The 53,656-nt window shown below is 38.5% G+C and overlaps 5 protein-coding genes and 4 pseudogenes across 5 annotated transcripts; all 9 read left to right on the plus strand.

Moving 5' to 3' along the window:
• Positions 1-3,403: 3,403 nt before the first annotated feature.
• LOC116220434 lies at positions 3,404-4,059 on the plus strand (annotated as a pseudogene).
• A 6,843-nt stretch (positions 4,060-10,902) lies between these two features.
• On the plus strand, positions 10,903-12,296 carry LOC116220435 (annotated as a pseudogene).
• A 4,491-nt stretch (positions 12,297-16,787) lies between these two features.
• LOC105912127 lies at positions 16,788-17,692 on the plus strand (annotated as a pseudogene).
• A 7,907-nt stretch (positions 17,693-25,599) lies between these two features.
• On the plus strand, positions 25,600-26,390 carry LOC122132882 (transcription factor HES-5-like). Its single transcript, XM_042707724.1, has 2 exons — positions 25,600-25,691; positions 25,800-26,390. The coding sequence occupies exons 1-2, from the start codon at positions 25,629-25,631 to the stop codon at positions 26,214-26,216; spliced, it is 480 nt and encodes a 159-aa protein (XP_042563658.1). The 5' UTR covers positions 25,600-25,628; the 3' UTR covers positions 26,217-26,390.
• Positions 26,391-32,561: 6,171 nt separating this feature from the next.
• Positions 32,562-33,497, plus strand: LOC116220436 (transcription factor HES-5-like). Its single transcript, XM_031567082.2, has 2 exons — positions 32,562-32,861; positions 32,972-33,497. The coding sequence occupies exons 1-2, from the start codon at positions 32,799-32,801 to the stop codon at positions 33,395-33,397; spliced, it is 489 nt and encodes a 162-aa protein (XP_031422942.1). The 5' UTR covers positions 32,562-32,798; the 3' UTR covers positions 33,398-33,497.
• A 3,138-nt stretch (positions 33,498-36,635) lies between these two features.
• Positions 36,636-37,804, plus strand: LOC116220437 (transcription factor HES-5-like). Its single transcript, XM_031567083.2, has 2 exons — positions 36,636-37,205; positions 37,316-37,804. The coding sequence occupies exons 1-2, from the start codon at positions 37,143-37,145 to the stop codon at positions 37,739-37,741; spliced, it is 489 nt and encodes a 162-aa protein (XP_031422943.1). The 5' UTR covers positions 36,636-37,142; the 3' UTR covers positions 37,742-37,804.
• A 4,922-nt stretch (positions 37,805-42,726) lies between these two features.
• On the plus strand, positions 42,727-43,860 carry LOC116220438 (transcription factor HES-5-like). The gene is made up of 2 exons (XM_031567084.2): positions 42,727-43,227; positions 43,338-43,860. The coding sequence occupies exons 1-2, from the start codon at positions 43,165-43,167 to the stop codon at positions 43,761-43,763; spliced, it is 489 nt and encodes a 162-aa protein (XP_031422944.1). The 5' UTR covers positions 42,727-43,164; the 3' UTR covers positions 43,764-43,860.
• Positions 43,861-47,623: 3,763 nt separating this feature from the next.
• On the plus strand, positions 47,624-48,358 carry LOC105912129 (transcription factor HES-5-like). The gene is made up of 2 exons (XM_012841042.3): positions 47,624-47,783; positions 47,895-48,358. The coding sequence occupies exons 1-2, from the start codon at positions 47,721-47,723 to the stop codon at positions 48,303-48,305; spliced, it is 474 nt and encodes a 157-aa protein (XP_012696496.1). The 5' UTR covers positions 47,624-47,720; the 3' UTR covers positions 48,306-48,358.
• A 3,125-nt stretch (positions 48,359-51,483) lies between these two features.
• Positions 51,484-52,276, plus strand: LOC105912130 (annotated as a pseudogene).
• The last annotated feature ends 1,380 nt before the right edge of the window (positions 52,277-53,656 follow it).

The following is a 53,656-nucleotide window of genomic DNA, read 5'->3' on the forward strand; positions in this document are numbered from 1 at the left end:
ATTCACAAGATTCTTTATAAATAGTTACAGTCTGAGGAACACATTGATAGAGTGTGATCCACAGATCTCTAGCATGTTCAATGGTCACATCTACCACACTATCTTCATGATGCATGAAGCTTTCATACCAACTGTTTCAGTGTTTAACTCACGTATTTAATTGCAATCACGCAAATGTTTGTGTCTATGCATTAACTAACTTCCTTACTTACTCACACGTACTCACTTCCTTACTTACAAATACCTAATTGGGAAGCACAGCCAATGGGGTTCTTTCCCTCCAGATGGTTTGTGATGTCATTCTTTGTTCACAGCACAAGACAGAGAAAACGCCAAAAAGATGTACATTTACATAGAAAACAAGGGCCGTCAGCTGAGTTTGGTCCGCCATCTTTGTTTAAAATTTCCAAGTTGGCCGGAGGAAAGCTGGCGCACAGATTTATGGGTAAAAGGCTTGCACATTTTCGTCAGTCAGGGTTTCCATTTCAGACAACACTAATCAGCAACTGAACGCACTACAGATGTAAGTGCACTGTATTGCAGTGTACTTCGTGAAGTGTTCGGTAATAGACACAGCTCTAGACTGTAATGTAAGACCAAGATCAGTATTGAATTACATAAGTGCTTCTTAAAATAAAATAAAGAACTATTGGTATTAATTCAATTACCCATTCATTTGAATCCACTACAAATACAAGTAACTTCTAGCCTACATAAAATACTTATTTTATTGTGTCACTTATCTCGACCTCTTGTTTAAGTTGTCTCTACTGTGTTCATCAGTGATCACCTGTGCTGTGCACCTGTGCATGCTCAAACCTACATGCATAGCAAGAATCAGCTCCACAAACATGGATTTAGCCTATTAAGGTATACGTCAGGGAACTTTTAAGAGACGGTTCAGGAAACACTCTCTTGGAGAACATAGAACAATGGAACAGAAACATAGAACATAGAACAGAAAACATAGAACAAGAAAAAACATAGAAACATAGAAAAATAAACATCTTTAGTAAGATATTCCTTTCGTGTCTTTTTGGAACACCAAGAGACACCGTAGCTGGGAAATGAACCCTTGGGCAGTAGGGGAATGAAACTTCTTGACTAATGTGATGGTTAATGAGACACACTTGTATTGTTCCTCCATTGAAGAGCAGTGAATGGAGAGAGTGTGGGAAGTGTGGTGGACTCTCTCACAGACCTCCCATGGGACAATAGACACAGCTGCAGACCAAAGACTTCAGGTATAAGAAAAGAGTCGCTGCCAAACAATAAAAATGTTCTTGTTTATGCAACAAACTCCCAAAACTCTCTGATCACAATGCAGTAAACACAAAATTAACAAAAACAAAATGATACAAAACAAATTACTTCCCACTAAATAATTCACAAATATTTTCAAAACAAAAAGCATTCCTAGTTTCTTTCTTAGTCTTACCCAGCCATCAACAACTTCAGTGAAGTAATCTGATTGTCTGTACATTTATAAAACTCTTTCCTGACAAAATATTCTACTACATAAACCCTCAGTATTAGGGCCCATTGCACGCCAGTTTCCTCCAGATGGATCAAATTCAAAAGGGCACACTTCTATTGTTTACAAGGGTCTCCATCAATGGGCAGAGTGTGGGAAAGCTCTGGAGAGGAGAGTCTCAGTTCCTGGGTCATTGTCATCCACAGTGCCAACACAGATTCCACAGATACACAAGGGAATAGGCACGCGTCTCTTCATTTTGCATTTGAACACGATGGATAGTAACATGTATGTGTATGTTCTATACTCCATGGTATCATATGATAATATTTTAGAAGCAGGCACTGCTCCACACAACATACCTTTATTCTGTTATGCAGATGATACTCAACTCTACTTGTCAGTGTTGGTACATTTACAAAGTGTTTATCATTTTAAACGTCATCTGTCTAATTCTTAAGTTTGAGGCATACTTTATAAATGTAATAATACTAGTTTTGATATTTGGAATTGTTATTGTAATTATTATTATTATTATTATTATTCATTGGTTATTATTACATTTAAATTGTATTTTCAATTCATGCCTTTGTTTTTGTGTTTTGTAAGTCGCTCTGGACAAAAATGTCTGCTACATACCTTAATCATAACCATAACCAAATAATCATTATATACCTATGATGTCATTATGTTTTCATGTCATTCCTTGTGGTGTGGATCATGGTCAAAATCTTTATCCTCCAGGAAATGAAGGCATGATAGTCAGTCAAAATGTAGGAATGTGTTTAAAACCTTCAAATGTTTTGACATGCTGATCAAAGATGATTACATGATTTTCTTAAACAATTTTAATCACATGAGGACAGCCAATATAAATTGTTTCCCTGCAGATAGTTTGTGACATCATCCTCTGTTTAAGGCGCAACACAGAGCTGATAGAATATGAATATATTTTTTTATTAAAACCTTCCAATGTCTTTGCGTGCTTTTCAAAGATTATCTTTTCTATTTGGTTTCCTCATTTTTGCTTTTACATTGTCTAATCACAAGGGGACGGCCAATAAAAATGGTTTCCCTCAGATGGTTTGTGATGTCATCCTCTGTTTAGGGCACAAACACAGAGCTGATAGCCGTCATTCCTCCACATGGCTGATTAACAGAAGCTTTAGTGATGAATAGAGGAATGAGTGTGGGAAACTCAAATGAGCGACTCTACCAGCCACATGACAGAGGATGACATCTGTTTACATCTGGAGACCTGAGGGACGGTCTAAAGAGGAGTCTCCCTCCATTTTGATCAAGGGAATTCAGAGAGAACTTCCAAAGTATTTTCTGATTAAAGCTGATGCTAAAGCACTGATGAAATAAGGAGGTTGGGACATTGACTATATTTACAGTTTCAAAACACTTTTATTTTCAAACATTTTGCATAACAACCAATGTGAAAACACCACACTTAAAGATGCATATATAATATATAATAATATGATAGAAGAGTGAAATCACTTTCATGAGGAATCAATATCTAGTGTATTTGAACATTGATACAAAAAAAAATTCAAAAGTGTGCCCTGGCTTTTGCATTGATCTCAACATCAGGCAGCAGATTGACTCTCCTCACAGGGTCAGTCCTTTCCCACATCCACACAGTGGGTCTGTGGGTCTCTCTCCATCCCCCCCAACCCAGCACCTGTTCAACTGAGGTTTAACCCCCCCCCCCCCCCCCAGCAGTGGGAGAATCCAGCATGTGTCAGCTCCACACTCCTCATTGTCCTCTGCAGCTCAGCCATTGGCTACTGACTGTGAGAAACTCCAACCAGCCCCAAGACCCACACATTCATATGGAGATTTGGGAGTATAAATAGAGTGAGATGAAGCCAGTGCTGATCAGATTCACTCTACACAGAGAGAACTACTACAGCTACAGCTATGGCTTCTACAATCACTTCCACAGCAGATTACCAAAGGAACACCTGAGTCTAAACCACAAGGTAAATATTGGAACCTTAACCTGTTCGAACTTGGTGTTAACTTTCTCTGTCAACCTGATATTTTAATAGCTAACGAACAAATATATTAATGATGTCCTCTTCATCTTTATAGCAGAGAAAGCCAGCTGTCGAGAAGATGCACAGAGATTGCATCAACAACTGCATCGAGGAGCTCCAAAGCTCTCCTGGGTTCACAGCTCCTCAACTTGCAGCCTGACTCCAAGCTGGAGAAAGCCGACATCCTGAAGATAATTGTTTGCCTCCTGAGATAGCGTCTTCAGACAGAAAGAACTTCACTCTCCTCTGATGCTGGCAGTCAGGGTTTCTCCAAGTGTGCTCAAGAAGTCCTTCACTTCCTGTCCAGGGACTCAGGGGAAAACACAGACCCATGGAATGTTGCTGACCCAGTTCCAGACCCTGCAACCACCCAGTGATGACTACAGGAGGGAGAGTGCCCAGTGCCAGCTGGGCTCTCCTGTCCAGCATGTCCAGAGTAAAGACAAGAGTCCAGCCAGGAGCGCCCCCTGGAGGCCTTGGTAGAACACAACACAGATGAGACTTTCACGTGATCAAATTGGTCAGAGATGAAAACTCAAGGACATTCAAAGCGTTCAAACCTGCAAATGCAGGGGATTTATCTTCTTTACATCAAAGAATGTATTTAATTCTAAATTGCAATTTTTTGCAAGGTATTTGTCTTCTGTGAAGACATATACACAATTCTTTATAAATTGTGAATATACTGGTTTAATGGTAAAAACCTCTTTAATGGATATCCGTTATATATGAGATCAATTCAAATTTTTATTGAAATGTAATGACTTTATGATTCTTTTGAAAGAAATGGAAAGTCTGCAAGTTATAACAACAAAATGTCTTTTGAGAAGACAGTTTAAATATAATGTCAACAATGCTGACATTATTTTCATGGTGAATATGAGTCCAGCCAGGAGCCCCCCATGGAGGCGCTGGTGGAAAACTACTCAGAAGAGACTTTTACAATTACATGACCACATTGGTCAGAGTTGGAAACTGAGGACATTTCACATTATTCAAGCCTGCGAAAACAGGGGTTGGATCTTCTTTGCATCAAAGAATATACAGACGTCTTTTGGAAGAAAAAATATGTTGCTAACTTTTCCAGCATGTCTTCAATGAATGAAAATTGTGAAATTATTTGTTACAAATTGAAACTTCCATAATGATTTCTATTGTTCAACAAGATCAGGTCAACTGGAATATAAAAAAAAAAACATTTTTAATGTACTAATTTAGTTTTCATGATTCTGTTTCAAGAAAAGAGAAAAAACTGCAAAGCCATTGTAAGATGGATATCTTCTGGGAAGACATTTTAAAATCATAAACAATGTTTATATTATTGTCATGGTTTTACATGACTATATTTTCTTATGTTAATCTGTTAATATCATTTCCATGAAATGAAATTTTGTGTTGTTAATTTCAAGGCTTGTTTCAGAGTTTGTTTCCTCTAAATGTCCTTCATTGAAAGATTGGTGTTTTTACTAAGATCTCATAAAAAGTGAGACATGTTTGACTTTCTTAATATTTAAGAAAAGTAAATGTTACCTTCCATTTGAAGGAGTATAGCTTCACAAGACTTTTTGAAACACATTGACTGTTTCTGAATACTTTTGTATTTGACCTCTTTGTCCCAATGGAGACTGAGCTGTTTTTGACATTGTGATCCTTGTTCAATTGTTTGAACGAACTTTTCATTATGGCATAAGTTTTTCATGCCAGAAAATCACAATAAAATATGCAATTCAATATGTCAGTTATGTGTGTCATTCTCCTAGAATAACAGTTTCTGTACTGTTCATTTTATTCTTTAGTATATTATTCCATATCAGTCCAGACACAATGACTATGAGTATGTGCAAAGATCAGTGTTAATGAAGAGGGAAGTTGGTGTTTTATTAATTGATCATCAGCATTATAGCTAAAACTAAGTTTAAGAACAGTGTGAAATGGCCAGGCCATGCACTGAGGACCCCACAACATGGTTCCTCTAAAATAGGACTCAGAGGAACCCCTCCAGGAACAAGAACACCAGGCAGAGCCAGGAACGCCTGCAGAAGGTGGCAAAGCTGGAGATGAGTCTCACATGAGGCACAGCACAACATGCAGCTAAAGACAGAGAGAAAATTTAGGCAGCCTGATGTTCCACTGCAGAAAAGATGAGCGCAAAATCCACTGTGAAGATGGCAATGCCTAGGGCAAGTCAAGAAATATTAATAGTTATACATATTTTAAGAAGGAACATCAAAAATCCTATGTAATAATGACAATTCATTTTCTCCTTGTCCCAGTTTTGACTAAAAATGAATGTCATTCAACTATTTAATATTATGCTTAACTCACACAGCTTGACCTTTCAAAGTCTTTCAGTTCTTGAGACCAAGATCTCTGAGTTCAATCACGGTCAGCTGGGCAGCAGGGGGATGAAAACCCTTTCAGTGATGTTATGTTTCAACTAGAAAATGCATTTCCTGAAGGAAATTACCAGTGTATGAAATGCAAAAGTTAAGAAAGGAAGAAGAAAAGAAAGAAGAGTGAAAGAAGGAAATAAGAAAGGAAAGAAGAGTAAAAGAAAGGAAAGAAAAGTGGAAGAAGGAAAGAAGAAAGGAAAGAAGAGTGAAGAAAGGAAAGAAGAGTGGAAGAAGGAAAGAAAAAGAAAGAAGTGGAAGAAGGAAAGAAGAAAGGAAGAAGAGTGAAAGAAGGAAAGAAGAGTGGAAGAAGGAAAGAAAAAAGGAAGAAGAGTGGAAGAAGGAAAGGAAGTGGAAGAAGGAAAGAAGAAGAAGAAAGAAGGTAAAATAAGGAAAGAGAGTGAAGAAGAAGAAAGGAAAGAAGAGTGAAGAAAGGAAAGAAGAGTGGAAGAAGGAAAGAAGAAAGAAAGAAGAGTGGAAGAAGGAAAGAAGAAAGGAAAGAAGAGTGAAAGAAGGAAAAAAGAGTGGAAGAAGGAAAGAAAAAAGGAAAGAAGAGTGGAAGAAGGAAATAAGAAGGAAGAAGAGTGGAAGAAGGAAAGAAGAAAGGAACGAAGAGTGAACAAGAGTGGCTCTGGATAAAGAGATAAAGAGAGAGAGCGAGGAGGGAAAATATTGAAAGAAGGAGAGAAAATGGAGTGGAGCAGAGAGATGGAGTGTGAGAGAAAGTAGACTGAGAGAGATAAAGAGAAAGGTGTCTCTTAATATTCCCAGTTATACAGTTGAATGGAGAGGGACAGAGAGAAGAGGAGCCTTGGAACCTTGGCGCAGGTGTCAGTGAAGCACAGGTGCAAGCCAGTTTAATGACCCTATTATGATGTCATAATGGCCCAATGTAAGTCAATGGGAAAATTTGTATTAGTTTTTCTTCAATATCTTAAAAAGTATGAAGTTCAGAAAAATGCATAGCATAAGTGTCGTTTACAAGACCTACGCGACAAAGTTTGAACGTAGTTTCTACGTTAAGCGGTTCGAGCTGAATTAATCGCAGAAATCGGTAAGAAGAAGAAGAAGAAGAAGTATAAGAAGCCTAGGAATAACAATACAGGGCATTTCATGCACTGTAATGAGACTCACTTGTATTGTTCCTTCATCGTAGAACAGTGAGAGAGTGGGGAACTGTGGAAAACTCTCTCACTTCGTATGGATAATCGACACACATCACATGCTTCAGAAAATGTGGGCTAGATCTCAAACTATTTAAGCGAATGTTTAATCTACATACCAATAAAGCCTTTCTAAATGTTAGAATTCAACATATAATCTCTTGATGTAATCCTGACAGCATTCTTCAACATTCTGAATTTCTTCTTGGTTAGATTTGAGGTCTCTTGTTCAACTCATGCCCAGTCAGGATATGTTGCCATCCAAAACTCAAGCGAGGAAATATATTTGAAACATTGACTGAAATTCTGATTTCAAATGAAAACAGTAATCAAGAAATATTTTAGTCAAAGGATATTTTCTGAATTCATAGATTAGTACTAAACAAAACACACTCACGTTATTCACAAGATTCTTTATAAATAGTTACAGTCTGAGGAACAAATTGATAGAGTGTGATCCACAGATCTCTAGCATGTTCAATGGTCACATCTACCACACTATCTTCATGATGCATGAAGCTTTCATACCAACTGTTTCAGTGTTTAACTCACGTATTTAATTGCAATCACGCAAATGTTTGTGTCTATGCATTAACTAACTTCCTTACTTACTCACACGTACTCACTTCCTTACTTACAAATACCTAATTGGGAAGCACAGCCAATGGGGTTCTTTCCCTCCAGATGGTTTGTGATGTCATTCTTTGTTCACGAGCACAAGACAGAGAAAACGCCAAAAAGATGTACATTTACATAGAAAACAAGGCCGTCAGCTGAGTTTGGTCCGCCATCTTTGTTTAAAATTTCCAGTTGGCCGGAGGAAGCTGGCGCACAGATTTATGGGTAAAAAGGCTTGCACATTTTCGTCAGTCAGGGTTTCCATTTCAGACAACACTAATCAGCAACTGAACGCACTACAGATGTAAGTGCACTGTATTGCAGTGTACTTCGTGAAGTGTTCGGTAATAGACACAGCTCTAGACTGTAATGTAAGACCAAGATCAGTATTGAATTACATAAGTGCTTCTTAAAATAAAATAAAGAACTATTGGTATTAATTCAATTACCCATTCATTTGAATCCACTACAAATACAAGTAACTTCTAGCCTACATAAAATACTTATTTTATTGTGTCACTTATCTCGACCTCTTGTTTAAGTTGTCTCTACTGTGTTCATCAGTGATCACCTGTGCTGTGCACCTGTGCATGCTCAAACCTACATGCATAGCAAGAATCAGCTCCACAAACATGGATTAGCCTCTTAAGGTATACGTCAGGGAACTTTTAAGAGACGGTTCAGGAAACACTCTCTTGGAGAACATAGAACAATGGAACAGAAAACATAGAACAATAGAACAGAAAACATAGAAACATAGAAAAATAAACATCTTTAGTAAGATATTCTTTCGTGTCTTTTTGGAACACCAAGAGACACCGTAGCTTGGAAATGCACCCTTGGGCAGTAGGGGAATGAAACTTCTTGACTAATGTGATGGTTAATGAGACACACTTGTATTGTTCCTCCATTGAAGAGCAGTGAATGGAGAGAGTGTGGGAAAGTGTGGTGGACTCTCCCACAGACCTCCCATGGGACAATAGACACAGCTGCAGACCAAAGACTTCAGGTATAAGAAAAGAGTCGCTGCCAAACAATAAAAATGTTCTTGTTTATGCAACAAACTCCCAAAACTCTCTGATCACAATGCAGTAAACACAAAATTAACAAAAACAAAATGATACAAAACAAATTACTTCCCACTAAATAATTCACAAATATTTTCAAAACAAAAAAGCATTCCTAGTTTCTTTCTTAGTCTTACCCAGCCATCAACAACTTCAGTGAAGTCATCTGATTGTCTGTACATTTATAAAACTCTTTCCTGACAAAATATTCTACTACATAAACCCTCAGTATTAGGGCCCATTGCACGCCAGTTTCCTCCAGATGGATCAAATTCAAAAGGGCACACTTCTATTGTTTACAAGGGTCTCCATCAATGGGCAGAGTGTGGGAAAGCTCTGGAGAGGAGAGTCTCAGTTCCTGGGTCATTGTCATCCACAGTCCCAACACAGATTCCACAGATACATAAGGGAATAGGCACGCGTCTCTTCATTTTGCATTTGAACACGATGGATAGTAACATGTATGTGTATGTTCTATACTCCATGGTATCATATGATAATATTTTAGAAGCAGGCACTGCTCCACACAACATACCTTTATTCTGTTATGCGGATGATACTCAACTCTACTTGTCAGTGTTGGTACATTTACAAAGTGTTTATCATTTTAAACGTCATCTGTCTAATTCTTAAGTTTGAGGCATACTTTATAAATGTAATAATACTAGTTTTGATATTTGGAATTGTTATTGTAATTATTATTATTATTATTATTATTCATTGGTTATTATTACATTTAAATTTGTATTTTCAATTCATGCCTTTGTTTTGTGTTTTGTAAGTCGCTTTGGACAAAAATGTCTGCTACATACCTTAATCATAACCATAACCAAATAATCATTATATACCTATAATGTAATTATGTTTTCATGTAGTTCCTTGTGGTGTGGATCATGTCAAAATCTTTATCCTCCAGGAAATGAAAGGCATGATAGTCAGTCAAAATGTAGGACTGTGTTAAAACCTTCAAATGTTTTGACATGCTGATCAAAGATGATAAAAAAAATGAAGAAAATCATGTAATCACATGGGGACAGCCAATACAATTGTTTCCCTCCAGATGGTTTGTGATGTCATCCTCTGTTTAAGGCACAACACAGAGCTGATAGCTCTATAGAATGGCATTGTTGAGCAAGTAAATGTTGAAAAAATAAATACAAAATATATTTTTTCCATTAAAAACATTAATTAAAACCTTCCAATGTCTTTGCTTGCTTTTTCAAAAATGATCTTTTCTAATTTGTTTTCCTTATTTTTGCTTTTACATTGTCTAATCACAAGGGGACAGCCAATAAAATGGTTTCCCTCCAGAATGGTTTTGTGATGTCATCCTCTGTTTAGGGCACAACACAGAGCTGATAGCCGTCATTCCTCCACATGGCTGATAACAGAAGCTTTAGTGATGAATAGAGGAATGAGTGTGGGAAACTCAAATGAGCGACTCTACCAGCCACATGACAGAGGATGACATCTGTTACATCTGGAGACCTGAGGGGACGGTCTAAAGAGGAGTCTCCCTCCATTTTGATCAAGGGAATTCAGAGAGAACTTCCAAAGTATTTTCTGATTAAAGCTGATGCTAAAGCACTGATGAAATAAGGAGGTTGGGACATTGACTATATTTACAGTTTCAAAACACTTTTATTTCAAACATTTTGCATAACAACCAATGTGAAAACACCACACTTAAAGATGCATATATAATATATAATAATATGATAGAAGAGTGAAATCACTTTCATGAGGAATCAATATCTAGTGTATTTGAACATTGATACAAAAAAAAATTCAAAAGTGTGCCCTGGCTTTTGCATTGATCTCAACATCAGGCAGCAGATTGACTCTCCTCACAGGGTCAGTCCTTTCCCACATCCACACAGTGGGTCTGTGGGTCTCTCTCCATCACCCCCAACCCAGCACCTGTTCAACTGAGGTTTAAACCTCCCCCCCCCCCCCCCCCCCCAGCAGTGGGAGAATCCAGCATGTGTCAGCTCCACACTCCTCATTGTCCTCTGCAGCTCAGCCATTGGCTACTGACTGTGAGAAACTCCAACCAGCCCAAGACCCACACATTCATATGGAGATTTGGGAGTATAAATAGAGGAGATGAAGCCAGTGCTGATCAGATTTCACTCTACACAGAGATAACTACTACAGCTACAGCTATGGCTCCTACAATCACTTCCACAGCAGATTACCCAAAGGAGCACCTGAGTCTAAACCACAAGGTAAATATACTAACTTACCTCTTTCAACTTTATATTTTATTTTTCTTATTTAACCTGTCTGTTTAATATGCAAAGAATATATATCTAAATGATTTCTTCTTCTTCTTTGTAGCTGAGAAAACCAATTGTGGAAAAGATGCACAGAGACTGTATCAACAACAGCATCAAACAACCGAAGGTCCACATCCACAGCTCCTCAACTTGCAGCCTGACTCCAAGCTGGAGAAAGCCGACATCCTGAAGATAATTGTTTGCCTCCTGAGACAGCATCTTCAGACAGAAAGAACTTCACTCTCCTCTGATGCCGGCAGTCAGGGTTTCTCCAAGTGTGCTCAAGAAGTCCTTCACTTCCTGTCCAGGGACTCAGGGAAAACACAGACCCATGGAAAGTTGCTGACCCAGTTCCAGACCCTGCAACCACCCAGTGATGACTACAGGAGGGAGAGTGCCCAGTGCCAGCTGGGCTCTCCTGTCCAGCATGTCCAGAGTAAAGACAAGAGTCCAGCCAGGAGCGCCCCCTGGAGGCCTTGGTAGAACTCAGATGAGACTTTCATGTGACCAAATTGGTCAGAGTGGAAAACTCAACGACATTTCAAAGCGTTCAAACCTGCAAATGCAGGGGATTTATCTTCTTTACATCAAAGAATGTATTTAATTCTGTTGCAAGAAACAAAAAATTGCAATTTTCTGCAAGGTATTTGTCTTCTGTGAAGACATATACACAATTCTTTATAAATTGTGAATATACTGGTTTACTGGTAAAACCTCTTTAATGGATCTCCGTTATTATATGAGATCAGTTCTCATTTTTATTGAAATGTAATGATTTTATTATTCTTTTGAAAGAAATGGAAAATCTGCAAGTTATAACAACAAAATGTCTTTTGAGAAGACAGTTTAAATATAATGTCAACAATGCTGACATTATTTTCATGGTGAATATGAGTCCAGCCAGGAGCCCCCCATGGAGGCGCTGGTGGAAAACTACTCAGAAGAGACTTTTACAATTACATGACCACATTGGTCAGAGTTGGAAAACTGAGGACATTTCACATTATTCAAGCCTGCGAAAACAGGGGTTGGATCTTCTTTGCATCAAAGAATATACAGACCTCTTTTGGAAGAAAACAAATGTTGCTAACTTTTCCAGCATTTCTTCAATGGATGAAAATTGTGAAATTATTTGTTTCAAATTGAAACTTCTATAATGGATTTCTATTGTTCAACAAGATCAGGTCAACTGAATATAAAAAAACATTTTTAATGTACTAATTTAGTTTTTATGATTCTGTTTCAAGAAAAGAGAAAACTGCAAGCTATTGTAAGATATCTTCTGGGAAGACATTTAAAATCATAAACAATGTTTATATTATTGTCATGGTTTTACATGACTATATTTTCTTATGTTAATCTGTTAATATCATTTCCATGAAATTAAATTTTGTTTTGTTAATTTCAAGGCTTGTTTCAGAGTTTGTTTTCTCTAAATGTCTAAATTTAGTTTTGCAATTCTTCTGTATAGACATATACACACATTTTTTTTAAATTGTGAATATACTGGTTTACTGGTAAAACCTCTTTAATGGATCTCCGTTATTATATGAGATCAGTTCTCATTTTTATTGAATGTAATGACTTTATGATTCTTTTGAAAGAATGGAAAGTCTGCAAAATTATAACAACAAAATGTCTTTTGAGAAGACAGTTTAAATATGTCAACAATGCTGACATAATTTTCATGGTGAATTGAAAGTCTGCTGAATATGAAAAAAAAAATGTAATGTACTAATTTAGCTTTTATGAAAAGGAAAGGACTTTTAGGAGGAGGAAACTGTTTCAAGAAAAGAGAAAAACTGCACGCTATTGTGAGATGGATATCTTCTGGGAAGACATTTTAAAATCATGAACAAAGTTTATATTATTGTCATGGTTTTACATGACCATAGATTCCTATGTTAATCTGTTATCATTTCCAAGAAATGAAATTTTGTGTTGTTAATTTCAAGGCTTGTTTCAGAATTTGTTTCCTCTAAAATGTCCTTCATCGAAGGATTGGTGTTAACTAAGATCTCATAAAAGTGAGACATGTTTGACTTTCTTAATATTTAAGAAAAGTAAATGTTACCTTCCATTTGAAGGAGTATAGCTTCACAAGACTTTTTGAAACACATTGACTGTTTCTGAATAATTTTGTATTTGACCTCTTTGTCCCAATGGAGACTGAGCTGTTTTTGACATTGTGATCCTTGTTCAATTGTTTGAACAAACTTTTCCATTATGGCATACGTTTCTCATGCCAGAAAATCACAATAAAATATGCAATTCAATATGTCAGTTATGTGTGTCATTCTCTAGAATACAGTTCTGTACTGTTCATTTCTTTCTCTAGTATATTATTCCATATCAGTCTAGACACAATGATTACAAGTATTTGCAAAAATCAGTGTTAATGAAGAGGGAAGTTGGTGTTTAAATAATTGATCATCAATATTATAGCTAAACTAAGTTTAGAACAGTGTCAAATAGCCAGGCCATGCACTGAGGACCCCACAACATGGTTCCTCTAAAATAGGACTCAGAGGAACCCCTCCAGGAACAAGAACACCAGGCAGAGCCAGGAACGCCTGCAGAAGGTGGCAAAGCTGGAGATGAGTCTCACATGAGGCACAGCACAACATGCAGCTAAAGACAGAGAGAAAACTTAGCAGCCTGATGTTCCACTGCAGAAAAAGATGAGCGCAAAATCACTGTGAAGATGGCAATGCCTAGGGCAAGTAAGAATATTAATAGTTATACATATTTTAAGAAGGAACATCAAAATCCTATGTAATAATGACAATTCATTTTCTCCTTGTCCAGTTTTGACTAAAAATGAATGTCATTCAACTATTTATATTATGCTTAACTCAAACAGCTTGACCTTTCAAAGACTTTCAGCTCTTGAGACCAAGATATCTGAGTTCAATCACGGTCAGCTGGGCAGCAGGGGGATGAAACCCTTTCAGTGATGTTATGTTCAATGAGACTCACTTTTATTGTTCCTTCATCGTAGAACAGTGAGAGAGTGAGGAACTATGGAAAACTCTCTGACCTCGTATGGATAATCGACACACATCACATGCTTCAGAAAATGTGGGCTAGATCTCAAACTATTTAAGCGAATGTTTAATCTACATATCAATAAACCCTTTAGAATTCAACATATAATCTCTTGATGATAATCTTGACAGCATTCTCCAACATTTTGAATTTCTTTTTGGTTAGATTTGAGGTCTCTTGTTCAACTCATGCCCGGTCAGGAAATGTTGGCATCCAAAACTCAAATGAAGAAATATATTTTAAACTTTGACTGAAATTCTGATTTCAAATGAAAACAGTAATCAAGAAATATTTTAGTCAAAGGATATTTTCTGAATTCATAGATTAGTACTAAACAAAACACACTCACGTTATTCACAAGATTCTTTATAAATGGTTACAGTCTGAGGAACAAATTGATAGAGTGTGATCCACAGCATTAAGCTTTCATACCAACTGTTTCAGTGTTTAACTCACGTATTTAATTGCAATCATGCACAGAGGTTTCAGGAAACACTCTCTTAGAGAACATATAACAACGGAACAGAAAACATAGAACAATAGAACAGAAAACATAGAAACATAGAAAAATAAACATCTTTAGTAAAATATTTCTTTCATGTCTTTAGGGAACGCTAAGAGACACCGTAGCTGGGAAATGAACCCTTGGGCAGTAGGAGAATGAAACTTCTTGACTTATGTGATGGTTAATGAGACACACTTGTATTGTTCCTCCATTGAAGAGCAGTGAATGGAGAGAGTGTGGGAAAGTGTGGTGGACTCTCTCACAGACCTCCCATGGGACAATAGACACAGCTGCAGACCAAAGACTTCAGGTATAAGAAAAGAGTCTGGCTGCGAAACAATAAAAATGTTCTTGTTTATGCATCAAACTCCCAAAACTCTCTGATCACAATGCAGTAAACACAAAATGATACAAAACAAATTACTTCCCACTAAATAATTCACCAATAGTCTTACCCTGCCATCAACAACTTCAGTGAAGTAATCTGATTGTCTGTACATTTATAAAACTCTTTCCTGACAAAATATTCTACTACATAAACCCTCAGTATTAGGGCCCATTGCACACCAGTTTCCTCCAGATGGATCTAAATGAATAGAGCACACTTCTATAGTTCACAGGGGTCTCCATCAATGGGCAGAGTGTGGGAAAGCTCTGGAGAGGAGAGTCTCAGTTCCTGGGTCTTTAGCATCCACAGTCCCAACACAGATTCCACAGATACACAAGGGAATAGGCACGCGTCTCTTCATTTTGCATTTGAACACGATGGATAGTAACATGTATGTGTATGTTCTATACTCCATGGTATCATATGATAATATTTTAGAAGCAGGCACTGCTCCACACAACATACCTTTATTCTGTTATGCGGATGATACTCAACTCTACTTGTCAGTGTTGGTACATTTACAAAGTGTTTATCATTTTAAACGTCATCTGTCTAATTCTTAAGTTTGAGGCATACTTTATAAATGTAATACTAGTTTTCATATTTGGAATTGTTATTGTAATTAATATTATTATTGGTTATTATTACATTTAAATTTGTATTTTCAATTCATGCCTTTGTTTTGTGTTTTGTAAGTCGCTTTGGACAAAAATGTCTGCTACATACCTTAATCATAACCATAACCAAATAATCATTATATACCTATGATGTCATTATGTTTTCATGTCATTCCTTGTGGTGTGGATCATGTCAAAATCTTTATCCTCCAGGAAATGAAAGGCATGATAGTCAGTCAAAATGTAGGACTGTGTTAAAACCTTCAAATGTTTTGACATGCTGATCAAAGATGATAAAAAAAATGAAGAAAATCATGTAATCACATGGGGACAGCCAATACAATTGTTTCCCTCCAGATGGTTTGTGATGTCATCCTCTGTTTAAGGCACAACACAGAGCTGATAGCTCTATAGAATGGCATTGTTGAGCAAGTAAATGTTGAAAAAATAAATACAAAATATATTTTTTTATTAAAACATTAATTAAAAACCTTCCAATGTCTTTGCTTGCTTTTCAAAAATGATCTTTTCTAATTTGTTTTCCTTATTTTTTGCTTTTACATTGTCTAATCACAAGGGGACAGCCAATAAAATGGTTTCCCTCCAGATGGTTTGTGATGTCATCCTCTGTTTAGGGCACAACACAGAGCTGATAGCCGTCATTCCTCCACATGGCTGATAACAGAAGCTTTAGTGATGAATAGAGGAATGAGTGTGGGAAACTCAAATGAGCGACTCTACCAGCCACATGACAGAGGATGACATCTGTTACATCTGGAGACCTGAGGGGACGGTCTAAAGAGGAGTCTCCCTCCATTTTGATCAAGGGAATTCAGAGAGAACTTCCAAAGTATTTTCTGATTAAAGCTGATGCTAAAGCACTGATGAAATAAGGAGGTTGGGACATTGACTATATTTACAGTTTCAAAACACTTTTATTTCAAACATTTTGTTGCATAACAACCAATGTGAAAAACGCCACACTTAAAGATGCATGTATAATATATAATAATATGATAGAAGAGTGAAATCACTTTCATGAGGAATCAATATCTAGTGTATTTGAACATTGATACAAAAAAAAATTCAAAAGTGTGCCCTGGCTTTTGCATTGATCTCAACATCAGGGAGCAGATTGACTCTCCTCACAGGGTCAGTCCTTTCCCACATCCACACAGTGGGTCTGTGGGTCTCTCTCCATCACCCCCAACCCAGCACCTGTTCAACTGAGGTTTGACCATTGTCCCCCAGCATGTGGCAGCTCCACACTCCTCATTGTCCTCTGCAGCTCAGCCATTGGCTACTGACTGTGAGAAACTCCAACCAGCCCAAGACCCACACATTCATATGGAGATTTGGGAGTATAAATAGAGGAGATGAAGCCAGTGCTGATCAGATTCACTCTACACAGAGATAACTACTACAGCTACAGCTATGGCTCCTACAATCACTTCCACAGCAGATTACCCAAAGGAGCACCTGAGTCTAAACCACAAGGTAAATATACTAACTTACCTCTTTCAACTTTATATTTTATTTTTCTTATTTAACCTGTCTGTTTAATATGCAAAGAATATATATCTAAATGATTTCTTCTTCTTCTTTGTAGCTGAGAAAACCAATTGTGGAAAAGATGCACAGAGACTGTATCAACAACAGCATTAAACAACCGAAGGTCCACAGGTCCACAGCTCCTCAACTTGCTGCCTGACTCCAAGATGGAGAAAGCCCACATCCTGGAGATGACTGTTGCCTCCTGAGACAGCGTCTTCAGACAGAAAGAACTTCACTCTCCTCTGATGCTGGCAGTCAGGGTTTCTCCAAGTGTGCTCAAGAAGTCCTTCACTTCCTGTCCAGGGACTCAGGGAAAACACACACCCATGGAATGTTGCTGACCCAGTTCCAGACCCTGCAACCACCCAGTGATGACTACAGGAGGGAGAGTGCCCAGTGCCAGCTGGGCTCTCCTGTCCAGCATGTCCAGAGTAAAGACAAGAGTCCAGCCAGGAGCGCCCCCTGGAGGCCTTGGTAGAACTCAGATGAGACTTTCATGTGACCAAATTGGTCAGAGTGGAAAACTCAACGACATTTCAAAGCGTTCAAACCTGCAAATGCAGGGGATTTATCTTCTTTACATCAAAGAATGTATTTAATTCTGTTGCAAGAAAAAAATATTGCAATATTTTGCAAGGTATTTGTCTTCTGTGAAGATATACACAATTCTTTATAAATTGTGAATATACTGGTTTACTGGTAAAACCTCTTTTATGGATCTCCGTTATTATATGAGATCAGTTCTCATTTTTATTGAAATGTAATGACTTCATGATTCTTTTGAAAGAAATGGAAAATCTGCAAGTTATAACAAAATGTCTTTTGAGAAGACAGTTTAAAAATAATGTCAACAATGCTGACATTATTTTCATGGTGAATATGAGTCCAGCCAGGAGCCCCCCATGGAGGCGCTGGTGGAAAACTACTCAGAAGAGACTTTTACAATTACATGACCACATTGGTCAGAGTTGGAAAACTGAGGACATTTCACATTATTCAAGCCTGCGAAAACAGGGGTTGGATCTTCTTTGCATCAAAGAATATACAGACGTCTTTTGGAAGAAAACAAATGTTGCTAGCTTTTCCAGCATTTCTTCAATGAATGAAAATTGTGAAATTATTTGTTTCAAATTGAAACTTCCATAATAGATTTCTATTGTTCAACAAGATCAGGTCTACTGAATATAAAAAAAAAATGTAATGTACTGTTTTCGTTTTTATGATTCTGTTTAAAGAAAAGAAAAAACTGCAAGCCATTGTAAGATGGATATCTTCTGGGAAGACATTTTAAAATCATAAACAATGTTTATATTATTGTCATGGTTTTACATGACTATATTTTCTTATGTTAATCTGTTAATATCATTTCCATGAAATGAAATTTTGTGTTGTTAATTTCAAGGCTTGTTTCAGAGTTTGTTTCCACTAAAATATCCTTCATTGAAGGATTGGTGTTTTTACTAAGATCTCATAAAAGTGAGACATGTTTGACTTTCTTAATATTTAAGAAAAGTAAATGTTACCTTCCATTTGAAGGAGTATAGCTTCACAAGACTTTTTGAAACACATTGACTGTTTCTGAATAATTTTGTATTTGACCTCTTTGTCCCAATGGAGACTGAGCTGTTTTTGACCTTGTGATCCTTGTTCAATTGTTTGAACGAACTTTTCCATTATGGCATACGTTTTTCATGCCAGAAAATCACAATAAAATATGCAATTCAATATGTCAGTTATGTGTGTCATTCTCTAGAATTCAGTTCTGAACTGTTCATTTTATTCTTTAGTATATTATTCCATATCAGTCCAGACAAAATGACTATGAGTATGTGCAAAGATCAGTGTTAATGAAGAGGGAAGTTGGTGTTTTATTAATTGATCATCAGCATTATAGCTAAACTAAGTTTAGAACAGTGTGAAATGGCCAGGCCATGCACTGAGGACCCCACAACATGGTTCCTCTAAAATAGGACTCAGAGGAACCCCTCCAGGAACAAGAACACCAGGCAGAGCCAGGAACGCCTGCAGAAGGTGGCAAAGCTGGAGATGAGTCTCACATGAGGCACAGCACAACATGCAGCTAAAGACAGAGAGAAAACTTAGCAGCCTGATGTCCCCCTGCAGAAAAATATGACGTAAAATCACTGTGAAGATGGCAATGTCTAGGGCAAGTAGAAATATTAATAGTTGTACATATTTTAAGAAAGAACATCAAAAATCCTATGTAATAATTACAATTGATTTTCTCCTTGTCCAGTTTTGACTAAAAATGAATGTCATTCAGCTATTTATATTATGCTTAACTCACACAGCTTGACCTTTCAAAGTCTTTCAGTTCTTGAGACCAAGATCTCTGAGTTCAATCACGGTCAGCTGGGCAGCAGGGGGATGAAACCCTTTCAGTGATGTTATGTTCAATGAGACTCACTTTTATTGTTCCTTCATTGAAAAGCAGTGAGAGAGTGAGGAACTATGGAAAACTCTCTGACCTCGTATGGATATTCGACACACATCACACGCTTCAGAAAATGTGGGCTAGATCTTTTTTGAATCTACATATCAATAAAGCCTTTCTAAATGTTAGCATAACATTATATAATGTCTCAATAAAATCCTAAAAGCATTCTTCAACTTTCCTAATTTCTTCTTGGTTAGTTTTGAGGTATCTTGTACAATTCATTCCCAGGTCAGGAAATGTAAGTGTCTAAAACTCAAATAGAAAAAGAATTCAGCTTTTGAATGGAAATCTTTCAAATGAGAAGAGCATTCAAGAAACATTTTAGACAAATTATCTTTTCTCAACTGATAGATAAATATGAAACAAATCACACTCATGTTATTCACAATAGTATATAATTGTGTGCAGATATCTACTAACAGGGGTCATACTGAAGAGGATTTTTCCCTCCATTTTCAGAACAGTGTAATTAAGAAGCACATTGATGAATATGAATCAATGATCCTAAAACAGGGTTAGATGGCTTCCAAGCGATGTCAACGTGAGGGATTGAATCTCAAAGTGTGTACAGTGTTGAGGAGTGTGTGCCCTGTCTGCATCATTGATCTCATCATCAGACAGCAGATTTACTCTCCTCACAAGGTACTCTCTCAGAAAACATAGAAGCATAGAGAAATAATCATCTTTAGTCAGGTATACCTTTTGAAACACAAAGAGACACAGTAGCTGGGAATTGTTCCCTTGGGCAGTAGGGAAATGAAACTCCCCGACTAATGTGATGGTTAATGAGACACACTTGTATTGTTCCTCCATTAAAGAGCAGTGAATGGAGAGAGTGTGGGAAAGTGTGGTGGACTCTCTCACAGACCTCCCGTGGGACAAAAGACACACAGAGTCTAGACCTCAGATGTCAGTGGGGAGGAGAGCGGGGAAGAACAACTAACAAGCTCATTTCATTTTACCCAGTAACAGAAAAATCTTGAAGGCCATAACATGGCAAAAAGAAGGTTCATACCTACGTAGGTTCAACTGCCACAGCTATGATTACATTTTTAATCCTCCGATGAATTTGACAGTCAGAGTCAAAATGAGTCATGACAGAGCCCAAAAAAATATATTTCAGTCTCTGAAATTCTATGACCGGAAATACTTCAGCAATGACCATTTCAGCTTGAAAGCATCACTCCTCCTCTACCACCTGCATATGGTTTGGAATGAACAAGGCACACTTCTATTGTTCAGTGGAAACCCCATCAATGGGCAGAATGGGGAAAAGCTCTGGAGAGGAGAATCCCAAGGAGAGTCCAACTGGAGATTCCACAGATACACAAGGGAATAGGCACGCGTTGCATTAAATTATATAGTACATTGACACAGTATCTCATAACAGTACATAACAATTTTTAGAACTAATACATTTGTTTATACTCAGTAAAATATATTTAATCTAAATCACACAACATAGTCAATTTATATGGAAAAACTGAAACAAAAATGTTGGCAGGTAGCATTTTACCATAAATGCACAATAGATTCCATTCAGCATAAGTATCCTGGCAAAAAATCAATGCATTGATGGTGTGGTGATTTAAAAAAAGAAAAAAACGTATTTATTTCATTTTAAGACATCAATCTATGAGCATACCATCACAGAAATGAAATACATAATCTCAGTTGACCTTCATACAATTCCTTTACAGTACTTACCCAATAAGGTTCTTTCTCTCACTGGCGGACCTAGGTATGGGATCTAGTTTGTGAGGTGAAGGTCTCTCACTCATAAATACAAGATGGTGAGAGGGGCGGGGGTAGGTTGACCAGCGTAGGAGTGTAGAATCTATCAAATGGTGTACCTCTAACTTTGTACAGTACTAATGAACCTTATCAGTACTATGCAATTAGGAAAATCAGAATTTGCCGTAGAAGACCCTACTTGATCTACTGATCTTTATTCACGGAAATATAGAAATGAAAATGTTCAGAAATGTATTCAAATGTGTGGACTACTCTCAGATTGGTCCTACTCTTCCAGAGACTGTAGCGCAAGCAGAGAGGAACTTTTCAAAGCTGAAGCTCATCAAATCCTACCTGCGGTCCACCATGTCACAGGAAAGCCTTAGTGGCCTTGCTGTCATTAGTATTAACCTTGCAATTGCTGGCCAGATTTCTAATGATGATGTAAATGATGACTTTGCATCAAGGAAGGCAAGGAAAGTCATGGTTTAGATGGTAGTTGTGCAATTTAGATTAATGTGTAATTTAGTTTAGTCTGTTTCTTGTTTGAAGTGCAATAGCGTAATAATTAAGTTGTCTTCTGTATGAGTGTGTTATTCTATTTGTGTATTTGTGTGATATGGAATTTGTGCAATTTATTTTTATTTGTGTGTTTGTTAGCAATAAAAGTGTAATACTTAAATCCTCCTCTTTATTTGTATGTATATACTAGAATTTGTTTTTATTTGTCTTTATTACTACCTTTGAGTATTTATTATCTTTAATAAGTCACATTTCTACAGTTTTAAATATTATGATTATTTATTTGTGTTACTGTGCAGTAGAGGCTAGAACCTTCACTGTTCCATATGGCTCAAATGTTCTATGATGTCATTCTCTGTTTACAGCAAGCAGCTCTGACAAATGTCACCCTTTAACATGAGTGATGAGAGGAATAAAGACTTTTTGTGATGCATAAAGGTCTAAGTGTGGGAAATTGTAAGAAGCATTCTACCAGCAACAAGACAGAGGACGACATCTGCTGCATCTGGAGATCCCCACCACATTCTGGAGAGGGTTTTCCCTCCATTTTACCCTCCATTTCAATGTAATTGTATTCCTTTATGATTCAATACATTTAGTCAATGTTATGTTTCATATATGAAATTTAAGAGCCGGTAGCTTACTGTTACACAAATGTTTAAATATTGATGATTTTTTCTGAGGTAGATGCTACAGTGAGTTAATATTGTTGAATTATGTGTACAGTGGGTCATTGCATTGTTGACCATGTTGCTTGTTCAAATTAGTTTGAACATACTATTTTCATATGGCCTAATTTTGTCATGCCAAATTGCAATCAATTGCAATAAAAATACATTTGAACATATTTCCCTTTGTCATTCCATTTAACATACCCTAATGTTTGTCGTAGATACAAGGACTGTCCATGTTCAACATTTACCTTTGCTAGATCATTAACATAAGTGGCAGTTAAAAATAAGTTCAGCATACTTTTAAGAAGGCACACTATTTTGTAGTATTATTTTACATTGGAAAAGTATGAATTGGTTAAGCTATTAGTTTGTTATTCAATTATTAATTTTACATTTACCTTTGAAAGACTTAGATCCAGATGTTTGAGTTCTGTCTCGGTCAGCTGGGCAGCAGGGGGACAAAGCCCTTTGGTGATGTCATAGGTAATAAGACTCACCTGCGTGGGTCCTCCATTGAAGAGCACTGAACGGTAACAGTGTGGGAAACTTTGGTCACACCCCACCTCACAACAATAGACACAAAGCCAAAACTTCAGACAATAGGGGTTAGGACTACTTTTGGCAAACAAATGTAGATTTACTAATCAATAACACATCTTTCGATTATGACGTAATAACGCAACCTCTCTAAAGTTTAGCATTCAGCATTGGGTTGGGTGTGGTTAAGGTGTTCAGTGTACAATTAGAAAGACTGAATATGAATTTCAACAAATCCTCTGTAAGTGTCTGCAGACGGATTATCCAAATAAACGATATTAAGTTGAATAATAACTTTTTTGGGTCAATGTTATTGTAAATAGTTCGAGCCTACTGATTTTAGAACATTATAAATATACATGCATATTTCTGGTGATTCAAAGAGATTGAATATAGAAAAAAAATGAATATAGAGTCTCAAAGTATATCAGTTGTATAGACCATCGTGTGTACTGTCCTGTCTTTGGCATTGATCTCAACATCAGTCAGCAGATTAACTCTCCTCACAGGGTCAGTGCTTTCCCACATCCACACAGTGGGTCTGTGGGTCTCTCTCCAGCATCACCTCACCTCATCATAATAACTGATCGAGAGGTAGTTGCCAGAAGAAGTTGTTTTCTAACTGATGGTCTGATTTCACTCTGCATCCTAGTAGTGTCAGTGTCAAAGGCTTGATATCTCGCAAAGTGTGTGATAGTGCTGAATGTAACACCATTTCACTAGTGGGCAGCACGGGGTGAACACTCTTGACTAATGTGACGGGTAATGAGACACACGTCTATTGTTCCTCCATTGAAGAGCAGTGAATGGAGAGAGTGTGGGTAAGTCTGGAGGACTCTCTCACTAGACCTCCCCTGGGACAATGGAAACATAATCCAAATATCATTTGTGTGGAGGAAAGGCTGGCTGACTAGGAAGTTTTATTATTTTTCTATTTTATGCAAAATCACGACAACCACTCTGTGACAAATTGTAGGTTGAGTTTATGACGTGACATTATGACGTTTTCCACTTTTCCAGTGACTTACTTAATTTGTATGTTGTTTTTACAACACATTAATGGGTTATCTTGTCATGAAAGACTAATTCTCAAACCAATTAAGTTAATTTCTGTAATCATTAATACGTCGGCAATGACCATTTCAGTCTGAGGGGCATCATGGGAATGGCTCGTCTGCAGATGGTTTGGGATTAACAAGGCACACCTCCATTGTTCAGTGGAAGCTCTATCAATGGGCAGAGTGTGGGAAAGCTCTGGAGAGGAGAATCCCAGTTCCTGGGTCATTGTCATCCATTGCCCCACTAGGGAATTCCAGGGACACACAAGGGATTCGGCACGCGTTGCATTAATTAATGTAAAATATTGACAGTGGAAAAATGAACAGCCCATATCAGATAACAATAAATATTTGCTAATGAAGTTGCATTTTTTTGACAACTTATGCATTTATTTACACAACTTATAAAACTGAATGTAAATCACACTGAATATAAACACCACCTTCAATTTATATGGCAAAAGCAAAAACTAAAATATTCACAGTAATCATGTTATTTAAAGTACACACCAAACAGATTCCATTCAACATGAGGATCTTTTCACAACAACAAAATATAAAAGTGGTACAGTGTTTGCGAATTAATGAAACATTTTGTCCTAGTCAATTTAGTCTTATATTATCCCATTACACAGCTCAGCCTAAAAGAGTTTCCCTCTAGCTGGCTTGTGATGGCATTCTCTGTTTGCAGCAAACACAAGACTAATAGCTGTCACTCGTCAACACTGATGATGTGGAGCTTTCACAATGAATAGAGGAATGAGTGTGGGAAACTCAAATGAGCGACTCTACCAGCCACATGACAGAGGAGGGTCTGTTACATCTGGAGCTCTCAAGAGAGAGATTCTAAAAGGTGTTTTGTCTCCATCTCCCAAAAGAGAATAGTCATATCTGTTCAATTAAAAAAGGAAAGAAGATATCAATTTAATTAACACTGTCAAGTTGTAAATGCAGTTATGTCAATATTAAATAATCAATACTTTGCATCAGATTTGAAACAATATGGTTATCAAAACATTAGATGAAATGTTTACATGGTTTCTTTTCCTAAATAAATTCGGCAGTAAACTAATATAGTTTGAAATAATGTGTTTCAAAGGGCCTTGCACACTTCACGTTTCACACGTGTGTACAGTAGTGAGTAACGTGTGCCCTTTCAGGATCATTGACCCCAACATCAGGCAGCAGATTGACTCTCCTTACAAGGTCAGTCCTTTCCCACATCCACACAGTGGGTCTGTGGGTCTCTCTCCATCACCCCCAACCCAGCACCTGTTCAACTGAGGTTTGACCATTGTCCCCCAGCATGTGGCAGCTCCACACTCCTCATTGTCCTCTGCAGCTCAGCCATTGGCTACTGACTGTGAGAAACTCCAACCAGCCCAAGACCCACACATTCATATGGAGATTTGGGAGTATAAAAAGAGAAGATGAAGCCAGTGCTGATCAGATTCACTCTACACAGAGAGAACTACTACAGCTACAGCTACAGCTATGGCTCCTACAATCACTTCCACAGCAGATAACCCAAAGAAGCATCTGAGTTTGACCCACAAGGTAATTGTCACTCATAATTTTCAACTTTGATGTGATTTTTCTTTGTCAACCTGTCTTTTGCATATTTAAAGAACAAATGTGTTAATGATATCTCCTTTGTCTTAACAGCAGAGAAAGCCAGCTGTCGAGAAGATGCGCAGAGATCGCATCAACAGCAGCATCGAGGAGCTCAAGGCCCTCCTGGGTCCACAGCTCCTCAACTTGCAGCCTGACTCCAAGCTGGAGAAAGCCGACATCCTGGAGATGACTGTTTCCCTCCTGAGACAGCGTCTTCAGCCAGTGAAAACTTCACCCTCCTCTGATGCTGGCAGTCAGGGTTTCTCCAGGTGTGCTCAAGAGGTTGTTCACTTCCTGTCCAAGGACTTGCCGTCTCATAGAGAGTTGCTGACCCAGTTCCAGACCCTGCAACTACCCAGTGGAAACCATCCAGCGGAGAGTGCTCAGTGCCAGTTGGGCTCTCATGTCAAGAATGTCCAGAATAAAGACAAGAGTCCATCCAAGAGCGCCCCCTGGAGGCCCTGGTAGAATGCTACACAGTCAAGACCTGGACAATTATTTGACCCCATTAGTCAGAAATGAAAACTCCAGGACATTTCGTAATGTTCAAGCCCCCAGCGATTGAATCTCCTTCAGACCACAGAATATAAATATTTCTGTTGCAAGATTAGATATTTTGCAAAGTATTGCAATTTTATGTCTTCAGTGAAGACATACACAGCGATTTTAGAAATTGTGAATTTATTGGTTTCAACTTGAAACTTTCATAATTGGTTTCCATTGTTTAACCAGATCAGTTCTGATTTTCATTGAAATGTGAACTTTATTACTTATGTTTCTGTTTAAAGAAATGATAACACTGCATTGCACTGTAAATGTCTTCTGGGAAGACAGTTTATGATTTTATGTCCAATGTTTATGACATTGTTTTCATGGCATTCCATGATTGTCAGTTGATATTATTTCTGTGAAATAAGATTTTGTGTTGTTTTATTTCAAAGCTTGTTTCAAAGTTTCTTTCCTGTAAAAAACATCCTTCACTGAAGGATTTGTTTTCTTACCAAGGTCTCACAAAACTGAGACATATTTAGGAAAGTTAATGTTAGCTTCCACTGGAACGAGTGTATTTTCACATTCATATTACCAGTGACTTTTATAAAGTCTGATTCATGTATGACCACTTTGTCTCAATGGAGACTAAGATTTTAAGTGATTGTATTATTGACAATGACCCTTGTTTAAATGTATTTCAACAGATTATGTTTGTATGGCATACTTTTAAAAATGCAAAAATTAAAAAGCAATAAAATGCATTTCAACCTATATCACATTGTTGTTGTGATTCTTCCTGACAGCATGCTCTATGTCAGCCCTGATAGATGGACTCTGAGTCTCTTGGAATGTCAAATAAATGAAAGGAATGGAATGAAAGTTCCAAATGTAAATAAAAACGCACTATGTAGAGGCAGTGCTTTAAAAAACATACAAATTTGCGTTGGAGAAATATATCAATGCAAATATTTTCTTGTACATATTTACATTTTACATGTAAACTTTCAGTTGTTAAGAGCCAGATGTTTAAGTTCAATAGAGTCAGCTGGGCAGCGGAGAGATAAAGCCCTTTCACTGATGTTGTGTGCAATATGACACACTTGTATTGTTCCTCCATTAGGGAGCAGTGAATGGAGAGAGTGTGGGAAAGTGTGGTGGACTCTCTCTCAGACCTCCCCTGGGACAATAGACACAGATCACAGACATCAGAAAACGTTGATTAGGTCTCAAGCAACTACTCTCAAATCAATAAATCATAAATAAGGCCTCTGTGAATGTTATCATAACAACACATAATCTCTCAATGCAACCGCATTTAAACACATACTCAATGTCTTGATATCTTACTCTAGTTTAGTTTTGAATTCTCTTGATCGATCAGTTTTCAGTCAGGAAATTCAACAATCTTTCAAGAATCAAAAGAAGGAATTCAAGATTTTTTTTAGGTTGAGGGTCTATTTCAAATATTGCTTTGAATGTGTTACAATTTGCAAAGTGTCTAGTGTCTTAGTGTTAACAGAGGGCTGTATGTGAGAGAAAAGCCTTTAAAGCTTTTATACAGCATGATCCACAATTCCCCAGCATGTTAAACCTTTATAACCTCCACTCTGTTGTCATAATGCATTCATTTATGTATGAATTTGTGTGCTTTCTTCCGTATGGAATGTTTCATTGACTTACTCACAGAATAGAATACATTCAAATGTCTCCTTCTAAACCTCAGCCAATGAAATACTTTCCCTCCAAAATGTTTGTGATGCCATTCTTCGTGTATAACAAAAGAAAGAGCTGAGCTGTCGCCTCTACACATGAGCAAACTCTGGAGGTGCTTTTGTCATGCATCTGGGTAACTCTCCAAGCACAAAGACAGAGGACACATCTGTTACATCTGCAGACACATATTGACAGGGGTAATTCTGAACGGAAGTTTCCCTCCATTTTCTACATTGTGAAACCAAGCAACACATTTCTAAAGATGAAAAGGGAGGTCATTTCAATTTCTGAAAAGACAAGAAAGTGTTCAACTATGGTGGCCCCGAGGGCATTCTGCACTGCAACTTAAGAAAACACATGCAAAAGACAAAACACAAGCAAATAGAGAAAACATCAATCTGACAACACATGAGCAGCATTTTAAATCATGCTGCAAATTCAGACAACACAACACATTACAGAAGTGTTTCAAGAGGACATGGATTGTGGCTATGTTAGCTGGCAATAACGTTAATTCAGTTACTTTCATTTTCATCATTTACCAAAAGTAAAGTTATCTGGACCAGGTTGGTATCCTCCAGTTGGGGATGGGTTACTTTAAGAATGGCCAGCTATGTTTGTTTTTTTTAATCTAAGTCATAGGTTTCATTTTATAAGTCATGTCAGCAAAACCTAACAGTGGTGTAACGTACTTGTCCCCTATTGCAGGTTCTGAAAGTAACTATTAATGTTAAAGCGTGTGTTTTACAAACCCGACACATTCATCCCTTTTAGGTGACCTCTGGAAACACTGTTTCTGTCATTTGGTGTAATACATAGAGATAGATAGATGGACACTTTATTTATCCTGAGGGAAATTTAGGATAGGATAATTGCAGCGTTATATTGTCTGAATTTGCAGTGTGTTTCTGTAATGTTTAGTGTTTTCTGAATTTGCAGTGTGTTGCTGTAATGTGTTGTGTTGTCTGAATGTGTACCGTGTTTCTGTAATGACTTGTGTTATCTGAATTTGCAGCGTGTTTCTGTAATGTGTTGTGTTGTCTGAATGTGTACCATGTTTCTGTAATGTGTTGTGTTATCTGAATTTGCAGCGTGTTTCTATAATGTGTTGTGTTATGTGAATTTGCAGCGTGTTTCTAAATGCTGAGCTTGTGTTGTCAAATTGATGAAGATTTTGTGTTAATTTGCCTGTGTTTTGCATGTGTTGTCTTAAGTTGCAGTGCGTTGATTTCTCAGGGCCACTGTATTAAACATTTCCACGTTGTTTTCATCAAATTAAAGTGAATGTTTCTTACTTCATGTGCATGTACTGTATATGCTCACATTTTCCTGATGTGTGATTATACATTATCCTACTCATTTTAGCAAATAACAATTAATATGACTGAATGCTTCCTGTGTAAAGTGTTGACCAGTGTCATTTAGTGGCATTGACCCCAACAGTGTGAAGCAGATCTCCTCAAAAGGTCAGTGCTTTCCCACATCCAATGGGTCTCTCAATGGGTCTCTCTCCATCACCCCCCACCCAGCACCTGTTCCCCTGAGGGTTGACCAGTGTCCCCCAGCAATAGGAGAATCTAGTATGTGGCAGCTCTATACTCCATACTGTTTATGTTTATTGTGTGTGGGAGTGTGTTTATGTTTATATTTATGTGTTTATGTTTATGTGTTTATGTTTATTGAGTGTGGGAGTGTGGCCATAGAAGGACCTCTGACCAGCCAAATGCACCCTCCAGAGGCCTTAGTGAAGTCCAACAGGGTGATACTCAGCAGTTGCTTACTCATACAGGCATGAAGAATGTAAAGATTATGTGGTTTTCTTGCAGTATTCAAGGGATATCAACCATTACCTGGAATGTGTTCCTGCTTCGTGCATTAGAACTGACACATACTGACTCTTCCAAGAACAGTCAAAGGACTCTTCAGAGAACCGACTCTTCCGTTTCCCAGCGGTGTCTGTCAGTGTCAGTGTCAGTGTCAGTGGTGGTGTTGTGGCATGTCAGTGTTTGTCTCACATGTTCAAAATGAAGTTCATGTTTTTGGAAGATCCCTTAGATTTTGAAAGAGGGTCAGTTTTTGCAGTTCTTTAAATAAACCTCCTGAATGAAAGACCGTTGCATTCATCTAGACAGTAGGGATGAATAAGCCTTTACAAATGTGGCAGGTAATGAGACACACTTGTATTGTTCCTCCATTGAAGAGCAGTGAATGGAGAGAGTGTGGGAAAGTGTGGAGGACTCTCTCTCAGACCTCCTGACACAGGTGTGGAGGGCAGGATGAAGGACTAACAAGTTTCTTTTACTTTACCCAGTAACAGAACATCTCGAAAAATATTCTCTAACACACTGTAGATTCATATTATAAACAGCCACATCCATAATGACAATGTTCAACTTTTTTGCAGAATTTCATTCATGTAGTTTTTAACTTTCTTTTTTCTCCTCTCTGATGTGAATTCAGTTGGAACATAATTTTTTTATGTTATGCTCAATAATAGTCTTTATTAATATGTTCCTCAATGTCTGTCCAATTGTTCACTGTAATTTGAGAAATACGTCAGCATTTCAGCCTGAGGGCATCATTAGACATGGCTCCCCTACAGATGGCTTGGAATTAACAAGGCACACTTCTATTGTTCAGTGGAAGCCCCATCAATGGGCAGAGTGTGGGAAAGCTCTGGAGAGGAGAATCCCAGTAACTGGTTCACTCATCCACACTCCCACTAAGGGAATTCCACAAAGACACAGGGGAAAAGGCACGCGTTGCATTAATTATGAAAGTGGAAAAATAACAGCCTAATGATGTTTCATATTTTGACACCTTACAGATTCATTCAGAATCCACACAGAAAAGGATCCTGTCACAAAACCAACTTGTAAATGGTGTTGTAGTGTCCGTTAACTGAAAAAAAAATCAAAAGAGGTATTCCAGAATTTGTGTCTAAATAGAGAACAAACTTGCTAAAAGTCACAATCTCAATGTTCTCAATAACCAAACAGCAATGTTTGCATTGAAAATAGCCTGCCACTTTGTTTTATTTCAGTAATATAGTGGGCAACACCCTTCAGTAATTGCTGTGCTTTCATTTTCACAGGGCTTCCTTTCCAGAGTACAGAACTATTTTGTGAACAGTCTGGACGGCACGTGTGAATGACGGATGTTAATCAGTACTCCACGTGACCATGTATCATTAACATGGATTTGAAAACGTTGTAAAAATGCTATTGTAAAAATGAATCAACTGAAAAAAGCTGAATAATATGGATTCAACTTCAGTGTCATTCTATGATCATTTTCAGGCAAAGTACATGTTTTCAGTGTATATCGCATCCCGTGAGACAGCTCAGCCAATACATTTCTTTCCCTCCAAATGTTTTGTGATGTAATTCTCTGTTGACAGCAAACAGCACTAATAGCTCCCACTCTCTACTATGATTGATAATAGGCACATAGAGGCTCATGTAGAGGGCTTTTGTGATGCCTAAAGTTCTAAAGGTCTAAACGGTCTAAAGGGACAAAATAAAGTTGACGGTAATAAATATGGATCGCAGCCAATAATCAATGTTTTTTCTAAATATCGTTGTCTTTCTGCTTCATTCAGATGTGCTGTGTTCGTAGTCATGACTCTGTTCGTTGGCTAACTATGAAAGCTAACTAACTAACCACTAGAATTAGACAATACTACTTTTAAAAAGTCTAAATTTTAAGAACCTATCAATAGAAAACAATACCATTATTATATTTATATTATTATTAGTATTATATTATTACTATATATTAATATATATGACTAACTAGCTACTATTGGGTACAAATACAATGGGAATAACGGTAGAGTTGGACACAAAGATGGCGGCAGGCTTCACGGAAGTGACGTCTTTGGTACTCATGAATCTAGGCATGCAAGAATTGTTCTTGTTCAGCTGACATTCTGAATGGAAATTGTTAATGAATGTTTCAGAACGCGATGTGTTTCGTATCTATTCTAATTAGCCTACGTTGTCACTTGGACATTGGCCTCATATTAGGCTACTTAGTGAATGATTCAGAGCATGATGCATTTTAAGTGGCATCACTTTTGGTCTTGTGTCTTAATTTTTCTTAAAATAATTGCAGCTGAAAATAAAATTAGTCAAATAATAACCAATAGCTTCAGTAATTGAGGGGGGGGAAATAGGCCCAGAATTTTGTCATTAGTTTTTCAAATCAAGAGTAGGCCTGATTTGACTAATTGGCTTTGCATCCTTTCCTTCTGGCCTTGTCTAGTCCAGACATGCTGTCCACCAGCTTTCAAAGTACAATGGTGCCACACTGGTGGCTTTGTATCAATTTTATCCCTGCCTGCTATTTTGTACTGTAGTTCACAAAAACACCCTGAAACAACTTGTATCTCACATACTTATGCCACCAACAGAATAAGCAGGCCAATGGCAACCAAGCGCGCAGTCCTTCCTCCCTCACTTTAAAAACCACCAGCCGCCACTGGTACAGTGGTGAGTAATATGTGACCTGTCAGAATCATTGACCCCAACATCAGTCAGCAGATTAACTCTCCTCACACGGGTCAGTCCTTTCCCACATCCACAGAGTGGGTCTGTGGGTCTCTCTCCATCACCCCCAACCCAGCACCTGTTCCCCTGAGGTTTGACCATTGTCCCCCAGCATGTGGCAGCTCCACACTCCTCATTGTCCTCTGCAGCTCAGCCATTGGCTACTGACTGTGAGAAACTCCAACCAGCCCAAGACCCACACATTCATATGGAGATTTGGGAGTATAAATAGAGGAGATGAAGCCAGTGTTGATCAGATTCACTCTACACAGAGAGAACTACTACAGCTACAGCTATGGCTCCTACAATCACTTCCACAGCAGATTACCCAAAGGAACACCTGAATCTGACCCACAAGGTAAATTCAGTTTGCAACTTCTTTGTATCTACGTTGAAGATTTGTTTGTGTCATGAAGTTGTTTGTATAAAAAGAACAAATGTATTAATAAGTTGTTGCTCCTTTTGCAGATGAGAAAACCCATTGTGGAAAAGATGCGCAGAGATCGCATCAGCAACAGCATCGAGCAGCTCAAAGCTCTCCTGGGTCCACGGCTCCTCAACCAGCAATCCAACTCCAAAGTGGAGAAAGCCGACATCCTGGAGATGACTGTTTGCCTCCTGAGACAGCGTCTTCAGCCAGTGAAAACTTCACCCTCTTCCGATGCTGGTAGTCAGGGTTTCTCCAAGTGTGCTCAAGAAGTCCTTCACTTCCTGTCCAGGGACTCGGGGAAAACACAGACCCATGGAATGTTGCTGACCCAGTTCCAGACCCTGCAACCACCCAGTGATGACTACAGGAGGGAGAGTGCCCAGTGCCAGCTGGGCTCTCCTGTCCAGCATGTCCAGAGTAAAGACAAGAGTCCAGCCAGGAGCGCCCCCTGGAGGCCTTGGTAGAACACCACACAGATGAGACTTTCACGTGATCAAATTGGTCAGAGTGGAAAACTCAACGACATTTCAAAGCGTTCAAACCTGCAAATGCAGGGGATTAATCTTCTTTATATCAAAGAAAATATTGAATTCTGTTGCAAGAAAAGACATTTTGCACATTTTTGCAAAGTATTTGTCTTCTGTGAAGACATATACACAATTGTTTTGAATTGTGAACTTACTTGTTTTGATTTGAAACCTCTATAATGGATCTCCATTATTGTTTAAGATCCTTTGAAAAATCTTTGATTCTTATTTGAATTGAAAAAATGTCATTGAAATGTATTGACTTCACTTCTTATGATTCTTTTTAATTAATGAAGTCTGAAAGTTATGGCAACAGAAATGTCTTTTAAGAGGACAATTTACATAATATGTCAACAATGCTGACATTATTACCATGGTTGTACATGATGGATATGTCTGACTGTCAGTCAGTTAATAGTATTTCTGTGAAATATTATGATTTCTCAATCTTTACTTTCAAATCTTGTTTTAAAGCATTCAAGTCATATATCCTTCATTGAAGGATTTGATTCCATACCAAGATCTCAGAGAATTGAGACATTTGTGACTTTCTTAATATTTAAGAAAACGGCATATTACCTTTCATTGGAAGGAATACTTTAACAAGCTGAATAATTGGTGTTTGTCATATGATGTTTTCACATGTCTTTTATTAAGATCGATTTGTATATGACCTCTTTGGCCCAATGGAGACTAAGCAGTGAAAGTGTTTGCGTTGTTGACAAAGATCTATGTTCAAATTAGTTTGAATGTATTTTTACCTTATGGCATACATTTCCCATGCCAGAAAATTGCAATAAAACTACACAGTTCAACCTAATTCACTTTGTTGGTGTCATTCCATTCAACTCTCCCTAACAGGCCATTACATTTCAGTCCAGAGAAAAGCACTGAGGATACCTGGAAAACGTAGTGCTAATGAAGCCATAAATCTATGTTTTTGTGACAGTTGTCAGTGTTAGATGATTAACATTATTGACAGATAAGTTAAAAATACTGTCCAGGTTGCATTGCTGTCTCATTTGCCAGTGACGTAAAACATCGTACTACTCATTGGAATAAACCGCCAAAAAATATGAATGAATAATTCTAAAGAATGGTTGGATATCACTTCAAGGAGATGTAACACTGAATAACATATTCTCGAAGTGTGTACAGTGTTGATGAGAGTGTGCCCTGTCAGCATCATTGACCCCAACATCAGGCAGCATATTAACTCTCCTCACAGTCCTTTCCCACATCCACACAGTGGGTCTGTGGGTCTCTCTCCATCACCCCCAACCCAACACCTGTTCCCCTGAGGTTTGACCATTGTCCCCCAGCAGTGGGAGAATCCAGCATGTATCATTAACATAGATTTGAAGACGTTGTAAAAATGCTGAATAATATGGATTCAACTTCTGTATCGTTCTATGATCATTTTCGGGCAAAGTACATGTTTTCAGTGTATATCGCATCCCGTGAGACAGCTCAGCCAATACGTTTCTTTCCCTCCAGATGGTTTGTGATGTAATTCTCTGTTCACAGCAAACAGCACTACTAGCTCCCACTCTCTACCATGATTGATAATAGGCACATAGAGACTCATGTAGAGGGCTTTTGTGATGCCTAAAGGTCTAAGTGTGGGAAATTGTAAGTAGGATTCTACCAGCAACAAGACAGAGGATGACATCTGCTGCATCTGGAGATCCCCACCCCTTTCTGGAGAGAGTTTTCCCTCCTTTTTCTGAATGGTGAAATAAAGCAATTACTTTTCAATTCAGAAAGATAGGCATATAAGAGCATTGCACAGACAGCGATCTTAATGATTAATAATCTGGTACTCAATTTTGACAAAACAACAAAATTTGAAATTTGATTTTCTTTCATGTAGTTTTTAACTTTCTTTTTTCTCCTCTCTTACATAAAATCAGTTGGAACATAATTTTTTATGTTATACTCATTAATAGTCTTTATTAATGTGTTCCTCAATGTCTGTCAAATTGTTAACCGTAATTTGAGAAATACGTCAGCATTTCAGCCTGAGGGCATCATTAGACATGGCTCCCCTACAGATGGCTTGGAATTAACAAGGCACACTTCTATTGTTCAGTGGAAGCCCCATCAATGGGCAGAGTGTGGGAAAGCTCTGGAGAGGAGAATCCCAGTAACTGGTTCACTCATCCACACTCCCACTGGGGAATTCCACAAAGACACAGGGGAAAAGGCACGCTTTGCATTAATTATGAAAGTGGAAAAATAACAGCCTAATGATGTTTCATATTTTGACACCTTACAGATTCATTCAGAATCCACACAGAAAAGGATCCTGTCACAAAACCAACTTGTAAATGGTGTTGTAGTGTCCGTTAACTGAAAAAAAAATCAAAAGAGGTATTCCAGAATTTGTGTCTAAATAGAGAACAAACTTGCTAAAAGTCACAATCTCAATGTTCTCAATAACCAAACAGCAATGTTTGCATTGAAAATAGCCTGCCACTTTGTTTTATTTCAGTAATATAGTGGGCAACACCCTTCAGTAATTGCTGTGCTTTCATTTTCACAGGGCTTCCTTTCCAGAGTACAGAACTACTTTGTGAACAGTCTGGACGGCACGTGTGAATCAGCTGTTAATCAGTACTCCACGTGACCATGTATCATTAACATGGATTTGAAAACGTTGTAAAAATGCTATTGTAAAAATGAATCAACTGAAAAAAGCTGAATAATATGGATTCAACTTCAGTGTCATTCTATGATCATTTTCAGGCAAAGTACATGTTTTCAGTGTATATCGCATCCCGTGAGACAGCTCAGCCAATACATTTCTTTCCCTCCAGATGGTTTGTGATGTCATTCTCTGTTGACAGCAAACAGCACTAATAGCTCCCACTCTCTACCATGATTGATAATAGTGACATAGAGGCTCATGTAGAGGGCTTTTGTGATGCATAAAGGTCTAAGTGTGGGAAATTGTAAGGAGCTTTCTACCAGCAACAAGACAGAGGACGACATCTGCTGCATCTGGAGACCCCCACCACATTCGGGAGAGAGTTTTCCCTCCTTTTTTTGCACAGTGAAATAAAGCAATTACTTTTCAATTCAAAAAGATAGGCCTATAAGAGTGTTGCACAGACAGCGATCTTAATGATTTATAATCTGGTAATCAATTTTGACAAAACAACAAAATTTGAAACTGTGGTGTTTTTTTTATTTAAATTAATAAAGAGTTTGAAAAGAGGCTTACTATTATACAAATGTTATTTATGTCTGAAACACTCTAGAATGTGCAACATTTATTTCAAAGGGCTTTCAACAATTTCCACACTTTTCACACGCGTGTGTACAGTGGTGAGTAATATGTGACCTGTCAGAATCATTGACCCCAACATCAGTCAGCAGATTAACTCTCCTCACACGGGTCAGTCCTTTCCCACATCCACACAGTGGGTCTGTGGGTCTCTCTCCATCACCCCCAACCCAGCACCTGTTCCCCTGAGGTTTGACCATTGTCCCCCAGCATGTGGCAGCTCCACACTCCTCATTGTCCTCTGCAGCTCAGCCATTGGCTACTGACTGTGAGAAACTCCAACCAGCCCAAGACCCACACATTCATATGGAGATTTGGGAGCATAAATAGAGGAGATGAAGCCAGTGCTGATCAGATTCACTCTACACAGAGAGAACTACTACAGCTACAGCTATGGCTCCTACAATCACTTCCACAGCAGATTACCCAAAGGAACACCTGAATCTGACCCACAAGGTAAATTCAGTTTGCAACTTCTTTGTATCTACGTTGAAGATTTGTTTGTGTCATGAAGTTGTTTGTATAAAAAGAACAAATGTATTAATAAGTTGTTGCTCCTTTTGCAGATGAGAAAACCCATTGTGGAAAAGATGCGCAGAGATCGCATCAGCAACAGCATCGAGCAGCTCAAAGCTCTCCTGGGTCCACAGCTCCTCAACCAGCAATCCAACTCCAAAGTGGAGAAAGCCGACATCCTGGAGATGACTGTTTGCCTCCTGAGACAGCGTCTTCAGCCAGTGAAAACCTCACCCTCCTCTGATGCTGGCAGTCAGGGTTTCTCCAAGTGTGCTCAAGAAGTCCTTCACTTCCTGTCAAGGGACTCGGGGAAAACACAGACCCATGGAAAGTTGCTGACCCAGTTCCAGACCCTGCAACCACCCAGTGATGACTACAGGAGGGAGAGTGCCCAGTGCCAGCTGGGCTCTCCTGTCCAGCATGTCCAGAGTAAAGACAAGAGTCCAGCCAGGAGCGCCCCCTGGAGGCCTTGGTAGAACACACCACAGATGAGACTTTCATGTGACTAAATTGGTCAGAGATGAAAACTCAAGGACATTTCAAAGCGTTCAAACCTGCAAATGCAGGGGATTAATCTTCTTTATATCAAAGAAAATATTGAATTCTGTTGCAAGAAAAGACATTTTGCACATTTTTGCAAAGTATTTGTCTTCTGTGAAGACATATACACAATTGTTTTGAATTGTGTACTTACTGGTTTTGATTTGAAACCTCTATAATGGATCTCCATTATTGTTTAAGATCCTTTGAAGAATCCATGATTCTTATTTGAATTGAAAAAATGTCATTGAAATGTAATGACTTCACTTCTTATGATTATTTTTAATTAATGAAGTCTGCAAGTTATGGCAACATAAATGTCTTTCAACAGGACAATTTACATAATATGTCAACAATGCTGACATTATTTCCATGGTTGTACATGATGGATATGTCTGACTGTCAGTCAGTTAATAGTATTTCTTTGAAATATTATGATTTCTCAATCTTTACTTTCAAAGCTTGTTTTAAAGCTTTCAAGTCATATATCCTTCATTGAAGGATTTGATTCCATACCAAGATCTCAGAGAATTGAGACATTCGTGACTTTCTTAATATTTGAGAAAACGGCATATTACCTTTCATTGGAAGGAATACTTTAACAAGCTGAATAATTGGTGTTTGTGATATGATGTTTTCACATGTCTTTTATAAAGATCGATTTGTATATGACCTCTTTGTCCCAATGGAGACTAAGCAGCGCAAGTGATTGCTTTGTTGACAAAGATCTATGTTCAAATTCGTTTGAATGTATTTTTACCTTATGGCATACATTTCCCATGCCAGAAAATTGCAATAAAACTACACAATTCAACCTAATTCACTTTGTTGATGTCATTCCATTCAACTCTCCCTAACAGGCCATTACGTTTCAGTCCAGAGAAAAGCACTGAGGATACCTGGGAAACGTAGTGCTAATGAAGCCATAAATCTATGTTTTTGTCACAGCTGGATCATTAACATTATTGACAGATAAGTTAAAAATACTGTCTAGGTCGCATTGCTGTCTCATTTGCCAGTGACGTAAAACATTGTACTACTCATTGGAATAAACCGCCAAAAAATATGAATGAATAATTCTAAAGAATGGTTGGATATCACTTCAAGGAGATGTAACACTGAAGAAAAGATTCTCGAAGTGTGTACAGTGTTGATGAGAGTGTGCCCTGTCAGCATCATTGACCCCAACATCAGTCAGCAGATTAACACTCCTCATCGGGTCAGTCCTTTCCCACATCCACACAGTGGGTCTGTGGGTCTCTCTCCATCAGCCCCAACCCAGCACCTGTTCCCCTGAGGTTTGACTATTGTCCCCCAGCAGTGGGAGAATCCAGCATGTATCATTAACATAGATTTGAAGACGTTGTAAAAATGCTATTGTAAAAATGAATCAACTGAAAAAAGCTGAATAATATGGATTCAACTTCAATATCGTTCTATGATCATTTTCGGGCAAAGTACATGTTTTCAGTGTAAATCGCATCCCGTGAGACAGCTCAGCCAATACGTTTCTTTCCCTCCAGATGGTTTGTGATGTCATTCTCTGTTGACAGCAAACAGCACTACTAGCTCCCACTCTCTACCATGATTGATAATAGGCACATAGAGGCTCATGTAGAGGGCTTTTGTGATGCATAAAGGTCTAAGTGTGGGAAATTGTAAGGAGGATTCTACCAGCAACAAGACAGAGGACGACATCTGCTGCATCTGGAGACCCCCACCACATTCGGGAGAGAGTTTTCCCTCCTTTTTCTGAATGGTGAAATAAAGCAATTACTTTTCAATTAAGAAAGATAGGCCTATAAGAGCATTGCACAGACAGCGATCTTAATGATTTAAAATATGGTACTCAATTTTGACAAAACAACAAAATTGGAAATTTGAATTTCTTTTATGTAGTTTTTTACTTTCTTTTTTCTCCTCTCTTATATAAAATCAGTTGGAACATATTTTTTATGTTATACTCATTAATAGTCTTTATTAATGTGTTCCTCAATGTCTGTCAAATTGTTAACCGTAATTTGAGAAATACGTCAGCATTTCAGCCTGAGGGCATCATTAGGCATGGCTCCCCTACAGATGGCTTGGAATTAACAAGGCACACTTCTATTGTTCAGTGGAAGCCCCATCAATGGGCAGAGTGTGGGAAAGCTCTGGAGAGGAGAATCCCAGTAACTGGTTCACTCATCCACACTCCCACTGGGGAATTCCACAAAGACACAGGGGAAAAGGCACGCCTTGCATTAATTATGAAAGTGGAAAAATAACAGCCTAATGATGTTTCATGTTTTGACACCTTACAGATTAATTCAGAATCCACACAGAAAAGGACCCTGTCACAAAACCAACTTGTGAATGGCGTTGTAGTGTCTGTTAACTGAAAAAAAAATCAAAAGAGGTATTCCAGAATTTGTGTCTAAACAGAGAACAAACTTGCTAAAAACCACAATCTCAATGCTCTCAAAAACCAAACAGCAATGTTTGCATTGATAATAGCCTGCCACTTTGCTAACTGTTTTATTTCAGTAATATACTGGGCAACACCTTCAGTAATTGCTGTGCTTTAATTTTCACAGGGCTTCCTTTCCAGAGTACAGAACTACTTTGTGAACAGTCTGGACGGCACGTGTGAATCAGTTGTTAATCAGTACTCCACGTGACCATGTATCATTAACATGGATTTGAAAACGTTGTAAAAATGCTATTGTAAAAATGAATCAACTGAAAAAAGCTGAATAATATGGATTCAACTTCAGTGTCATTCTATGATCATTTTCAGGCAAAGTACATGTTTTCAGTGTATATCGCATCCCGTGAGACAGCTCAGCCAATACATTTCTTTCCCTCCAAATGTTTTGCAGGGCTCTCAAGTGTCACGCATTGAGCGTGACAGTCACTCATTTCGGTCTTTAGTCACGCACTCCCGCCACACATCGTATTTCTCACGCTGAAAAAAACTCTAGGCTATTTAATGTGCTGCAGCGCGAAAACATGACATGGCCGCGCTGCCCTCACCATGGAGGAATCAAGCACGTCTTCCCGAATCCCCTGGAGTTCTGCCGTGAGGTGCCACTTATCAGCCAATAAAAAAAAATAAAAATGGGCTACACTATAGCCAATCCGAAAAATACATCTGTTGTATCTGGGTAAGATTTAATCCAGCAACCAATGAAAATAAAGCATCCTGGAATTGCGCGCGATTGATCTTTCGAAAGTTTCGTTTACCTGAGGAAACTACTGGAGCTCCGAGCATCAGTCTTCTACAAAGAGTAAGTCGTCTCCTGTTTTAATGTTACAACAAATTCACAATGGTTTGACACAAGCAATGACAACTTGACTGCAGTTAGAGAATATTTCCGAGATGATTAGCATCAGTTTTTAATGAGTGTTTGTAGCCAACACAGTTTGCCTTTTCACTATAGCTTTGACTCCGAACTTCGTTAATAGGCTATACTAAATTTTAGCAGGCCTATTAAAAATATATATAGCCTATAATTCGAACGAATATTAGGCAGCCCTTAATATTCAATTATGTTATGGGCATTATTTTTTGTAAATGTGTTTGCTTGAACATTCTATTCAGATTCCGAGGCTTCTTCACGCCTGGTGAAGTTGTGAATCGCGAGCTCATTAGGCATACTAGCATGTTATAAATATCCTGGCCATGGATGCATTCATCATTGCATCTGTCTTTCAAAGATGTCAGGTAAAAAACAAATAAGCATCCTGTCCTTCGCCCAAAGGGGAAAGTCCCCTAAAAAGGCCAGATTAGGCCCAGAGAAGGTCGTAAACACATTAGAGGAGGAGATGGTGGAAGTGCTAGAGACAGTGCAGGTGGAAGAGGAAGAGACAGTGCAGGTGGTGGAGGAGGAGACGGTGGAAGAAAGTGGAGGAGATGGCTAGAACAAAAGGGAGAAAAGTCCCAGGAGCAGCCACCTACAAGACCTCTTTTAATAGTGAATGGACCTCTAAATGGCCATGTATTACTGTAGGAAGCACCAGCTCATATTACTGGTGCTCTATCTGCGCCAAGAGACCTCCTGTGCCCATCCAGGTGTGCGGGATGTGACAAGGCACATAGTAAGGGGCATCAGGCCAAACAGCAGGCACTGAAGTCAACCAGCACAATTAATACATCCAATTCTATGACTATGGCATATATAATGGGAACCAATACCAAAAATGATAAAAGAGTCCAAAAAGGCAACAAACACCTACAATAAACATAATTCTCTTTCTCTCTCTCTCTCTCTCCCAAATTGAATACATACTTTGTAATTGGTTGAATTGTCAGTGCCATGTGTCAAATCTTTTCTGCAAGTCTGAGCAATTATTAACAACAACAAAACACTAATAATAATATGGGGGGGGGGGGGCTGGTCTGTGGGCATACGGCAGGGGCGGGGCGGGCGGAATGGGGTTGGGCCGGGGCGTCGCCGGGGGGGGTGGTGGGGGGGGATATGTCACTCTTGCCTGTCTTCAAAACTTGAGAGCCCTGGTTTTGTGATGTCATTCTCTGTTCACAGCAAACAGCACTAATAGCTCCCACTCTCTACCATGATTGATAATAGGCACATAGAGGCTCATGTAGAGGGCTTTTGTGATGCATAAAGGTCTAAGTGTTGGAAATTGTGAGGAGCTTTCTACCAGCAACAAGACAGAGGACGACATCTGCTGCATCTGGAGATCCCCACCACATTCGGGAGAGAGTTTTCCCTCCTTTTTCTGAATGGTGAAATAAAGCAATTACTTTTCAATTCAGAAAGATAGGCCTATAAGAGTGTTGCATGGACAGCGATCTTAATGATTTATAATCTGGTAATCAATTTTGACAAAACAACAAAATTTGAAACTGTGGTGTTTTTTTAATTTAAATTAATAAAGAGTTTGAAAAGAGGCTTACTATTATACAAATGTTATTTATGTCTGAAACACTCTAGAATGTGCAACATTTATTTCAAAGGGCTTTCAACAATTTCCACACTTTTCACACGCGTGTGTACAGTGGTGAGTAATATGTGACCTGTCAGAATCATTGACCCCAACATCAGTCAGCAGATTAACTCTCCTCACACGGGTCAGTCCTTTCCCACATCCACACAGTGGGTCTGTGGGTCTCTCTCCATCACCCCCAACCCAGCACCTGTTCCCCTGAGGTTTGACCATTGTCCCCCAGCATGTGGCAGCTCCACACTCCTCATTGTCCTCTGCAGCTCAGCCATTGGCTACTGACTGTGAGAAACTCCAACCAGCCCAAGACCCACACATTCATATGGAGATTTGGGAGTATAAATAGAGGAGATGAAGCCAGTGCTGATCAGATTCACTCTACACAGAGAGAACCACTACAGCTACAGCTATGGCTCCTACAATCACTTCCACAGCAGATAACCCAAAGGAACACCTGAATCTGACCCACAAGGTAAATTCAGTTTGCAACTTCTTTGTATCTACGTTGAAGATTTTTTTGTGTCATGAAGTTGTTTGTATAGAAAGAACAAATGTATTAATAAGTTGTTGCTCCTTTTGCAGATGAGAAAACCCATTGTGGAAAAGATGCGCAGAGATCGCATCAGCAACAGCATCGAGCAGCTCAAGGCTCTCCTGGGTCCACAGCTCCTCAACCAACAATCCAACTCCAAAGTGGAGAAAGCCGACATCCTGGAGATGACTGTTTGCCTCCTGAGACAGCGTCTTCAGCCAGTGAAAACCTCACCCTCTTCCGATGCTGGCAGTCAGGGTTTCTCCAAGTGTGCTCAAGAAGTCCTTCACTTCCTGTCAAGGGACTCAGTGAAAACACAGACCCATGGAAAGTTGCTGACCCAGTTCCAGACCCTGCAACCACCCAGTGATGACTACAGGAGGGAGAATGACCAGTGCCAGCTGGGCTCTCCTGTCCAGCATGTCCAGAGTAAAGACAAGAGTCCAGCCAGGAGCGCCCCCTGGAGGCCTTGGTAGAACACACCACAGATGAGACTTTCACGTGATCAAATTGGTCAGAGTGGAAAACTCAACGACATTTCAAAGCGTTCAAACCTGCAAATGCAGGGGATTAATCTTCTTTATATCAAAGAAAATATTGAATTCTGTTGCAAGAAAAGACATTTTGCACATTTTTGCAAAGTATTTGTCTTCTGTGAAGACATATACACAATTGTTTTGAATTGTGAACTTACTGGTTTTGATTTGAAACCTCTATAATGGATCTCCATTATTGTTTAAGATCCTTTGAAAAATCTTTGATTCTTATTTGAATTGAAAAAATGTAATTGAAATGTAATGACTTCACTTCTTATGATTCTTTTTAATTAATGAAGTCTGAAAGTTATGGCAACATAAATGTCTTTCAAGAGGACAATTTACATAATATGTCAAAAATGCTGACATTATTTCCATGGTTGTACATGATGGATATGTCTGACTGTCAGTCAGTTAATAGTATTTCTGTGAAATATTATGATTTCTCAATCTTTACTTTCAAAGCTTGTTTTAAAGCTTTCAAGTTATATATCCTTCATTGAAGGATTGGATTCCATACCAAGATCTCATAGAATTGAGACATTCTTGACTTTCTTAATATTTAAGAAAACGGCATGTTACCTTTCATTGGAAGGAATACTTTAACAAGCTGAATAATTGGTGTTTGTGATATGATGTTTTCACATGTCTTTTATAAAGATCGATTTGTACATCTCTTTGTCCCAATGGAGACTAAGCAGTGAAAGTGATTGCTTTGTTGACAAAGATCTATGTTCAAATTTGTTTTAATGTATTTTTACCTTATGGCATACATTTCCCATGCCAGAAAATTGCAATAAAACTACACAGTTCAACCTAATTCACTTTGTTGGTGTCATTCCATTCAACTCTCCCTAACAGGCCATTACATTTCAGTCCAGAGAAAAGCACTGAGGATACCTGGAAAACGTAGTGCTAATGAAGCCATAAATCTATGTTTTTGTGACAGTTTTCAGTGTTAGATGATTAACATTATTGACAGATAAGTTAAAAATACTGTCCAGGTTGCATTGCTGTCTCATTTGCCAGTGACGTAAAACATCGTACTACTCATTGGAATAAACCGCCAAAAAATATGAATGAATAATTCTAAAGAATGGTTGGATATCACTTCAAGGAGATGTAACACTGAATAACATATTCTCGAAGTGTGTACAGTGTTGATGAGAGTGTGCCCTGTCAGCATCATTGACCCCAACATCAGGCAGCAGATTAACACTCCTCACAGGGTCAGTCCTTTCCCACATCCACACAGTGGGTCTGTGGGTCTCTCTCCATCACCCCCAACCCAGCACCTGTTCCCCTGAGGTTTGACCATTGTCCCCCAGCATGTGGGAGATTCCAGCATGTGGCAGCTCCACACTCCTCGTTGGCTACTGACTGTGAGAAAACCCAACCAGTTTAAGACCCGCATATTGATGGTATAGACACCTACCTCATCATAGGATCTTAGCCCAACACATGCTACAGAAAGACCTGTAATCAGCCAAATACATAATCTGGCATTAATGAAAACCAGTTGGGTGATACTCAGTAGCTGTTTAGTCACACACAGACATGAAGGATGTAAGAATTCTGTGATTTGTTTTTAAGTATTCACACTAGCACGAGTACGTTCCTACATGATGCATGATGATTGACAGTTAAGTCGTTGTTAAGGCTTTTCTTTTCTACTTGATAAATACCTGTTATCATCTAACCTCTTGTGTGGTCCTAATAGTATCAGTGTCAAATTGGTGATACCTCAGAATGTTCCTCTCGTGTAAAAAGTCAACTTCAAATGGTTAAAAGTGTAGCTGTGTGACTGATACCATCCTGCTGAATGTTACACCACTGTAATTGAATGGGTCAACAGCTGGCCGAACCTCCTTATGTGTTGGGTAATGACACACACTTCTGTTGTTGCTCTTTAGAGGAGCAGTGTATGAGAGTGTGGTAAACCATGGAGGACTCTCTCACTGAGAGGTACACAGATCACAGGCCACAGACCACAGACCACAGACCTCAGTGGTGTGGTAGCTGGAATCAATGACAAAAGCACATTCAAGTTTTACTTCACAAAAAGGATTTGCTTCAACACCCTGTGAAAAACAGAAGATTCATATTAGATGCTACCACGTCCATATTCTGTATTCTGTTTTGTTGTCATGTTTGTGGTGCTTAAAGACACCTTTTTCTCTATCTATCTCACTTTTGTAATTGGAACTCAGTTGTGAAATCCTGTCCTGGAGGACTCAAACAAATTGATACGTTCATTTCAGCCTGTTTAATTCTCTAACCATAACTTGAGAAATACATCAGCAGTTCAGCCTGAGGGCATCATTAGACATGGCTCCCCTACAGATGGCTTGGAATTAACAAGGCACACTTCTATTGTTCAGTGGAAGCCCCATCAATGGGCAGAGTGTGGGAAAGCTCTGGAGAGGAGAATCCCAGTAACCGGTTCACTCATCCACACTCCCACTGGGGAATTCCACAAAGACACAGGGGAAAAGGCACGCTTTGCATTATTTTATGTTGTATATTGACACAGTACAAAAATGACAGCCCTGTAAGATGACAATAAATATTTGCTATTGACGTTGCATGTTTTGAAACCTTACACATAATTCACGTTGAGCACGACCCTGTCACAAAACCAGATGTTTTCCTCATCATTGTTTTTAAATGATTTAAAGAGGCATCATGCAGTTTTTGCCTAAACCATTGAGCTAACTAGCTAAAAAACCAACAGTACAGTTGGCACTAATAAAAAACAGTCAGCTGGCTAACTGATTTATTGCGACAATGAGTTGGGCAACATCCTTCTTTGAGAGCTATTCTTATATTTTCACAGATTTTCAGACCAGGAAAAACTACTTAAAGGACAGCATGGATGGCTAGTGGGATCGACAAGGGTGTTTGACTCCTCCACATGACCGTGCAACAACCAAATTAATTTAATAATGTTATAAAAAAAATACCTACAAAAATGATGACAGATCATCATGACAATTAAACCAGCATATTTTTGTACATAGCATCCCATGAGACAGCTCACCCAATAAGGTTCTTTCCCTCCAGATGGTTTGTGATGTCATTCTCTGTTGACAGCAAACAGCACTACTAGCTCCCACTCTCTACCATGATTGATAATAGGCACATAGAGGCTCATGTAGAGGGCTTTTGTGATGCATAAAGGTCTAAGTGTTGGAAATTGTAAGTAGCTTTCTACCAGCAACAAGACAGAGGACGACATTGCTGCATCTGGAGATCCCCACCACATTCTGGAGAGAGTTTTCCCTCCTTTTTCTACATGGTGAAATAAAGCTATTGTGCAATAAAAAAATGTATAAAGGTTTCATCCGACTGCAATGACTGTTGCAATTTGTACAGATTTTATTTGAAACTGTAGTATGTTTTTTACTGTAATTTAGTAGGAGTATTGCCTTACTTTTACACACAGTTTAGCATATTCATGGTTTCTTTCTGAAATATATTCTAAAGTTAGTGTATATTGTTAAATCATTTGGCTTAGAAGGGCTTGTAACACTTGTGTGTACAGTGGTGAGTAATATGTGCCCTGTCAGCATCATTGACCCCAACATCAGTCAGCAGATTAACTCTCCTCACAGGGTCAGTCCTTTCCCACATCCACACAGTGGGTCTGTGGGTCTCTCTCCATCACCCCCAACCCAACACCTGTTCCCCTGAGGTTTGACCATTGTCCCCCAGCATGTGGCAGCTCCACACTCCTCATTGTCCTCTGCAGCTCAGCCATTGGCTACTGACTGTGAGAAACTCCAACCAGCCCAAGACCCGCACATTCATATGGAGATTTGGGAGTATAAATAGAGGAGATGAAGCCAGTGCTGATCAGATGCACTCTACACAGAGAGAACTACTACAGCTACAGCTATGGCTCCTACAATCACTTCCACAGCAGATTACCCAAAGGAACACCTGAGTCTAAACCACAAGGTAAATAAAAGTAACAATAAATCTCTAATTTAAATGTTTACATATTCGTCTGATTTCCATTTTCATGTTTGAGGGACAAGTGTATTAAATGGAAGTTCTTGCTCTTTGCAGATAAGAAAACCAGTTGTTGAGAAGATGCGCAGAGATCGCATCAACAGCAGCATCGAGGAGCTCAAGGCTCTCCTGGGTCCACAGCTCCTTAACCAGCAGCCCGAATCCAAGCTGGAGAAAGCCGACATCCTGGAGATGACTGTTGGCCTCCTGAGACAACAACTCCAGCAAAAGACTCTTCTCTCCACTGATTCTGTCCACCAGGGATTGTCCATGTTTACCCATTCAGTTAATGGTCATTTGGTGCAGGCAAGCCCTCCTACAGTACCTCTGAGCCACTTACAGGCCCTGAAGGCATCCTCCGATGAGGACATGGAAAAGCCGGTCCTATATCAGCTTAGTGTGTTGGACCAGCACACACTGAGCAGAGAGAAAAGTCCAGTCAAGAGCACCCCCTGGAGGCCTTGGTAGACACATCCAGAGCAAGACTCTCCAAAATGTCTGACCACGTTAGTCAGTGATAAATCCTCAAGAATTCTCAGCGCCCCCAGGAGGCTGTAGTAGGATACTACAAACTGAGATTCTCACAATTGTAAGACCAAATTGGTCTGAGATTAATACCGAGGGACATTAATCTGATCAAAATACGTTTATTTTCAAGCCTGCTAATGCAGATGTTTTCTTTTCCTTCTATTCCTTCAAGACAGAAAAGCTTTGCAAGCTATTGCAAAACATATATCTTCAGATGCGTCTATGAACTTAGTTTGTGCACATTTTTGGTTTCAACTTTGTGAAACATCCATAATGATGATGATTTTCATGGTTGTACATGACAATGCTTCCTTGTGTTAAATCTTTCAATGAGAGATTCATTGTATCTTTTAAAATTAGAAATAGTTTCTGAACCTATTGTTTTAATTTAGTATTTTCATGATTTAATGTATGGATTTTCATGATTGTCCATGAATTGTTTCTTAATTCGAGCGAGTGAATTATGGATATTATATATTCATTATTCCATACATATCCATATATTATGGAATCTCTATGCTCAGTGCATATTTTTCACTATAAAACTTCCCTTCAGTGAAGGCACCATACAGTTATTATTGACAGACATGTTTGAACTTTCTTAAGATTTAAGAATTCTGATATTTATGTTGTTCAGCTGTGGTTTCTGTGAAATATTTTTCTTTACACAAATTGACTGTTACCAGCTTTGATATGAAATGTATTATACTTTCATGTACCTGACTGCTGTCTCAATGGAGACGAAGAAGTTCAAGTGATATTGATGTATCGTGTATGATGTCTTGTTCTACATTAGAACCTTTATAAATTACCACATTTTATATGCAAGTAAAAGGCAATAAATGATATCTTCTTAAATATATTTCCCTGAGTTTGTCTCTCCATTCTATCACACATATCTTATTCTGAAATGAAGTTGACAGTGTCTTTAAGAGACATTTCTTTACATGTTCTGTGTCTCAGAGGCCCCCAAACTATTGCTTTTTGCTTTTTTTCCACCCCTTTCTATCATAAACCCTGATCAAAATTGAGACAATTGTTTTTGAGTTAGGTAAAAAAAAAAATGCATTAAACGAAGCAGAGAAACTATCACAACATACAATTACCATTTTGAAAAATTGGCAAAAGGCCAGTCCTTCTAATGGCCTCATTAACTCCTGTGCGTGTCTGTATATTCATTATTAAATGAGATATTTAAACAACCGCAAATTTCTCTCTCAAACTGTGTCTAATAAGAATAAATGTAGCTAGCTTGCTTGACAACGTCATTTACTAACTCACTGAATAGGTGTACTCACTTTCCCTGGGTAACCACTGACAAAGTGATGACTTATGCATTGAACTCATGGGTTTGTATGCATGTTTCAGTCAAATGGGAACGTCAACAGGTAAAAAGAAGAAAAAATGTAAATAAAGTATGACAATACTTCTCTATAGCTGTATAAATGTAAAATAAGTGGAAAGTGTATGTGATTTTCAATTCACAGAGGTACATTGAGAAATAAAGGCATGTACTAAAAAAAGCCTGATGAAGAAAGGTTCTCCATAATAGAGTATTTGGAATAGTTATTCATCCTAAATTTCCAATCCTGGTGATTTCTCATTCTGATGTTTTAGAATGTGGTGTATTGAAACTATTGAACTACAATATTGTTGAATTTGAAGCATAGCCACATTAGCATGTCAGTATAAATGCAAGCTATTTGCCTGTCATCTACTTTTAGAAGTCCTATGCTTTATCAACGCTTTGTATAACTTTGCGCATGTCCCACCCTATTATATTTAAAGAGGGTTTGAATGAAACATTCTTGATTTTTCAATCATGGTCCCATTTCAGAGTTGCAGTTGTCTGAATAAAGATCAGATCAGAATGAATCCCCACTGCACTCACATGTAGCAGGGCAGTAGGGGGATGAAACTCCTTGACTAATGTGAGGGGTAATGAGACACACTTCTATTGTTCCTCCATTGAAGAGCAGTGAATGGAGAGAGTGTGGAAAGGCGTGGAGGACTCTCTCTCAGACCTCCTTTAGTATGATAAACACAGACACAGACTTTAAATATCAGGTCTAGTCTCTACCAATACATCGTATAGTGCATGCTTGTTGCATCAGTTTAATTATATGAAATTATTGTGTCACAGCACTATCACATATTTTTCACCAAAAGGCTCAGTAGTATATGTATATCTGAAATCCATACCCTTTACTTGTGTAACTGCATGAATGTTTATGGTAAATACTAGTTGATAGCTCATCATTTCATGAATGTTATTCCATGTTTCACAGATTTTGGGAGGTGCTTATCTACAGATAGATGAGAAATATCAAGGCACAATTGAGATGGGCAGAGTGTGGGAAAGCTCTGGAGAGGAGAGTCTCAGTGTCTGGGTCATTAGCATCCACAGACCCACTGGAGATTCCACAGGGAATAGGCACACACATTTATAGTAGACCATATAGTTTGATCATTAAAAAATGTAAACAAATGATCTGCTTATAGTACAATTACATTTAAATGAATTCGAAATCTTATACCTTTAGCATTTAATTCATATGAGAAACTATGTATTTTTTTACTATACTAAATGTGTATGCTGCTGCTGATATAATGATGCATGGATAAGCTATGTCAAAAAAAAAAATCATATCATGAAATGCATTTTTTATCTTTAGATGCCATCAGATGGATTCCTACCAATGCCACTGATGGATTGTGCTGATAATTATAGAGTCTCTAAAAACCTTTGCATTCAGATGGTTTGTCACTGGTATCGCTGTTCAATACTACTGATTATAAGTGGTTAGAGCCGTTTTTAGAACGCATGCAGGAGACGGCAATAAGTGGCACACCCAGAGACACAAATGAGCATTCTACCAGCTACAAGATATCTGGAAACCTCCGTTGTCAGTGAGAGAATGGTCTTTCTGATAATGCATTTCAAATGTAAGGTAAAAGTACAAATGTAATAGAAAATGCAAAACACTGAGAGGATTTGAGAAACGTATGTGGAGGATCTATACTGACTCAAATATCAAGCAACTCTGCCCTCCACAAGGTCATGTCTTTCCCAGATCCACGTTGTGAATCTATCTGTCTCTCTCCATCAACCGCAACACAACATCAGTTCCCCTGAGGTTTGACAATTGTCAGCAGGATAATCCAGCATGTGGCATCTCCACACTCCTCATTGTCCTCTGCAGCTCAGCCATTGGCTACTGACTGTGAGAAACTCCAACCAGCCCAAGACCCACACATTCATATGGAGATTTGGGAGTATAAATAGAGGAGATGAAGCCAGTGCTGATCAGATTCACTCTACACAGAGAGAACTACTACAGCTACAGCTATGGCTCCTACAATCACTTCCACAGCAGATTACCCAAAGGAACACCTGAGTCTGACACACAAGGTGAATATTACAACCTTACTTGTCTCGAACTTGGTGTTAACTTTCTCTGTCAACCTGATATTTCAATAGCTAATTAACAAATATATTAATGATGTCCTCTTTGTCTTTACAGCAGAGAAAGCCAGTTGTTGAGAAGATGCGCAGAGATCACATCAACAGCAGCATCGAGGAGCTCAAGGCTCTCCTGGGTCCACAGGTCCTCAACCAGCAGCCCGACTCCAAGCTGGAGATGACTGTTTGCCTCCTGAGATGACAACTCCAGCCACAGACTCTGCCCTCCCCTGATGCTGTTCACCAGGGATTCACCATGAATCCACCAAGAGGGGCCTCAGCCCTGTCATGATGATGTGTAGATAAAGACACAGTCCCATGAAACAGTGCTGAACCATTTCAAGACCTCAAAGCCATCCTCTGGTGAGGACATGCCAGATTCAGCCCAGCCTCTGCTGAGCAATGAGAAGAGTCCAGCCAAGAGCGCCCTCTAGAGGCCTTGGTAGACCCATGCAGATCTAGACCGTCTAAAAGTAAACTGTCAGACCACATTGGTTGGTGATGAATCCTCAAGGACTTCAGCATTCAAGCCTGCAAATGACAGTGGTATCATTTCATCAAGAAACTTCTCTCAAGAAAGAGCAGATTTGCATGTTACTGAAAAGTAAATGTCTTCAGGGAAGACTTTTTAAAAACTGTCAAGTTTGCCAATTTACTGGTTTCAACTTTGTGAAACGTCCACAATTGTGTGGTAATAATCATAGTTGTACATGAAAATATTTTGTATTTTAGTCAAAATATGTATTTTAATCACAATAATGCCGTGCTTGATTTCTAAGCATATTGTGATCTAGATAGAGGTTTCTTCAATGAAGGAGCTGTTTAGGTACTTCAGTCATCTGAACAATATGATAATTTCTTGATATTTAAGAAAATGTAATGTAATCTCCCTACTTTTGGAGAGTAATCTTGTATGAAATGAACAGTTGGCTTTGATGTGAAGCCACTTCTGTCTTTTATAAAGACTTGCATCTATATGACTAAATCTAAATTTCCCAATGGAGAACAACCTACTGACGTAATCACATTTGATGATGCTATGCCATATGATGTTTCAAATGCAAGACAATGCAAATAAAACAAGCACTCATACATTTTCTTAGAAGATGTTTTTTTTCTTGATAGGGTCTCACATTTCAGCCCAGATACAAGGATTTATAAACGTTCTGGGACACAGCATTTATCAGTGTTATACACACCTGACTTTTGATGTGGGAGCATGAGGTAGAGGCCAGATGTGGATGCAATTAATGTGATAAATTCATCCCAAAATGAATTAAGACTTAACAAACCGTCTCTCAGACTCTAACTCACTCATAACCCAGAGTGCTTAAAAAGGAGTAACATGTCAATGTCTGGGAGTGTGATTTGAGATAGAAAAGTCCTAAAGAGTTAGCTGACAGGAGGAAGCCAACCTGCCAACCAACCCGCTCATACACCATGGGTGGGATTTCGTTGGCTTGAGCTCATCTGAAATTCTGATGGCAGAGACGGCACACTTTGGAAGGGCCCACTGATGGCCAGAAAGGCTTATGGCACTGACCAAATAAGATCCGTTTTTTATTTCCATGATAGATGTCCAGTTTTCAGTATATTCTACAGAAATGACTAATCTGAATTGATAAAGTCGTTCCAAATTCTGCTAAAATGGTACCATGCTTTCTCTTTTTATGTGTCGCAAATTTCTGTATATGCAAACCGGAGCTTAATTTGTTTATTTTTCAAATATTTGCAATGTTTTAAATGGGGAGAATTGGGAAGATGAGCAGGCAAAAAGTTTGAAACTAAGGTGAACTAACCTGCAGACTCAGACACAGACACAGAACAT

This window comes from Clupea harengus, chromosome 5 (assembly GCF_900700415.2).
Source record: "Clupea harengus chromosome 5, Ch_v2.0.2, whole genome shotgun sequence".
Taxonomy (NCBI): Eukaryota; Metazoa; Chordata; class Actinopteri; order Clupeiformes; family Clupeidae; genus Clupea; species Clupea harengus.

Bases quoted from the DNA above. Each gene is read 5' to 3' on its own strand.
- LOC122132882 (XM_042707724.1), top strand. From the start codon at position 25,629: ATGGCTCCTACAATCACTTCCACAGCAGATAACCCAAAGAAGCATCTG. The intron at 25,692-25,799 runs GTAATTGTCACT...TTGTCTTAACAG, and splicing joins ATCTGAGTTTGACCCACAAG to CAGAGAAAGCCAGCTGTCGA.
- LOC116220436 (XM_031567082.2), top strand. From the start codon at position 32,799: ATGGCTCCTACAATCACTTCCACAGCAGATTACCCAAAGGAACACCTG. The intron at 32,862-32,971 runs GTAAATTCAGTT...CTCCTTTTGCAG, and splicing joins ACCTGAATCTGACCCACAAG to ATGAGAAAACCCATTGTGGA.
- LOC116220437 (XM_031567083.2), top strand. From the start codon at position 37,143: ATGGCTCCTACAATCACTTCCACAGCAGATTACCCAAAGGAACACCTG. The intron at 37,206-37,315 runs GTAAATTCAGTT...CTCCTTTTGCAG, and splicing joins ACCTGAATCTGACCCACAAG to ATGAGAAAACCCATTGTGGA.
- LOC116220438 (XM_031567084.2), top strand. From the start codon at position 43,165: ATGGCTCCTACAATCACTTCCACAGCAGATAACCCAAAGGAACACCTG. The intron at 43,228-43,337 runs GTAAATTCAGTT...CTCCTTTTGCAG, and splicing joins ACCTGAATCTGACCCACAAG to ATGAGAAAACCCATTGTGGA.
- LOC105912129 (XM_012841042.3), top strand. From the start codon at position 47,721: ATGGCTCCTACAATCACTTCCACAGCAGATTACCCAAAGGAACACCTG. The intron at 47,784-47,894 runs GTAAATAAAAGT...TGCTCTTTGCAG, and splicing joins ACCTGAGTCTAAACCACAAG to ATAAGAAAACCAGTTGTTGA.